This window comes from Barbus barbus (assembly GCF_936440315.1).
Source record: "Barbus barbus genome assembly, chromosome: 5".
NCBI lineage: Eukaryota > Metazoa > Chordata > Actinopteri > Cypriniformes > Cyprinidae > Barbus > Barbus barbus.
Window position 1 is genome coordinate 28,858,807 of NC_136733.1, and position 70,133 is coordinate 28,928,939.

General features: G+C 36.2%; 2 protein-coding genes across 3 annotated transcripts; both read left to right on the forward strand.

Moving 5' to 3' along the window:
* Positions 1–22,209: 22,209 nt before the first annotated feature.
* On the forward strand, positions 22,210–41,690 carry LOC306869784 (microtubule-associated protein 1B-like). Its single transcript, XM_079416689.1, has 7 exons — positions 22,210–22,559; positions 24,809–24,910; positions 31,525–31,607; positions 32,354–32,494; positions 32,669–37,898; positions 38,074–38,306; positions 39,207–41,690. The coding sequence occupies exons 1-7, from the start codon at positions 22,373–22,375 to the stop codon at positions 39,360–39,362; spliced, it is 6,132 nt and encodes a 2,043-aa protein (XP_079272815.1). The 5' UTR covers positions 22,210–22,372; the 3' UTR covers positions 39,363–41,690.
* Positions 41,691–64,692: 23,002 nt separating this feature from the next.
* LOC306869334 (uncharacterized protein) lies at positions 64,693–66,140 on the forward strand. Of its 2 annotated transcripts, XR_013784161.1 has the most exons (3): positions 64,696–64,793; positions 64,917–65,551; positions 65,748–65,885. XR_013784161.1 is itself a non-coding variant. In XM_079416044.1 (2 exons), the coding sequence occupies exon 2, from the start codon at positions 64,917–64,919 to the stop codon at positions 65,385–65,387; it is 471 nt and encodes a 156-aa protein (XP_079272170.1). In that variant the 5' UTR covers positions 64,693–64,793; the 3' UTR covers positions 65,388–66,140. The 2 variants fall into 2 exon arrangements, 1 of the variants encoding a protein (XP_079272170.1); XM_079416044.1 differs by having other exon boundaries at positions 64,693–64,793; positions 64,917–66,140.
* Positions 66,141–70,133: the final 3,993 nt, after the last annotated feature.

The following is a 70,133-nucleotide window of genomic DNA, read 5'->3' on the forward strand; positions in this document are numbered from 1 at the left end:
ATGATGGCAGGAATTGCTCTCTGGCTACTCTCTATATTGCTATGATATGCTTACTGCATGAAATCAGAAGACTATTGTGCATTATTAGCGCAAATTTTTGCTTATTAATTCAGATTCATCTCCATTCAATCAAAAAATGTTTAATAAAGCTATACTTAATCTCTAAAATGACTGCAGTCAAACACGCTTCATGCGTTTGAGTGTTTGCGGTACAGCACGTGTGGACTTGTTACCACTTCACCCAGTGGCAACACGCTCTCTGCTTATCTAAATATACTGAAGAAAAAAAGAGTGAGCGACAAAGAAATAAACTTTACTGATGCAAGCAAACCACAATGAGCATCCTCTTCTCTCTCTCTTTTCTTTCCTTTTCTTTTTCTTATACTATACAGCTCTTCTTTCTGTCTTTCTCATTAAAGAAGTTATCTGCAGAGCTTATCTTGCTGATAACATGCTGTCAGAAGTGTTATGCACATGCGTCATCAGATATATATATATATATATATATAATTCCCTGATAAAACCTTATATCTTTTTTAGTCATTACTTAAAATATTTACTGCTTTTCACAGTAAAACAGCATTTTTTTTTCAAATTGTTGTAATAATTTAAATGTTGGTTTGGCAGACACTTGATTTGTTGCTGCTGTTTTTGATAGTATCCAGTAGATTTCCATTCTGTAAAACTGGATCTTGCTGATCAAATTACTGCTTATGTAACGTGTTTGTATATATGTGTGTGTGTGTTTGAGTGAATTTGTGATTCATACTTGTACAATAAGCCCAGAGAGACATTAAGAGCTAATATCAAGAGCAGTTTAACTCTCATACCTAGTCTACATATGGGAAACACTCACGGGATTGTATTTGAAAAACACTGATGAGTTTTTAACTTGTTGACTGATTAATCCAAGAAAGATTACTTTCTTTCTTTCTCCAAGAAAGAAACTATTCTCAAAGAGCAATTCATTTCATAGGATGGGATCATATTTCCCAAAGTGCATGGTCTCATGATGATTGTAAAGTTTATCAAACAATGTATTTGCCCAAGAGTTCATTATTACCTTATGTTCATATTCGACTCTACTGACATAACCTTCTGTCAGTGTATGTGGAATACCAGGTCATTGAGCACCACTGAATCTGAGGAAAATTGTGTTATCCTCCATCTGTCTGAACACGACCTCACATCCTGTCCAGCACAGGTGAGCTTCCCGCCCCCCTGATGTGAGCTAAAGCCCTTTTCCTGCATGGACTCGTAATTTTCTGCACAGTATCTGCTTCACTATTCTCAATTCAATCAGGAAACATGTCTGAAGAGTAAACCAGATAAAAACCGAAGCTATCTTCATTAACTATTAACCGTGATTAAATATATATATATATTTACAGGACATGTGCAGCCACAGTCAAACCAAATGGTCCAAATTTTATTGCTTCCTCCTCTTAGTAAAAGGCTGCCAACTCTTGAGCTGTTATGGACCTTTTCTGAGACAGTAATGATTATTTAAGAGGAGTTACAAAAACAGTGAAAGAAAGAGAATAACTGGGTTCCTCCGAGACCAGACATCTGTTTTTTGCTATCATTAGTTTTCTGTCACATAGAAAACACCAAATTTACTTTGGACTGCAAATATATTACACACAGGATGATTACTACATTATACAGTTTCACTGTTGTCATGACAACTATGTTTTTGTAGAGAGTTATCACTTAATATTTCTGTCTAGGTATTTCTAATAAGACGTTGGCTTGCTTGTGATGGCTAGAAAAACTAAACAAAACAAAAACTGACTTGTAAGGACATTCATCTATAAGGCTTATGAATCAGCTAAGTCATGTTTTGTATATGAGATTTTAAGTGAATATGTCAATAATTTAACAACAAATGTGCATGTTCACGTTCACATGACATGAAAGAAACTGGACTTTGAATACGTGGATCATGCACTTGTAATGCACTCAACTGTTGCAGCTTTCCTTACACATGACAAAAATTACCTTTTAAACAATAAATACATACAAACCAATACAAAATGGCTTAGAATAATAATTATATATGCACCTGTTGCTTGATCTGGGGTCATATTGGTTACTGCTGTGATCACTTTGTGTAGTTTTTGAAACTTCGTTTTTGAAAGTAACATAGTCGGTTACTATCGTAACCTCTGTTCCCTGAGATATGGTACTGCATTCCTGGCCATGCTATGAGCTGTATGCCTCATTCGCTTCATTCAAAGAAATCTGAGATGTGGCGGCGAAGTGCTTATATAGCCAGAGGCCCTGCCCTTTTTGGCGGGCTATGGCGGGCTGCACAGCCATAGGATCGCTCATCGCCGCCGAGCCATTGGTTCGATTTTGTAGCACTGCACGAACCAATGGACGTGCAGTTTCACTGCGTGATTGAAAAGGCTTCACTTGAAGAGGAAATTTTTTTTCCCATACAAGCGTCTTACGATGCAGTACTCGTTCCCATATCTCAGGGAACCGAGGTTACGATAGTAACCGAGTACGTTATTTTAGTTTAAAAACCATAGACTGTAAGAAAAGATGGCTGACATGTCTCCACTTCCTTCCACTGTAGAAAAGTGAAGCCAAAATGAGTATGCGCAGTAATCTTGAAATGTACCCATGGTATCAATGTCCGACTCGTACACCGTTTTATAGCATCAAATAATTAACTAAAATCCAACACAAACAAACACTTAAGCGGGATTATAACTGTGTAAACTGACATGAACCTTTGTGAAAATTTTTATTTGAGAAATCTGAAGTGTAATTTGATTTTTTTTTTTTTTCACATCCCATTTGTTTACATGGAGAGGGCAGGGTTTAAGACCTAAATCAGCTATCGTGAGCAACCAAAATGTTTTGGCATAATAACAGCACACTTCATGTAAACCATTACATCAATGAAAGCTTCTGTGTGTCCACATTCACACAGCAGCAGCTGAATACAGTTGTCAGCCCTGTATCTGAGTGCTTAAAGTTACATAGTTCACAAGCAAACTCACATCTGTAATTTTTCGGGACTCAGTCACCTGTTAGTGCAGTGGTTCAGTTTATTTTTCTTGACCTTTTAAAACTCGAAAAATGTTTGTGAATTAGGAAGTCTCCTTAGAGGGGAAATATCTATATTTTTTTCTAATAATGCTTAATGTTTTCTAGGTTGTTTATAATTAGCTGTAAACAGTAGATGTCTACATTATGCCCCTATTTAGAATGAGAATGAGTTCCTTTAGTAGAATTGTCTCGCCTGCGTAGGAGTCGGCTATTTGCTGAATGAGACAAAGCACTTCCTGTTAACACAACCCACTTCCTGTGTCCAAGACAGGGCGAAATATTTAGCCAATGAGAATACAGAAACAACATCTATTCTAGTTCATCAAGGCTCTATTAGTGCTGCTAAGCTTGTGTATCAACAAGCAAGCTTGAGGCTATATTTCAGCATCTGAGGGCATGAGAAAAAGTCTGAAAGCATAAATATGTGAAGGAACAAAGTATATTGCGGCAGAAATGTTAAAGTTGCAAAATGCAATTTGATGCATGACTAATGTTTAATTACTTACATATTCAAAATATTAACTATATTTTTATGCCATGGTTTTGTTTTGTTTTAATCTCCAGAAAGGCAATAAACGTGTTTTTGTATCAGGGATTGGCTTCTTCTTCTTTTGCGTCATTGGTTATCTTACCCTTCCTTCAGCTCATAATCCTGCAGTGAATCAGAGTGTCACATAAAGTGTGAGTTTTGAGTGAACTATACCTTTAACTGAATTTAATTAAAACTACAGTTCACTGTAAATTCACTCAAAAGATTTAGATATTATCCGCTTATGATGTAGTTTATCTCTGATTCATTACCTGAATTCTTTCTGTTGACTGAGTTCATATTTCAAAGACCATATTTGTTTAATGCAAAGTCATGGATGTTCAGCACAGGCTCTACACCACATTCAGCTTAATGTTTGACAGACATATATTTAATATGTACTTTTCAGCATTAACATCCCTTTTAGCAATCACATGACACATTAACAGTAGCAACAAGTGCCGAGACCTTTTACCTCTATGATTTGTTTAAACACAAATGGATCTTATTTCATGTATACACATTTAATACCTAATATTCACCTATAACTATGGATATGTAATGTAGGGATTAGTACATTTCCCTATATTAAATTCCTGTAAAAGTAAATTAATTTCCATTCGTGTTCAGTGAATAACAGACACGAATGGATCTGACTGACAGTGTGTCTCAGAGAAGTCATGTTTTTAAGGGTAAACTAGTGAACTAATGATTTACATAAGGACATGGTTTCTAGTATGAAATGAAATGTTTCATCAGCAGGCTAAATCGGTGTGCCTTCAGATCTACAAATGAAAGAGGCTTTTTTCCTGTTAATGAGAGGTAATCAAAGATACGGTCCATTAAGGAGTTCATTTAAACCCTGTTTATTTCTTAGGAACAGCACATGGGGACCAAAATGCACGCTTTATAACCTCTCAACTGCATAAATATCCACAAGGACGTGTAGACCATTAATGGGTGCGCATTCACAAAACATCTTGATGGTTAAATATTAAACCTGCAATGTTTCCAATGGTCTGAGAAACTCTTAGCCTATATTTACAACTTAAATCAACAGTTTTTCTTCTCTGATATATTGTAAAACTACATTCTGTTTCCTTGATGCTATGCATAAAATATAAAATATAAACTTTAAAGGAAAGTCACCAGTAATATTTTTTCTAAGGCACGTTCACCTGGCCCATAAGTTTTTAAGATGCTTTGTCTCAGATACATTTTTATGGCACACATATATTTTAGTAATGTTTTTAGATGTAATAGTCCATAAATGTACATTCTTATGTATCACAAATCTTTATTGTGATGAAACAACAACTTTTAGGAGAAAACAAAGATTCAAGATTTAAAATGATATTTCAGCTGTTCTAAAAATGAAGAACACTTGGTTGGTGGAAGCCATAGTCCTTCATCGCCATAGTCATCTCTGTATAGAAAAGTATATTTATCATTCACCAAGTTTTATTGTTTTATCTAGACAAGATTAGAGTGCCTGTTTAAAATGACTTGGGAATCCTTTTAATCGGTTTGTAAGATTAATGTCGCTCTGGACAACAGCTGCACAAAGTTCGTCTTGTGTGTTCATGGGAAATACAACAAACAATGACCCTAACAAAATTAATTGGAAAACAAACAGCACATTTAGAGGTGAGGCTCCCTGCATGGAAAAGCCTGTGTATGTATTACAGTAGGCTATGTGTGTACCCGTGTTCTTGTGGGATTTTGTTGGTATGTGTCCCAGACGAAGGGGTTTTGAGAATTTAATTGTCATGTGCCAGAGAGCTGTGTCCACACTGCAGAAACCCTGGAGGTCTTTGATCCACAAGAATGTGGGAGATGCCATGGGTCAAAAATTACATAATTCTGTGAGTGTGGTCTTCCTTTGTGGCTTTGTACTCATTTAAAGCCTCAAAGAAGCTTAAAATAATGATTTGTTTGGAACAGGCAAGAACATTAGTCAAGGACTTGCAGTTCTTGACTGGCACTGCATTTTAGGCACTTGCATGTGAGTACAGTACGTTACAATAAATGTCATTGTTTTATTTTCTGATAAAATGTTTTCCTTTATTTAAATATTTTTGAATACAAAGAGAACAGTTGCTATTATTTGAGAACACAGTGACTCAGCTAGACAATGATTAAATTTTAATCAGAATTTACACAATATAACAATGATGGACTGAATAGACAAAGAGAACAGATATTGTTTAAGACTGCTGAAATTGACCTTTATCAAATTCAGAATTTTCTTTGATGTCGTTTTTCATATATGAGGTGTAAAACATATATTTTTTAATAGTGCTTTGTATAATACTTTTTGTAAAACATTTTCCATCTGAAAAATATTATGACATTGATTCAGATCACTTGTTAAATTCAAATAAAAAGAAAAGTCATCAAATTATTATTTTCCTTCACAAGTTATCCTATCTGTTGGTTGTTAAAAATGCATTCTTAACTCAAAATCTGCTCTACGCCATGTTTACATGACAGACTTCACTGATTATGAGTTCTATAGTCTTTTGTTGTGTTGTGTCTTGCCACTCATGTCCGGTGTAGACACGGTGTTAAAGTGATATTGTTACGTGCTGTTATTTTTTTGGCAAAAATGCCATGAGAGAGAATTACGTCTAATGTATTTTAGTCCCATATTTTAGGAATACAGCTGTGTTAAGTCAGGAAAATACAAACTGAGAGACTCAAGGAAAAAAAAAGTAATGTATGTGTTTTCTTTGGCTGCCATGAATATCTTGGGAATGGAGAGGTAGCACATTTATATACTCTATTCAACTATTTCAGAGCTGTGTTCGGACTAAATGGCAGCTTTGATAGCAGTCCAGAGCACTGCGGGGATGACCTGCTAGCCTTTGTCAGATATCATGTCATCTGGGAATACTGCTATTCTTCAAAAGCACTTTATCAACCACTGACATTTGGCCCAGGGAACATATAACATGGAAAACAACTCACTGATGACTTGAACTCAGACCTCAGAAAATCAGTCATCAGGAAGAAATGACCTTTTGAAACATTCTAATGAGATTTCTCTCCTGGACGTTATTAAACTCCATATTTTAGAGAGGCCTCATTGTGATGCTTGCTGCTGTTGATTAGCTAAGAGAAATATTCTCTGCTTTTGATTAGGTTTCTATTAGAGTTGTTTTCTTAATAGCATTGTCTTTTAATTTATGACTTCATTAATATTTGCAATGATCAAGATGACTAGAGCACATCTGCTAAAAGAATTAGAAAGTGTGGTGAAAAGCGACGATGAAAAGAAGAAGAAATATGTGTAATCAGATGAAACATAAGTCTTGTACACTAATGCCAGTTTTTCCTTGGTGCCACACAGTCTAACTAAGAAAAACACACATTCTTCTGTTTGTGTTTTTATTTTCACATGAATGTAAAATCTTTAAGAAACACAGCTTGCTTCTCTTATGAAAAATATTATAGACAGGTTGTCTATGGATCTTTGTCTTCCAAACCCAGGTCCACATCACATCTACATAATATGATGTGATATCAAATATGGTGTTGAAAATGTAAATGTAGACTATAAAGTGCTGCAACTCATTTACACAATTATCAGCTTATCATTTTACGTTTGCACTCATTTTTGGTAAAAGCAGCTCCTTTGAAAGAAGCTCTTGTTCCAATCAACCTGTAATTAAGTGTACATTTTTATCCTGTAACATGAGAATTTTCCTCCTTTTTTGTGAAAGTGAAAACAGTGCAAGTGTGGTAGGAACAAATGGCTATAGGTTACAGCTATACAATAACTGTAAAAATGGTTAGCATTAGAAATGTACTGTATGTGCATGTGTGATCTACAGTATGTGTGTACATATAATTGCATGTTTCTATATTATGTCAGCTATGTTTTATTTATTTATTTATATATATGCATCTCAGAGCACACAGGGCTTCAATGCATTTATAAGTTGTCCAGTGATTGACCAATACTGGTGTGCTTACAGAATCACTTAGTGCTACATTATCTTATCTAAAAAAATTAATAAATAATAATAAATAAATAAAAAGCATTGCGCATAACAAGGGTCCTCCATTTCCTCATCTGTTTTTTTTTTCCTTAATCTTAATACACAAACACTATCAAATGTTGCTTGTGCAGTGGCAGGATGTTTGTTATTATAAAAAGGAATAAATTGTAGAGTTATCCAATCTTATCTGTTTTGGTTGTATTTAAGATGACAAATTTGGTATAATGTGATCCTGCTGTGCTAAATGATTTAGTGATGACTTGAATTCCTTGAGATATTTCTCATCATTACACATCAAGTGAACGTGTTGCAACAGTCTACTGAGCATTTCTATGGTAGATCCTATTAAAACCTAATTTAAACTAAATTGAAGTTTTTGCAGTCATGTGGTTAAAGACAACACACTTTGGTTTGATGATGTTAGAATGAAAAAATAAAATGTAAAGGCTTGAGACATTAAGGCTCTAACTTTAGAGAGTGTGGTTGTTCTCTGCGAGAGAGAGAGTGTGTGTGTGTGTGTGTGTGTGTGTGTGTGTGTCTATACTTCCCAATGCCATCTGCAGTGGCTCACGTCAGAGCAAATGCATCAACGAGCATAAACATAGACAGCATCCCTGATAAATTTAATTTATAAAGGGAAATAAATATGCCAATGCATACTTTTATGGATGAAAGCATGACTCAGAAACATACGATTACAAGTTGCAAATTAGATTGTTAGTATATTGGTCTCTTAAATCCAAAATATCCATACCAAAATATACGGCTGGGCTATAGCGCTGCCTTCTCCAGCTCCCATATTTAGGGGAGTAATTGATGGAGTGGAGTCAAGTTTCATTCATCAACTTGAATGTGTGAACATGGCATCTAGATAATGAAACCATTTCTTAGTGGAAAGGAAAGGTCTTAAGTTTTTATTTCATTCATGTTTCATGAGGGAAAACTCATATACATCATCTTTCTGACTTTCAATTTTAGTTAGTGAGTTTATCATTGATTATGGCTTACGGATGAGGTTTCACTGGGGAAGAAAGTTTTGACTGACTCGTGTGTTTATCCAACTCAAATCAAACCAATCCATATTGAAACAAACAGTTCAAAAACACAAATGCTACTATTGCTACTATAAATAATAATTATGAAATAAAATTAACACTACAAATTAATCAAAGAAATCAAATAGCACTTACACTTGCTATTAATTATGCAATTTCTGATTACATTTAATATGTTACACACGTAATGAAAACATTTGCGGTTGGTTTGTAAAAAGTGAATCATTTTGCATTAATTCAGAAAAGCTGTAAGCAATATTTATTGATCCTAATGGTCCTACACTCATTGACTGAAATAACTGTTCTGAGATATCACAACCATATATGTTGTCACATAAAATGGGGGACATCATATGACCAGTGAGAGGAACTTTTTGGACCATTTTTCAGGTCAGTACAGTATGTTGCTATATAAATAGGTTACACCAGAGCGATGGAATAAAAAAAAAAAAAAGAATCTGCATTTCTGGATTGTTGGCGGAATTCAAGCACAGTGTTTTTGTGTTTCACATGTAAATATGCGTTAGACTGATATATTTAACCATTATGCCACGTCTCGGTGCTTTGTCACTGTCTTGCGCATGAGCGTCACATTTCTGAAACACCTGTCAAATTTAAAGTCCAAACTTTTAAAACTGCACCTGTGTTCTTTAACCTGCACTTCACTGGAAGTTCTAGAATGGCTTACATCACATTTAATGCAAATAGAACTGCTTGCAGCTTTTTGGTAGAGTGAGGAAACAAATCCAATCTGAGATGTATGTATGAACGTTTTTACGCAGTTGAAAACAGAGGCAAGTTTAGTGAGATTAAACATACAGTGAGAACAAAGGATAAAAATGGGAATTTCTGGAGGTAATCTAAGAGATTACACATGCATGTTTGGCAAGAAATAAGATGCAGCTTGCTCAAGAAAGATTTAGAAATCCTACAGCGTGGTATTTTGACCCCTGAGATCCTCGGGAGTGTTCCCAAGCGTTCCTGGCAGAGTAGCTGTCCCTTGTTGGCCTTCTTGTTGAACAAATACTGTCTAAAAATGCTGTGGTTTCATTGAGTATGCCAGTGCAACTGATCTTTCTTGGCATTTCCCTTGGCAAACAGATGGGCATTTTGAAGGTATTTATTAGCCAGACACCAATTTCAAATCCAAAGGATCTAGCAAGCCACCTGTCCTAGCTACTGATGCTATATATCATGCCAATATACAAGATCTTTAAACTGTTTTTACGATGTGGAAAACATCATTGTGCAATGACCTTGCAATTGTTTACCAGATTCTAAGATAGCTGCTAGTTTAGTCTGTGGGTCATAGAGAGGTTTAACATTTTTGAGGGAAAGACATCTCAGGATTTACTGATTATCAGAGCATTTAAATGGATTCCTTTTGCTGGATCGAGCAAGAATGACAAACACTGGGTTGGGAAACATCATACCAGCAATAAAAAGTACAAAAGAAGTTAGGGGGGGGGGGGGGGCAATAGTGTAATGTAGAGTGTTTCTGAGAAATTAAAATGACCCAACTTTCTTCAAAATTTTTAGTTGGTCAGACGGCCTTTCCCCCAAACAAAGGCCTGCCATACTCTACATGCTATCAACCGGGGTGTCTATGATCTCATTTCAATTCGGCTGAAATTTTGAAAGATTCCCGCTCATCCACACATATGAGGCCACCCACAACCAAATCCACACGTCTCATTTTACAGCTAACTTTTAAGGAATGGGCTGTTGCAAATGCCTGTGACTGAACTGTGAGTTGAATGTGCAATTGAATGTATCTGTGCACACATGTTTTGTTTAAGCAGGTCGTGTGTTTTTAGGTGCCATAGTGGGAGACACATTACCAGCATCAGTATGCTCAGTCCGAAATCGGGCACACTTTAGGCTTGGCACAAAGCATTGAACCAGTGTTAACAGAAACTGACATGGTGCTAGTAATTCAGCAGTGATGCCCATTAAATTAATCATCTGTTAAGCTTAATCTGATAAGCAAATCTGATCTTAATTCTAGGCAGTTTAACACACTGTTACATGAATAACTGGCAAGATATGTGGTGGTCAGGCAGTACCAGATTGTGATGATGATGATAAATAGCAGATATTGTGTGTCATTTACTAGTAACTGTTTTATGTTTAGTTTAGTTTTTTTTTCTGAAAAGGTGAAATACTGTAAACGTGGTTTGTAGTAGGACTGCATTTGTAAAGAGGCAGCAGATTGTAACTAAGCTTTTTGGTTTAAATGGTAGTCTAATTCTAGCTCGTTAGGGCAGCCAATAAGAAACGATAGCTGAAGAAAAGACGATCATTAGTGAGCTGAAGGGATGTTTATGGTAGATTAGACTAAAAATGTGTTGCAAGTCCTTCTTGAATTGAGCTTGTTGTTGTGTTTCTCTCACCACCACATGAAGTCTTTAGGTAGGTGTTCCATATGTTCTGCACAAGCTTTATATTTAAAATACTCAACAAAACAAACTGCTATATAGAAAGTCTTGTCTTGAGATTATAGAGGAATGGCAAATAAAAAATTGTAACCGTTATTTTGATTTTGCATAAACAACACAATTAGAAACAGTTGCTTTCCAGCTCAGACTAACTATAGTGTGGGAACAGTGAGATCTCCTTACGAGTGTGTGTGTGTGTGTGTGTGTGCTATGTCCAGACCTGCTGATGCTTTGCCTATTAGTAACAAATGTTCTTGTACCGCTTTGCTAATGGAGCTGCACTTTGATCCTCAATGTTCTTACAAACTGCAGTACAACCTTGGCATATTGAAAAGCTTTTCATGGTAAATTTGGATGAGTAATATTCCAGAATATAAACAAAAAATGTTTTTTCAGGTCATAGAAAGCATGTATTATTTTACCTTAAACCAGTAAAATAAGCCAGTGATACGATGTAAAGCCCTTTGTAAATATAGCCAGCAGAGAAAGGTTTTAAAACCGGCGACATGTTGCTTGTTTTACTAATATCTCCCTTATGGATGCTTTGTTCTATGTATTATGACTCGAGGGGATATTTATCACAATCATAATTATCCTCATTCATGAGTAACGTGTTGTGGACTTGCTATTGATGGTGATCAAGTGGAAGTGTGCAGGGCAATAAATCATGACTGTATGTTTTCTTTTAAAAAATGTCTGTAAATGATACTGAATGTTGTCCAATAGTTTAATATATTGGATGTCCTTCAAAAATAACAGAAGGTCAAAAAACTGTTTAAAAGTTTGTAAATGTTTTGTATAAATGTCTCAGACATCACAGTGATTTACAGCTTCGTTTCTGATATTTGGCACAGGGCCTGCGTCTCAAATTTCTGTTTAATGGCTTTGTTGATTTATGGGAATTATGATCATGATTATGATGTAAACCAAGTCCAGAGAACTCCTATACTGTACCAGCATTATAGAAAAAGCATTAACCAAACCGGACCCTACAGAACCTGGAAGTGTCTCTGCAACCATTTGGTTTGATGGATAGATATAAATGTGAATTGCAGTCATACCTGTAGATGATGTAGTGTGGCAATCAGCCGTATCAACAGTACAATTATGATTGGCCAAGGAAATGGCACAATTTCTCATGCTGATCAGAGCCATGCTTACATTGTAAAATTTATTGTAAAAATGTAAATTGTCTCCATTCAAGCGTCATTACTGAATATGAGAAGAGATTTTACTGAATATTAAAAAATAAATGGGTTAATACTATGAGTAACACAAGCATTCTGGGCTAGAGGCAACAAGTCTGTGGTGGCATTTGCTGACCTCGTGTTGAAATACTAGAGTCCTTCTCTTCTGGAAGTACCTGTAAAATCTTCAGGGACTTCACTTACTGTTATTGGTCGAAAAACAACTGTCTGTTGTTATCATGAGACCACAGCTTTAGCCACTGGATGTGTAAATGCTGAAGGATCCTTAGATCCTCACGTGAAAATTGTGTGTGTTGTGTTTTTATTTTCATGTTTTTTTAATTAATTTATAATCATTTATTCACATATTCATTTTATAATCATTAGTCATTCACAATATTTATTATTTGATTATTTTGATCAGTTATCATTATATCATTTATATATATATTGGTTTAACAGTACATGTTGAATTTGTGCTAGTCAGACGAAGTTTGAACATTGAGACATATGCAACTAAGATTGTTCAATAAACTCTGTTACTTTTACAATTATCACTTTGTCTCCTGATCTGCACTTCTCTGGCTTTCTTCTGTCAACTTCTTGACTGACAGAAGACTGATAAATGCTCGTTTTGGGTATTTTTGGATACCAGACAAGACTAGCTGTTAACGGGGTTTGGGTATCGACAGCTCTGTTAACTAGTTGCTCTGTTACTGGACAAACTGATATTTTCTGATGGGATTTGGCGTCTGGCGCTGGATCCTAATTATTATCTGGCATGGAGACCCAATCTAGCAATGCTTTTCATTGATACTTATTGAGTGCTTACTTTATTGCAACAGAGATTAGGACTTGTGCTTACAAGCAGATTGGAGAATTCTGGAGAAATCAAGTAGAAACAGATGAACTAAGATAAAATCATAGCACATAATTGTTAAGAAAAATGTATTTGTATTTAAAAGCCATGTAGCCTAAGCACTTTTGTGTCTTTTTGTGCCAGTACACTACCCGACTTTCATCAGATTGCTGTTTTTTTTTCACACTACACATACAGTTTTCTTCTCTCAGATCACATCTCTGATCATTCAAATATAGCAATCATCACTCACATGAACAAGCCCTGGTTTGACTTTGATTTTAGACTTTTGTTGGCTATCTATTGACTGTCTCCAAGTGGAAAATAGGCTAAAATTGTGTGGTATGCAGGTGACACAACGGATCTGAAGCATGCAAAACGATTGTAGTTCGTCTTTGTTTAGCATCAAACTACAGTTGGCCTCAGTGTTGTGCACATGCTCCGAACAAGAGTTGATTAATCCTTCAAATATTGAAATAAATGTGTAATGTGCACTTGGACAGACAGATGAAGGCTGCAGCTCAACTATGCAAAAGCCTGTAACTCAATTATAAGTGCACATCTAAACTTATTGTGAGTTCCATTCAACATGATTTACTAAGGTTCAATCAGGCTAAATGGCTTGATTATCACAGAGACAAACAAATGTCTATACATTTGAGCGATTATGCCTTGAACATCAATTGATTATAAAATAAGGATAGACATGGGTTGTGGAGAAACATTGCAGACAAAAGCTGCATCTGAAATTGCATACTGTCTGAATAAGTAGGCTACTTGCTTCGCAACCTTCACAACAAAAGTATGTTCTGAGTAAGAATGTAATTCACTTGTACTACAATTGTCAAGTGATCTACCAGCATCAGTTGTATTGAATTTGGGCATATAGTACTCTTTTTACATACTGTATTTCACCTACTATATAGTACAACAATTTAGATGCAGCCGAATAGTTCCAGACCTTCATGGCTACCAGAACTTTAAAGATTTTTAATTTGCATCATGGGTGGCAAACGGTGTTATATCTTCTACAGTGGCAAAAAAAAAAACTGAATAATCTTTTTGCTTTATATAATTTAGAATATTTTTTTTTTGCACTTACACAAGCTTTGGCTATTGAGCAATAATGAATAGGCCAATCATTATTCAAGGAGTCTGGCACTATGAAAAGTGATGATGGTATCATTTGACATTGAAGATTCGCAAATTAAAAGATTTAACTTCAATGCGAATTTAAAACCGTAGATGAGCTGAAGAGGTGCGTCTCTATACTCAGTAAAAAAAAAAAAAAAACTCTTTTAAAAGAGCCATAAACTATGACTGAATAAAACATGGCTCATGACACCCCCTTTATACAAACAAAGGCTGTTCAGACATGTAATTAAAGGCACTGTTTACTGGCAAAGAGAACCTGAATCTGATTTGACAGCTCACCAGAAATTACTACTATGTAAATACCCCCCCCCCCCCCCCCCCCCCCCCACGCCAACCACTGTGCTTGCTTGAATAAGGAGAGAGAGGAGAACGTGCAAGATAGAATAATAGTGTCACCTTGTGGAGCATTATTAAATCGTTCCACCAGACATAAGACATTGCATTGTATCATGTTGAGTAAATAATAATCTGCCTCTTTGAACTAGACAATAGGACTCAGGAGATGATCATGCACAAAATGATATACAGCTATAAGAAGCTGATATATTTTAATAATTCAACAAATATGTGCACCGTGAATGATCAAACACATTGTCTTGTGCTTGTTTTGAACTGACTGATAAAGTATTTTTGTAAAAGGCAGGATTTGTAATTCTGTAGGCTAGACATGCCCGAGAAGTTCAAGCCAAACGAGGAAGTATATAAATGCGCTGTGACATTGTGTGACACCTGATCAGAACACTAGAGGGAAGCACAATACTGATTACTCCTGATTCTTCAACAGATTTAGTTGAGAGGCCCTCAGATAATCTTGTTGTGGTTTGAAATAGCCTAATAGCAAACGTCTTTCTGTGTCTATTAGTATACAACTCGAATTCCGGAAATGTTGGGATGTTTTTTAAATTTGAATAAAATGAAAACTAAAAGAATTTCAAATCACAATAAGTGCAAATAGCCTTATTGGCAAAGGCTATATACACTAACTCCGCCCACTAAAGTGTGATTGGGTTAGTCAACACTAAATAAGACGCTAATTCAGCACGAGTTTTAGTAGAAGCATAGATGTGAGGCATGTGCTTTTCGAAGCGATCGAACTGAGTTCGTGCTCACCTTTTGCCGAACTTTTTTTCTCTCTTTTCAAATCTCATATTGCATCAGAAAGGCATTTATTTTCAATAAAAATGAAGGAAATAATAAAAAAGTTGAAAATAAAAGTATCGGGTAGGGTTAGGGTAGGTGTAGGGAGGGCTTTATTGTCCTAATAAGGTGGCATCCATTTAATAATTTGAATTAAAACTATAATTTACACTCAATTCGTTATTATTGCGTAGGTTATAATGCACTACAATACAATACTGAGGTGCAGATAATTGCCACTATTTGCAATAAGTAGTATAAATGGCATATCGTTAAAAATACTGCTATTTTCACTTAGTGTAAAAATAATCCATTGCTATTTGCACTTAGTGTAAATAGCATCTATCGCAAAAAAAATAGGCTATTTCCACTTAGTGTAAATAGCATCTAATTGCTATTTGCACTTAGTGGAAATAGACGCTGATATATTTTCTTCACAATAGAACATAGATAATATAACAAATATTTAAACTGAGAAATTAAAAAATTGTATGCACAAAATTTCAAATTTGATGCATGCTACAAGTCTCAAAATAGTTGGGACGGGGGCATGTTTACCATAGTGTAGCATCTCCTCTTTTTTTCAAAACAGTTTGCAGACGTCTGGGCATCGAGGTTATGAGTGTCTGGAGTTTTGGTGTTGGAATTTGATCCCATTCTTGCCTGATATAGGTTTCCAGCTGATGAAGAGTTTGTGGTCGTCTTTGACGTATTTTTCATTTAATGATGCGCTAAATGTTCTCTATAGGTGAAAGATCTGGACTGCAGGCAGGCCAATTCAGCACCCGGACTCTTCTACTACGAAGCCATGCTGTTATAATAGCTGCAGTATGTGGTTTTGCATTGTCCTGCTGAAATACACAAGGCCTTCCCTGAAATAGACATCGTCTAGAGGGGAGCATTTGTTGCTCTAAAACCTTTATATACCTTTCATTCTTCCAAAACTTGCAAGCTGCCCATACCGTATGCACTTATGCATCCCCATACCATCAGATATGCTGGCTTTTGAACTGAATGCTGATAACACGCTGGAAGGTCTCCCTCTTCTTTAGCCCGGAGGACACAGCGTCTGTGATTTCCAACAAGAATGTCAAATTTGGACTTGTCTGACCATAGAACAATTTTCCACTCTGAAACAGTCCATTTTAAATGAGCCTTGGCCCACAGGACACGACGGTGCTTCTGGACCATGTTCACATATGACTTCCTTTTTGCATGATAGAGCTTTAGTTGGCATCTGCAGATGGCACGTCGGATTGTGTTTACCGACAGTGGTTTCTGGAAGTATTCCTGGGCTCATGGGTTGTACTGTACATATTGTGCATAATACATAGTAAACATTTTCTGTAGGAAAAATATGCATAGTAAAAGTATTTTGTAAAGATACAAAATAAATTCGTAAAATTTATAAATTCATCAATTTAAAAACAAATTAACTGGTTTTATCAAAAATATTGTTTATGACTGTTTATAAATTTGATTACACTGATTAAAGAAAATGAATAAGGATCAAATATGTACATGCATATGCATATGTGTGTGTATATGTTGTGCAATATTTTTGTCATTTTTATTAGTTTTTTGTTTACTTTATACATGCATGTATAATTAAAAAAATGAATTTAGTTTTAGTTTTAATTATTTTATTGGTTAATGTTTGAACTAATGAGAAATGTCCTTTGTCAAGCTGAAATAAAAAGGTTGCTATATCTTATTTTATTTTAGTTACCATTTATTCCGCATTTAGTAATGCAAATAATGCATTTTATGGTTTTAGTTTTATTTAGCTATAATAACCTAAAAATGAATAGCTGCATTTGCACTGTTAAACTCAAACCTCTTTTCATCTTTAAAAAATGTGGAATGTATTGGATAATGACAGTGATTCAAAATATTATTTTATATTAATTATCTTACACTTCTATAATTGCTCTCTAACTGCATTTTATATTGTCCATCTTTTACCTTATTTGACCCATTTAGCGCTTGCTAATATGACAGGCAGACACTGTGTACCACTGTGAAGATGGCAGACTCAGACAGAGCAAGGCACTCTGAAGAGACAGATCAGTGGGAGGTCCTTCTGACTCATCAAAACACCACACACTTATTCAGTCCAAAAACTGTCAAACTGCTATACTGTTTTCCTGCTTGCCCTGCAGAGGAAGACAGACTTTCATGTAATTTGCTGCTTTTCACAGGCTGAAATAATGTCATGTTTATCACAATAATTACACTGAGATCATTTTATTTTCATGTGCATTTGACCACAATGCTGCCACATGACTGCTTAGATAAGTTGCCGTGTGTGTCTTCCACAAAAGTCAGAGTGTAATGGGAGCGTGTGGGTATTAGTGTATGTGCTTATACATTCAGAGTGCCCCCTGTTGAGTTAGTGTCTAACACAGAAGGATTTGCCAGTGTAGCAAATTTTAGCTCATAAGGGAATTGTATATAAATAATTACAATTAATTATGATTAATTACAATTATTTATATCGGCTGACAGTAATAACTGTAGCAGGAATAAATTGCCATCAACTAATCTGTTCGTCCAGCGAACATTCAGCGTAAGTTCATATCAACTCTAAGAAAGGATATTTTCTTGGCCACAGAAAATACTTTCCTAAGTATTAATACATTAGAGCATGTAGTAAGGATCAAAAATCGTAAAGGGACATTAATTTGCAAGCAGAATCAGAAACTCATGTAATTTGTGCACAAGAGTTTTATTAACTAAACATTAACGCAAACTGATCTAACAAACAAACAAACATACTATCACTCATACATGGGGAAAGGGGCAAATGAGAGTTCATGGATGAAACCATCAGGAAACCAGAGAATGAAGCTACGAAAAGAGTCAGTTAACCACCTGAATAAAACCATCAGCGCCGTTTATAACGGGGTCTATAACTTATACTAAACCTCTGTTTCGTTTCGTTAAATGTTATACTTGCATTGCCTTGGTTGTGACGAGTGTCTGGAATGCAGTCTCAGATGAAAGTCTTAATAGTTTCAAGGTTTTGGACTCCCGATCACGTTTTTCCAGATGGAAGAGTGATGAATTCCAAAGATGTTCTGAGGTAGAAATGTTCTTTCCAGGTAGAAAGAGAAAAAGAGCTAAGAAAGAGATCTACTGAGGCTTGAGGAGCTTTGATTGAATGGAAAGTCATGGCCGCAAGGCCTGGCGCAAAACTTACAGGTCCAGAAGAGTACTAGCTCACATTCTCATCTTCTCAGAATCTAAAAGATCCGCAGACTGGAGGGGGGCCACTGATGTGAGAGCTTTATCTGCTATAGAGGTCACACCTCTGGGGTGTCAAATTGCCAATGGAGTCCTGAATTTTTGGAGGGAAAGTTTTACGACTCTTTGTCTCTGAACATGGTAATTTGCATAGGTAATTCGCCTGGGTTAATGCACAAACTACTAAAGATGCTTAGGACACTAATATGTTGCATAGGTATCAACATGTAATGTTCACTCTCAATTAGATCATCCAAAGACGAATTGATAGGGACTAAACATGGTACAGCTAAAGTGATATTAACTAGTGATCTATTGTAAACATGCATAAAACAGTATACAATACACAAAAACATATACAAGAACAGTAATAATATACACAATGACCTGAAGATATGTGTTGTAACGGCCAAAACTATGTATTTGAATGCATCACATTATTGTGCGGTGTGCCCTTTAAGAGACTGATCATTTAATTTATAATGTGCACTATATGGTGACGGCGTAGAAGGACTACGTGACTGTGAAATGAGAACCACCACAGATGATAATTCCACTCTGCTGTCTTGTTATTATTTTGTCTTTACTTTTGTTTGTAACGCCAAGAAAGAGTTAATCCCTCATGTATGAGAGGAGCGCGTTTAAGAGTACCAACCATTAAAATGTGTGGGACACCAAGTTTTCGTTTTCCGTCTCTTTCATTTCGTGGATTTTAAGAGTTATCCGGGTCAGAGCGTTACAGTGTGTTCATTCAAAGAAAGGTTTTTATTTTAATTAATTAGAGAAGAGTCAATTTTTATGGCATAATGTCTTAGGGGAAATGAAGTGAGTTGTTCTGCCCGCATTCCTTTGAGCAATAAAACAAGTGTTATCAGATGGGTTGCCATGGAACCAGAGGCCTGTTCTGCCTTTCTTAGGTGTTAGATGCATTTTGGGGGAATGGTCCACAGAACCCTCATAGTTGGCCCTTTGGTTAGGTGAGGGGGCATAAGAGATTATTTGTTAAATATAACAAATACTTGTGTCTGATTTATCCAAATGCTACACCAGACTAAGACTAGTTCTCCTCTTTATTCCTTTGTTAATTCCAAACTAAAAGTTGTTATAAATCCTCATCTAGGAATAATCTGTGTTGGAGCTAACTGAAATTATTTGCCATGTGTTGCAAGAAAGTACATGTATGTGAGTTTCGTACAGTAAATTATTTTACTTGAATTAATTTGTGTGTGTGTGTGTACTTGTTTATGCTACATTGTGGGGACCAAATATAAAACCTGAAATTTTTGATATTGTGAGGACCGGCCTGTGGGGAAAGATAATTATTATATATATTTTTTTTAAATATATTATGTTTATCTGAAAGTGTGACAATACAAACAGGTTTTCTGTAAGGGGTAGGTTTATGTGTGTGTTTGTGTGTGTTGTCTTTAATTTACTGTAAATATCAGTGTGGAAGAACTGCTTTAGTGCGGAGGAAATACTTTAAAACTGAATTAAATTATAGAAGACAGTACATTTGTAAGCACATCTGTGTAACTTTTCATATCATATCATATTTTGTCACCGGTCACTCATATGCCAGACTGGGCATTTCTATAGCAATGATGATTGTTTAATCTTGTGCCCCATGCAGTGATGGGCTGATTGTAGTCCCATGGCACAGCTACCATGGCAACAAATGTCGTTGTCATGACAGAAACCACTTAACATAATTGTTGCTGAAATAATTTCATTCTCTTCCTTCACTATTCCGATTTGATTCCCCTTTTGTTGCCTCAAGGAAACGTAATCTCCTTATTCTGTTTTAAATTTGAACACTCTTTCTCTTGACTAGGGCCATACAAATACAAAATCATGTGTTTACACACACTTTCAATATTAACACCTCAACTAACAATATTAACATTTCACTTCTTCTCACATATTCCATTCTGTCACTATACATCACACACTTTATCATCACACTACATTTAACAAAAACACATCTGATTGGTTCACATGTGGTCTTATACATTATTTATAACAGGCTTCCACTTTTCCAAATGTAATATACTGAATGTTTGATGTGTTGAATCATGCCCCACTTCCAGTGCTCAAAACTGCAGTGACTGACACACTGATTTATCTTACTGAATTATTGGAACATAGATAACAGGTTCATTTGAAACAGCTGCAGCAAATGAAAAACAAATGTTCATAAAACTAGACAAAACAAATTGGCCATTAATAATCACGAATGAACATAACACTGAATACTTAAGTACAAATACAAAAATTTGTGTGTTTATCAATCTCATATACAGTAGAAATCTGCATATGAGTGCTAAATGCACAAAATCTGCCGCACAGCTCCAGGTGAACCCCAATGACACAGCTGTATTACAGCGCATCCACCTTTAAAATGGGACAGTAAAATATGTGCAGTGACTCTGCCGAAAATGACATCATCAAGATGGGACAAGGAGGAACACCCTCTTCTGCATCAGTGGGAAGAGCACAGCAAAATATAGACAGACATTAGTCTTTCAGAAGCACATAAAAACACAAAAAATATAGAAAATATGTTCCTCGAAATATATGCAAGGAAATATATTATTCAAACATTTTTATAGATATCATTTTGTGTACCTGAGAAATGTTGCTGTAAAAAGATGACTAAACTGAGGGTGACAGTTATATTATATTAAGTAGATCAAAACCTTTCATCAAAGTTGTCCTGAAACCAGAACAATATCCATTCTTGTCTTAGGACAACTTTGATGAACTTTTCTGATCCACTTCAAATGTTGACTACTGTGTATTTCACCTGAATCTCAACCTGTCAAAAACACATCCAGGTAATAGCCTTTAAAAAAACAAACAAAAAACAGAAAAAATACAATAATAAAGCCTATTTTAGCACTATTCGTTTCAAAATGATGACATTATTTTCAACTATTTTGCATCATAAATTAAGTACAACAAATAGCACTGATGTAGCCTACACGCTGTCACTTTTCAAAAGGTACACTTTTGTACCTATTAGGTTCAAATATGCACACTTTAAGTACTAATATGTACCTTTAAGCTATCAAAATGGACTCTTTAGGTACAAACATGTACCTTTTGAAAGGGCACCGCCCCATTGACAGCTTTTGTACCTTTATTTCTGAGTGTATAAAGGCTTTATAATTTATATTACCACATTAATGAAGATTAAGGAGCCTTCTTTTATGCAAATAATGTCACTATATAGGCTATATACACAACCCAGTGTAAAGAAAACGACAGCCCAAATTTGAGATTGGGAACTCATAAAAACGATATTACTCCAGCAAAGTTTACTCAAAATATAAAGAATATCAATACTTGTAAATATGAATTATGTTGTATTATTGTTTTTCATTTTCAAATAACAATTGGTATGGCTGTTTTATATCGTCAATGCTCATGGATATTGACGCGCAATCCTGGACATCCTTTAATTATGTAACGCTTTTCAAGGATCTGATTGGTCTCGCGCAGTTTTATGATTTGCTGCATGACATCAGCTGGATGAGAGGAGAGGCAGCAGCGGTTCCTCATCACTATGACACACAGTCTGAAGATATAAAAGCCTGGGCCACTCCTTCTGCACCCGCTGCACGGCTTCAGAGAGCAGCTCACTTCAGGTTGCCGGACAGAGAGCGAGTGAGTGTCTGTGTGTGAGTGTCTGAGAGAATGGCGACGCTAGTTGATCCTGTAGATCCTCCAGCACCCTTCGGAGGTGTCAGTAGCATCAGGAACACGGCATCCCCCACGGCCTCGACACATCACTTCAACGAGGGCAAATATTACCTGCTGGTGGTCATCGGGGAGCTGGTCACAGACGATCATCTGAAGTGTGCCATTGCGGACATTGAGAAAGGTAGCTCAGCTGACACGAATAACGTGCAGTGCTTTAGTGCTATTTATGCCATGAATCTGTTTTAAATGATGCCTTGACGCGTATGCCTTCTGCAGTTTCCTTTTCAAGTTCAGCAGTCTAACCTTGAACTCTCTTTGGGGTTGAATAGGTGATCTGAATGGGGGAGTCTAGCCACACATTTCTGCTGACTGCAAGAAACTTTCCATGCATCGTGTTATTGGATTTCTTTGTTGTGAGAATGTGTAGGATGGAAACTGTAGCGCAGCCCCTCCCTGTTTGTAACTGGCGAGTGCAGTGCATGTCTTATCAAAGCCATCGCATCGCGCCACACCGTTTCTCAATCATCACCATCAGCACCATCACTGTTTTCTCAGGGCGTGCAGCTCTAGCTTATGATCCAGATGTTGTTTTTGGCCATATGACGAACTTTAGTGTGTTGTGGGCTAGGATGATTCAGCATGCGTATTTATAGCCTGTCGATCAATAAGGCGTATCGCTTGTTTTGCGGGGTGGGGGGGTCGTTATATGGAGCATCGATCGGCTCTGCAGTCAGGATGTGCACCACCACCTTGGGTTTGCGTGGATTTTTGATGTGGCGCGCCAGTTCTTTGTTTCCTTAGCTCGTGTTTTTCTTACTATCTTACTAACTTACTTATCTTGTTCGCCTTAAATAACCACGAGAGTTATTTTCAGTAAATACTTAATTCAGTTTATCACAGAATGAGTTAATCGTATTAAATAGATAGCTGTATCTAGCAGAAGTGGCATAACTTTTGTCGACTTTACCAGACGTTGCTGCGCATCCCGATTTATTTCCATCCTCTTACATTCTACTCACTCTTTTCTAGTACGACACCGGCTTGTAGGCGTGGCGCGGTCCGCACTGCAGTCCCTACGGAAAGTCAGAAGGGCCCCGCGTTCCTGCCAAAAGGGGCGTTTCAGTTAGTCGTGGACTCGATTCATTTCCGCGAAGCTGTTTTCAACGGTTTGTTAAAAAATAAAAAATAAATAAATAATAATATAAAAAATAATTCGGCTGCTCTTTACGTCTGGACGTAATTATGTCGTCACAATGGTCCTACATCTAATTGATCCAATAAAGCAATATGTAGGCACATATTGCGTTTTTAATTCCATCTTATTAGTAATTATAATTGCATGTGTCCCAGTCGAGCTTGTTGCAATGCAGCCATGATTCAACTTATGCACAAGTCTTTATAATCTAATTATAATTTACATTACAAAATACTTTTACATCTATTGGCTTAAAAAGTTATTGTACTTCTGAATAAAATCCTATTAATTAAACGTTTTGTGTACGTAGGCTATAGATAAAACTGTCATAAATGTATTTCCAGAAGGGATATGCTCACTCATGAATCATCAAGGAAAATAAGACCACAGAATCATCACTCTTTTCATCTGCTCTATCAGGAAGCATCACTTTGATGATACTGAATGATGTACGATTTTTCCGATTTACTTGTTACAAGATTCACCTTACTGGAAGTTTCACTGCTGTTTATTGTAATAAACAAAACTACTTTTTGTATTGTAGCCTATTAATCACTGAAATTAAATCAAACAATACCTGTGCAATTGTTTTTTGTGGAACTTTGTGAGTATCTGGCATCTTCCATTCTAGACAACCAAGAAATGGTTGCAATGGAAGCAGTGCTTCCTAAGGGAAACCATAAGGTTACCATTGTAATAGCATTAGCTACTATATTTGCCTTGAATACATAGAGTATGATGAGTGTGGTAGAGGAAATATAGATAGGAGTAATATTCTTTTGTGATCCCATGAGGGGAGTAATTATAATGCATGCACATGTTTGTCATGAACAATGTGAACAACCCTCTTAACGTTTTACCATTCAGAGACAGATAGCACTTCATTCTAATCTCGAGAAATGTCCTCTTCATCACATAATTTATCTTCTGGCTAACCATTGATCATAAAAGAATTAGCACCGACGTCCAGTCTCAGAACATTTCATAGATATTTCCATACATTGATTGACTTTTGGGTGTAAACCAACAGAGCATGGCATTCAGTTACGCGAATTTAGTGATATGGGGTTTCGATACAATATACAGGAAAGATCTGAAACCCAGTCTGATTTTGATTTGAATATCTCCCCTTTTAGACTGATCAGTGCACAGTAAAGTATGTTCATGATCTTTTCATGATCTGTAAAAAGTACAACACTTTTCATGTTTTCACATTTTTTCCATCTGGTTTGCAGGAATCCGTTCATGGGACACAAACCTGATTGATTGTAACCTGGACCAGGAGTTGAAGCTTTTTGTTTCTCGACACTCTGCCAGGTTTTCAGCTGACGTGAGAGGTAGGCTGAACATGATCGGCTCACTTCTTATCCTTTAGTCAGCTCAAATCCCTTCTGTAGCAATTTATGATAACCTAATAATAAATATTTAAAACACTAGTGAGCCCAGAGTTCAATAGTGGTCCATACAAGAGCAAGTATTTTGTACTGCTTAATTTTTCCATATAAGAATTAGCATTACCATGACTGAGCAAAATCTCTCATGTTCCAAAATCATTAAAACAGCTAGAAAATCTGCTTCAAAAATCTACTGTCTATAAATATAGATAAGAAGAATTCCAGTGACATCATTTCATTGCCAACTAAATCAGCTTGTCGGGATGAAAGATGTGACAATCACGGTTCGGTGCCTGAATCTATATCTGCATTACAGCTGTTTACATTTTTTTCATAGTACTTTGCTCTGTGGCTCTTCTGAACATCTCTATCACAACAGCAATATGTTTTGTTACATAATGTCATGCTTCAGCTGTTAAGTAAAAGTGATTCTTATCAGTTTATAGGCACTTAAAAAACATTGGTGAGATAACGACAATTATTAGAACTTATTAGTTCTTTCCATTTTTAATCCTCTTCTATATCTGGAGTAAAGTCATATTTGCTTTTACATTCTGATTTTTTTGTGAGTTCTTGATGAATTCTTTTGATGAAGATAAAAGAGGTGGGTTTAGACGGTCTGCCTGAAGCTCTGTCTGGATCAAACCCTGTCCCCGGTGTCCCCTCCTCTGTCCTCCCTGCACACTCACTCTGTCTGTCTGCCCCTGGATCTTTCATTTTCTCCATTTTCCTCACTCATGCTGAATTGCTGCAAGGGATGAAACACTAAGATAATTAGCTAAAAAATGAATGAATTTGTCTGCTTTTGAACTCAAGGCTTAACACATAGGGCTTCAAATGCAGTCAGACCTGAACAATAGTACAGGATTTTTCACAAAACAGCAGGAAATTGTGGGGGTTTAACCATAATGGAAATATCTTCCAGAGAGACACTCAGTCTGCTAATGTAAGCAAATGATGAGCCAACACTGACCTTGAACACACACACACACACACACATTATAGCTTAATAGCACAATAACTTACACTCATCATGCTCCTTGATTATATATGTTAGTACAGAAAGCACTTGAGATAGTTCCGGTATTGCCGTTAAGCAGCAAAGCTTATTACTTTGTTGAGATCATCAGAATTCACTGTGGAATTCATTTACTCATCTGAATGGCTGTCGGAGGAGGACAAAGCATGAATATATCATTGGCTACTAATCCCCCTTTAGGATAAACATGACACATGTAGGTGTTGGTTCATTTCCATAATCAGATTTATTGCTTGATGGGTGGCTTTAGATGAAGCTTTTTAGAAAATTAACAGAGGAATTTGCATTGTGCCGCTTTTGGCCACTTAGCCTTTTAAGTGCAAAGCCATTAGCTGTCCACCACAGACAAATACCTAGTGGATGTCTTGATAATTGCTTTAACCCACCCGCCTCCCCCTCCTTTTTTACAGCAATTCCAATTTTATATCACTTCTTCTTCCTTTCAAAGGATTTTAATTTAATTTAGTCTTTAATAGTTTTCAGCGTACAATTCAAGAGAGTTTTAGGATAATTATCTGTTGAACTCTCCTACTGGGTTTTTCTCGGAGGGCAAGACAGATAAATGGGGGCAGGGAGAAGGTGGGTTATTACTATTAGAAGGGAGGAGGCCAGACGTCGGAGACCTGTGAAGAGCACAGGAAGACTTGAGACTCACAAACACACATATATTTACATTGATTTATTTAGGAGATGTTTTTTATTCAAAGCAGTGCACGGATAAGGAAAAATGCAATCAAGAGTATGGTTATTCACATTATTCACTTGGAAATAGTTCAGACAAAATAAGAAAAAACAGAGAGGAAAAAAAAATGAAGGGACGAACAGGAAATCATCTATTTTAGATTAACTCCTTTGTACAAAATACCATCCCAATACCTTTGAAATGCTTGGAGCTCCAGTCAGAATCACTAACAAAAGATGAAACACAGTGTGAAACTCAGAAAAGAGATTACAGTCAAAAAAAAAATATGAGGAAGCACTTGAAAGAATGCTCGAGAAAGAATTATGAGAGAGGTAATATTGTGTCTGTGAGGCTCAGGAGATAAAAATGAACACGGAGGATCCCTTTGCTTTTGAGGTACATCAGGGCCTTTAGAGGATAAGCATATGGTACCTAAACTTTGACTTTTCCGTTGCTTTGAGTCGAGACTGAGGCTTAAAAATTTGCCAAGAGGTTTAAAATTAGATCAGCTATCAAAATCCAGCAGATTCACACAGCATCAGACAGCGCAGTATGTAATCAATAGCAATGAATCAGCTTCTGTAATGTAATCAATAAGCACTTAACAAATGATTGCACTGTCTACTGTGTATTTACATACTGTCTGCTCACCTGAAATTCTGTAATATTATTAATATTAACAGTATGTACTGGCAATGTTATACATTTTTGTGTCATATTATAAAGTACTATGGTACTACTTTGTTAAAATAGGTATCTTTCAACAACTTGACAATATAAAGGAACAGTTCATCCAAAATTTTGTCATTACTTACCCTCATGTTGTTCCAAACATGTATGAAATAAAATATAATGAATATCCAGTAATTTCAATATAGTTCATAGTAAAGTCATACTTTCCTGTGTGTGTTTGCAATTTATATAGATTTTTTGTACAATCATATAATAACTTTGTTTAGATGTTGTTTAATTAATAATAAATAAGTATAGGAAAAGAGCGTTTTAAACTCATGTATTACAATGACATAAAATGCTCGTTTCCTATACTTATTTATTATTAATTATTAACTATAATTATTTATTATTCAACGTGCCATTTGGTCAAAGACATTTCTGCTGCAGTAGTTTTTAGTCTTTGTGTTGTGTTTTTGTTGATGAGACTATGGGACTAAATGTTTTTTAAGAGGAACTGTGATAAGAGGTATTGATATTTCTAACTATTTGTATGTGTGTTCGAAAGGGCTCTGCTGTGTCCTGTTCAAAATCCTATTTTGGCATTGAAAGGAGAGGGCAGAGATTTGGAGAGAGACAAAGTGAGGGAGAAAGTCGAGTTCATGTTCATGGCACTGCATTTGTGTGGATGCTTGCTTTGTTTGTGCGTTGTGGGGAGTGTCATTAGATGAGGCTGCGTGCCCAAAGGGTGTTCAGTCTGTATTAGTTTCAGAGACAGTGTGAGTTGAGATCAGGACAAGAGGGGTGAGGACGGGGTTGGGTGAGTGTGGAAGAGCAAAGCTAGTGGAAGTTAAACAATACTGCGGCTGACACATCTGCCCCCAGAATCAAAATGGAATGGAAATAGCCCAGCTTTTAGGTGACAATCAAATATGCCTGCTTAAGAGCCGTAGGTTTATAATTGTTACATATCTACAGCATGATATGGTTTGTTTTAAGGTGCCTTAATTAATTTCAGACATTTTGCTGACTTCTGCTTTTTTTCTATCTTCAACCAAATGCCCTCTCTCAAACAAAAAAAAGAGCAAATCTGAACATGCATAATGATTCACTTGAAAAGAGGATTTTGGTGGTCCACCACCTGATTTTTTTTATATATATGATATTTTTTTTTTATATGTGATATTTCCAAAAACTACCTATAGCACTTTTAAAATCTATTTGACACGAATGAAAGAGATGAAAATTTTCTCATTTACACACAATGATATTGTTCCAAACCTGTATGGCCTTTTTTCTGCTGAACACAAAAGGAGATATTTTGAATAAAATTTCAACCCATACAATGCAAGTTGATGTGGTTCAAAACAACAGTGTGGGGAAAAAAACAGGGCAAAACATTTTGATGTCAGGTTTAGAAAATCAAGGTATGGTGGGGGATCATTTCATCATTAAAGCTGTATTTTGCTCCCATGTCTATTACCCATGTGGATAATAGTCGATGGCAGCAGCTACATTTTCCAAGAACAGAGGAAAACTCTGCTATCGACCATGGTGTAATTTGTCTGAACTTTAGTTCGCACCACTGATTCTAATCACATTTTTTCTCTTCACCTCTTTGGAGTTCCCGACAGAGGCCATTTTTGTCGCATAAATGGGCTTCCCCCCGGTGTGAGTCTTGCCCTAATGATTCTGCTTTTCTGCTTGTGTGAGTCTGGGTGTGTGCTGGGCAGCTGGAATAGCATTCATAACAGGTTACTGCCACCTCAGCTGTTTAAACAGACCTGCTCGGATTTAGAAGAGCAAGGAGAAAATAAATTAGGTTAGAAGAGAATCATTTATTACCAATACACAGATGTCTATGCTCTGAAGAGTATCTGCAGCTAAAGTAGAGCAGAGAGTACTGCAGTAAAATGAATGCAACACCTCAGAACACCCCTGTGGAGAAGAAATGAAGCCACAGTGTGTTCTACATCAAGTATGCTCCACTTGCTATGCAGATGTCAATTTCAGCATAGTCAGATGCATTATATTTCTCTATTTCTATTCCATATCTCCTCCCTTCCATCCCCATACTGAAAAAAGCAGATTCTCCCAAAGGAACTCTAAATCCCACTACTAATGATCAAAAAGAGAGTGGCCCATATTGGGATGTGAAGTCTCAGATATGCTGTATACCTACTTAAAAATGGTGTGTTCTTGGGGGCAGATGCACATAAAATTAAAATGAAACACTTTTAACACTAATTAATCAATGCCCTTAGGAAAAACCTCAGACGTTCAATGGTTGTTGCCCTGGTTGGTCTACAGTATTTCTCTTAAATTTAATGCATATATAATATAATGTAGGTTTCATTTGTATACAGAAATATTTTGTGGAGAGCTGTCAGAAAAAGCAAAAAATGCAGGGAAAATAATAGAAGGAACAGATACAGGTACAGTGAATATGGTGAGATGAGGGAATATGGAAAGGAATGAATTCGGAGTGTTAATGATGACTCACCAGGTGGGAAACACACTGTAATTACTTACAATGCATGAGAGAGCAACCTGGATTTATTCACACACACACACACACACATACCGACTAACACAAACATGCTCCATCCTAAGGAAAACGGTCTTTAAAACCCACACAGAACCTATAAATATATTAAACAGGATGATGAGAGACATACAATAAAGATGTTTTTATAGACCTCTCGGAGGTTTAGGTAAGACATTTGGTCACATTCACTAATAATAACGGCAAACAGCTGTGCCTTTTTTCCAACAAAGGTTCTCATGCAAAGTTTTCAAATGCATTTGCAGTTTTTGTCAATGTCACTGAATCCAGATTATTCTAAATGAAGGGAGAATGTGCCTGCAGTTAGTAATTAGCATAATACACCCTGCCAAATCCAGGATGGGATTTGGAGTTTGCAGTTCAAACTTATATTTGAATCATGAAATCTGTGTGAGAATGTTTGCATGCAGGTTTTACACACTTTAGTGAATGAGACCTAATATCTGCAATGTAAACTCCTTTATGCACCAAAGCAAGTCATTTATCTACAAGGATTGTTTACAACTAATTTTGGCTGTGCTGTGGCCAGGCATGTAAGAGGTTTCGTGCAAATGGAAAAATTGTGCGTGTCCTCTAGTGTTTTAGATTTAGACCTTGAAATTTTAGATAAATAAGGCCTTATTCTTCAAGCAATTTTCAGCACCTATGGAGCGCCTGTTCACTGAACCTTTACAAACAACCTCAGAGGGGGGGGGTATGAGACTCTGAACAATGATTGGTGAATGAGTGATGAGGCTGGTGTTACAGAAGGGGCTCATAGACTCTGCAGTAATAGCAAACAATCTAGTACTGACAGTGACAGAGTTGACCGCTTCCTGCTTCAGTGCTTCTGGACAGCTTGATGAATTTATAATAGGATTGATTCACCCAGAAAGAGATTGGGAGATTTTCACTTGACTTTATCGAGAGCCATTTGGGCAAGGGATGGGAAAAAAAAAGATATTGAAAAATCAAAAGCATGCAAATCAATATATTGTCAATATAGTCACATTGTCAAAGGACGTGTGGAGAGGATGTACAGAAAAAAAATTTCTTGGTTAGCAGAGAAAAGGGAACACACAGTGGAATACTAGAAGCTTTTTCATGTTCCACCCATGAGATGATTGAAAGAGAAAGGATGACAAGTTGCTGGAGGAGGGCAGAGGTTAATTGGATATCTGTGTCAATAGAGCAGAGAAATGAGGAAGAGAAGGGGAAAGTAGGTCCATGTGTACATACTAGGTAATTAAGTGAGAAAAAAACAACCCCCTGACCATCATAACCATTTTTGACTGCAAATTTAACTTAAAGCACAATAAGGCAAATATGCATAACAAAAGGATATGAAAGAATGTTAGTGAAAAGAAAAGGATGACTGGTCTGCAGTAAAAATTCAGACCAAATAAACTTACCAAAACTAGTTCTGTCTCTCTCTTTGTGGTTCCTTAAGCAGCAGCATTTGTGTTTTGTGTTAAGTGAAGACAATTCTTTAAATATATTAGTGTATTCATAATATTTCATTACTTCAGTGTACAACACAAACCAAAGCATTTGAAGAGCCCCATGTGCAGTTTGTGCACATCACACTGAGCATTAGTAACTTGTCATTTTATTTGCAGGACAAAAGATTCTGCATCATAAAAGTAATGTGTTGGAGACAGTAGTGCTCATCAACCCTTCAGGTGAAGCTGTTAGCACTGAGGTAAGCACCCTCTTTCTATAATTCTATAAATATATCTAGATGTCTGCCATTTAAACATATTTTAAAACTATTTTAGTTGTCTGGTTAATATACAGAAACAAATATGTGGGGATAAGAATAAATGCATGGCAGCTAGTATACTATAGGACATCAGGGTTATAGTATTGGCAATAGTATCAACAGAAAAGTGTTGACTCATCTAATATTACAAAAAAATTACATATGTTTTACACTACAAAGATAAATCCTGTTAAATATTTTAATTCACTAATATGCCAGTACATCAAAGAGTTATGTATGCACTGGGTGTGTCACAGTTGCAGACAAACTCACAACGCACAACACGCTCATACGCACAAAGCTTTGCTCGCAAACTGTGACTGCAGTTTGACTCTCCATTAATAATATGGTAGAGCACTGCAGGTCTGACCCTGGCAGACTGCCCAGAACAGTCAATGGCTACAAAGTGGAAAATGCTGGCCCTGATAGAGAACAAGAAAGAGAGAGGAAAAGAGACAGAAAGCCAAAGTAAAACAATTCAGCAATACTAAAGATTATAGAAGAGCTTATAGTAACAGATGTACTTCTGTTAGCTGGGTAATTCAGAAATTGCATGTAAATAATTTAGGATAACCTTCCCATGCTGTGTTGGTTTTATTCCAACAAATACAAGCCACGATTAATTAAAGTCAAGTCAATGTTTAATGAAGATTATAATATTTTATCAACTTTATGTCTACACTCAGGTACGTCTGATGGTCTCAGACACTGCCCACCATAAGCTGCTTGTCCTGGCAGGACAGTGTTTTGAAAATACAGGCGAGCTGATTCTCCAGTCAGGCTCCTTTTCTCTCTTCAATTTTATTGACATTTTTACAGATCAAGAGGTGAATGATTGTTAGTTTTTGCTTCTGTTTGCTATATTTACCAGTGCTTTAAAAAAAGAGATTCTCAAATAGCCAATAAATGCTAAAACTCAGCATGCACAGTAGAGTTCTACATGGTCATCTAAATTCAAGTAAACTTGTTAAGTGAAATGTTTCAATTAATTTTACTCACAGATTGGAGAGCTTCTAAGCACCATACATCCAGCCAACAAAGCCAGTTTAACTCTTTTCTGTCCGGAGCATGGTGACTGGAAAAATTCGAACCTAGACAAACACAACTTGCAGGACTTCATCCATATGAAGCTAAACTCCCCAACCATCCTTCCAGAAATGGAAGGTCTTTCTGAATTCACAGAGTACCTGTCAGAATCTGTAGAAATCCCATCTCCTTTTGACATGCTTGAACCCCCAACTTCAGGAGGGTTCCTAAAATTATCCAAACCATGCTGTTATATTTTCCCTGGTGGACGGGGTGATTCAGCACTGTTTGCGGTTAACGGCTTCAACATGCTGATTAATGGTGGATCTGATAGAAAGTCATGCTTTTGGAAGCTGGTAAGACATCTGGACAGAGTGGATTCTGTTCTCCTCACACACATTGGAGATGACAACCTTCCTGGTATCAATAGCATGCTGCGGCGCAAAATAGCTGAACTTGAGGAGGAGCAGTCGCAGGGATCCACAGCTAACAGTGACTGGACAAAGAATATGATTTCACCTGATATTGGAGTTATGTTTGTCAACATGCCTCAGAACCTAGAAAACCTTGAGGCCAACTACAGGATTAGGAAAAATGCAGAGGAGGCATCTCTCACGCTGGGGTACCTAAACAAGCTGTCTTTAAAGCCTGAACCTCTGCATAGGAATATTGGGAATACAGTAGAACCAATAATACTTTTCCAGAAAATGGGGGTCGGCAAGCTTGAAATGTATGTGCTTAACCCAGTAGAGAACAGCAAGGAGTTGCAGTACTTCCTTAAAGAATGGACTGGTAGTGATAAAGACAAAGCCCCCATCTTGTTACCAAATGGAAAAGAATCAGAGCTCCCAATCTCATATTTGTCTTCCATCTCATCACTGATTGTGTGGCATCCTGCTAACCCATCCGAAAAAATCATCCGTGTTCTCTTTCCAGGCAATTCCACTCAGAATAATATTCTCGAAGGCCTAGAGAAACTTAAACACTTAGACTTCCTCAAACATCCGGTGATCACACAAAAGGAGCTTAATTCAAATTTCGCACCAACACTGAAACAAGCAAAGATGAAACATAAGACAGATAGTAAAGAGAGCCTGAAATCCACATCAAAGCCATCCCCAAGCAAAAATCTCCACAAAGAGTCCAAAGAAGAATCCCCAGAAAAACTAAAAACACTCAGTAAAACTGACTCTGTGGAAACTCATGAGCTGACACAAAAAATAGAGAAGAAAGAAAAAACACTTGTGAAAAAAGTGAAAACAGGAGACAAGGACAGTAAAAGCAAGATTGAGCAAACACACAAAATTGACACTCCAGAGAAAAAGAAAGTTGACATTAAACCAAAAACTATAAAGAAAGAAACAAAGAAATCCGTGGAAAAAAGTGAGGCTGATAAAAAGGCTGAAAAACCCACACCCAAGAAAGAAGAAAAGACCAAAAAAGAAGAGAAGGTGAAGAAAGAGGAGGTGAAGAAGGAAATTAAAAGACGAGATATCAAGAAAGATTCCCTTTTAAAGGAAAGCAGAAAGGACGAAAAGAAAGAAACTCAGAAAGATGAAAAAGAACCTAAAAAAGATTTGAGGAAAGTCAGTGGCTTGAAAAAGAATGCCCCTAGCACTCCTGAGGTGAAAAAACCTGCACCTAAACCAAGGGTTGCAGCACGAGGCAAGGGCCCTGGTAGTCCTGCAAAATCCAAAGAGAAGGCTAAGTCCAAGCCCACCAAAAAAGATACTGGTGAACCAGTGGAAGCACCTTCCGTCTCAAGTGCTACTGCTGAAGAACCTGCTGTTGAAGCCAGTGTAAAAGATGTTCTTGAGGCAGAGAGGTCACTGATGTCTTCTCCAGAAGATCTCACTAAAGACTTTGAGGCTCTGAAAGCAGAGGAGATTACTGAAGTTGAGGAAATCCTATTACAGACCAAAATAGACTATTCTGATCAAGGAAGGTTGATTAAGCATGAAGAAATAACTCCTTGCAAAGAGTCTCCAGAAGCAGCAGAGTCCCTGGATGAAGGAATAGCAACCACAGAAGCTGAGGAGGAATGTGGTGGTACTCCAGGGGATCTAGAACCCAATCAAAAAAGCAATGGTACCAGTGAAAAATTTGAAGATGAAGGAACAGGATTAGAAGAGTCATCTGAGATAGGAGACTATGAAGAAAAGGGAGATACAGAGGAAGTAGATGAGCAAGACAGAGCAATATCTAAGTTAAAAGATGATGGAGAGCAAGAGCAGGAAACCAAGGAAGGATCAGATTTTGGTGCAGAAGAACCACAATATAGACATGGCAAAGAAACTGAGTTGCAGAGTTTTGATGTAACCACACCACCAAAGATCTCTGCACCGGCATCTCCTGCTGTTTCTATTCATGATGAAACACTACCAGCAGGTTTAGAAAGTGAGGTCGTCTCTGATGATGAAAATCGAGATGAGCCTCCAGAAGAATACACAACATCTGGACACACTCAGTCTACAATTGAGATCTCCAGTGTTCCAACACCTATGGATGAAATGTCTACTCCAAGAGATGTAATGAGTGATGAGACAACCAATGATGAAAGTGATTCTCCTTCCCAAGATGTTGTCAGGTACGGTATGACTACAGACAATGAGAGAAAGACCCTCTCACCTCTTCAAGACCTTCCTGAATTAGATCACTCCAAGAGCGATGCCACTGAGGGGCATGACTATCATGCCTCAGCTTCCACCATTTCACCACCATCTTCACTGGAGGAAGACAAATCTGCCAAGGATTTTTTAGCTAAAGACAAATTCTTTCTTGATTCAAACAGGCTCAGTGCTACCAGTACAACTTTGCCTCTTGTCAGGTCACCTTCTGGTGACCAAAATGTGAATGTTGACCATGTTCATGCAGGTGTATCTTCACCAATTGAACTGGGAACCACATTAGCAGGGATGTCAAAGGGAATGGAATCATACAGTCCAGATGAGAAAACCTTAGAGGGCCCTTTATCTCCTCAGTCCTCAGGTCACACACCTTACTACCAATCCCCAGTAGAGGAAAAATCTGGCACTCTACCACTGGACAAATCACCTGAGTCCCAGGGTCCTATTATTGTTGACATCACAAGTGACAAGGAATACTCTCCCAAAGAGGCTAGTCCTATTGATGAAGCAGTGCCTGTGTCGCAAATGGGAAAGAAGCAATCACTGAGCTATGAAGCACATTTATCAACCAATTTTGAGCTTGACCACAAGACCCCAAGCCAGACTGACAATAACGATAAAAAGTTAGCAACTGATGACAGTTCTTCATTTACATCTGCTACATCTTTGCCACCAACTAAAGTAGAGAGCCTTTCTGATGCAAATCCTTTCACTGCATTTAAAGAGGACAGCAAAATGTCCATATCTGAAGGGACCACATCTGATAAGTCTGGCACTCCAGTTGATGAGGTTGTTGCAGAGGACACATTTTCTCACATTGCCTCTGCCTCAACAGCATCGCTTGCAACAAGTTCTTTACCAGAACCTACAACAGATGATGTCTCACCATCACTTCATGCTGAAGTTGGCTCCCCTCATTCCACAGAAGTGGATGACTCTCTCTCTGTCTCTGTTGTTCAGACTCCAACCACAATGCAAGAAACAGAAGTTTCCCCATCCAAGGAGGACAGTCCCCGCCCTATGTCGATCTCCCCTGATGTTTCCCCAAAAACGGCTAAATTGAGAATGCCACAACAGGAAACAAAATCCCCTGAGCAGTCTTTGTCAGTTGAGTGTGGACAAGAATCCCCAGAACACTCATTTGCATTAGTTTTCAGCAAGCAGTCACCAGATCATCCATCTTTAGGAGGAATGCAGCGTCCAGCCACTGAAAATGGTCCAACAGAAGTTGATTACAGTCCCTCAGATGGAACCAGTGTCATAGCAGAACAGCGCAGACCCGGGGAAGATGGGGAGAAGGCAATACTTTTCAAAGAGTCTGATAGTACCCAGGCTGCTTCAGTTTCCCCATCAGATGCCTCTCAGTCCACCCCATCAGTTACAACACCCTCCCAAATTGGGGAGCCAAGAGAAGATTCTCCAAATGTAGGACATTTCTCAGAGTCTGTTACTCCAAAACAGTCACCCCGCAATCACTCCCCTTTATCTTCTGACTCATCTCTTGTTCTAGGAGGACCAAGCACCTCACATGAAGGAGCAGATAAAGATAAACCTAGTCCCAGCTCATTTTACAAAGAGACTGGTATGGATAAAATAGAGGACAGACCAAATCTGGAGAAGACTCCTCCAAAGACTGCATCACCATCATCTCCTACGGTGTCATCTTGTTTTTCTCCAAAGGCAGAAGAGCTGAAACTTGGCTTAGGGACAAATCCCTTCACAGACTCAAAATCCCCCACTAGTCCCAAAATGACATCTCCAGCTCAACATTCTCCTAGTTCCAATCAGACAGACATTCAAGAGAAGTTTTCTAGTAGCTCCACATCATATTCCTACAGCTGTCAATATAGGGAATCTACTAAAATTTGTGATGGTGGGTTCATAGGGCCAGATACTTCAAAAACAAGCCCTTCTCAGTCACGAGCAGTTGTGGACTTGTGTTTGGTGACCTCCTGTGAATACAGACATCCAAAGACAGAGCTTTCTCCATCCTTTATAAACCCAAGTCCTCTTGAGTACTTCATGAATGAGGAACAACCTCTGGAGGAGGAAAAGCCGCTTGCTAGGTCTGGAGGAGGACCACCCCCACCTGGAGGGAAACAGCAGAGCAAGCAGTGTGAGGAAACTCCTCCAACTTCTGTAAGTGAATCAGTGCCATCTCAAACAGACTCAGATGTTCCTCCTGGCACAGAGGAGTGCCCATCAATAACTGCAGAAGCAAATATTGACTCCGAGGATGACTCAGAAACTTTACCAACAGATAGGACTATCACTTATCGTCATGCAGACCCACCTCCAGTCATGCCCAGAGACCCTGCTCCTGCCCCTCCACATCCTGATGCCAGCATGGTGGATCCTGAGGTCCTTAAGGCTGAAGAGGCATCTCAAAAAGATGAAAGAGGGAAGCCAAAAAAGAACATCAGCAGCAAGACTAAGTCATCTGCAACAAAGAGCTTGTCAAAAACAAGTGCCATCAAAGAGTCGAAAGTGTCCTCGCCAAAAAAGACTACAGAAGATAAAGATGCCAAAAATGCTACTAATACCTCTGCATCAAGGGGAGTGAAAAGCAGCACTTCAGGTAACTCATTCTCACAATTTAAAAACTTGAAAAATACATGTATACTGTAACACCTTAAAAAATACATGAAAATATGCCTACAGTCTATAGCTTTTAAATATTTGTTTATCTTTGCTTTTAATATCAGAGATTTACTGTTTATGTTTATAAATGTGATCTTTTTATTGTTGTTAAGGAAGCACTAAGTCCATCAGTGGAACATCAGTACCTAACTGTCCTCCAATGTATATGGACCTAGTTTACATACCAAATCACTGCAATGCCAAGAATGTGGATGCTGAGTTCTTTAAACGGATCCGATCCTCCTACTATGTAGTCAGTGGTAATGATCCAACAGCACAGGAGCCCAGTAAGGCAGTTTTGGATGCTCTGTTGGAAGGAAAGAGCCAGTGGGGAAATACTATGCAGGTACCATTATTCTTACAATTGTCTGATTCATAATGCATATATATATATATATATATATATATATATATATATATATATATATATATATGAAGAGTTCATTTGCAAAACGCCACTCTCAAAAAATGAGCTGATTGCCGTACATTATTCTCCACATATAGCACGGTTTTGTCAAAAAAGCCGGTATTGTCCACTTTCAAGGCATCGCGCATTCACGTTTTACTGCAGAAGCCGACAAGTGCCCTTGTTGTTTTTGAACAGAAGCCGATAAGTCCATTTTAGCTTATCAGCGCGCTAATTCAGGTCAGGTAACAAGGCTACTTTCACTTTGAAAAGATGTGATAGCTGAGAAGAGTTTCGTTAAAGCTGACTAAAAGTGATCGAGGATGGATAATTTCGACGAACTTGATGAACCTGTAATATCTTCTTCAGGGCGAAAAAGGAAAATAAAAACTGAAACGTTTTCACGGAACCCTGCAAAAGCAGCGCGTTACAATGGTGAGGGAAAAGCTCTGTGTATTGCGTGTAATCACATCTATACAGTCTATGATCACAACAACAACAACGTTTGTCAGGCATCTACATTGTCATCTGAGGAGATTACAAAGATTAAACAAGTGTTTTTTTAACTCTAATACATGAAATGTGGAGTTATCTGCTTTTGCCAAAAAACTTTAATTTAGTAAATTACTTGTATTTGTTTAAGTTATTATTACTTAATCGAAACAACCCAACTGCAGTTTGATTGATATTACTTGGAATGCGCAATAAAAAAACGGTATTTCTGAAAAAAATTATCAATTTTTGCAAATGAACTCTTCATACATACATGTATATATGTATGTATGTGTGTGTATATATTTGTTGCCTGGCATAAAATGACTTTGCATATCATACTGATAGGTCACACTGATTCCAACCCATGATACAGAAGTTATGAGGGAGTGGTACCAGGAAACCCATGAGAAGCAGCAAGACTTGAACATAATGGTTTTGGCAAGCAGCAGCACTGTGGTTATGCAAGATGAGTCTTTCCCTGCATGTAAGATTGAGCTGTGATTGTCATGATCCAGATATGGTAGAGGTTGGATGTTAGACAGTAAACAAATGAAAAACTTAGTACACACATTCACAAAAGCAAATATTTTGGATCACATTCCATATTCCCAATAGAGGAACCAGTAAAAATGTTTCTCAGTAGAATTATTTAGTACTTTTTGAGGTCTTAGGTTGTAAAAATGTCTTTGTTAGTCATTGTTGACCACACAAAGAACAGTTTTTGGTGTGAATTAGACCTCCTTAAACACACAAACAACCAGCAGAAGCTAAACTAAACAACTGACTAAATACATACAGTAGTCGGTGGATGAACAATGTACAGAGCAGCTCCAATAAAATTGAAAACAAATTACATATTTACTAATTTACACACAGATGATGAATGGATCACTGAAAAAGAACTCCTTAAATGGTAATGTTTACACCAAAGGTTGAGGGATTGTTTTAATGCCTTAGAAAGTTAAACTGAATGTACAACAAACATAATGCACTTAATATGAGGACAGTTAAATGGTATGTATGATCCACAGTAACATAAATATATCATAGGATGCAAAAGCTACATTAAACTTCATATTCCAGCCACACTGAGTTGCATAAAATATGAATGTGAAGCTTGCTGCCTTTGCGAATAAACGCAAAATAGAACAATGATCTAACCAACTTAAAAAGACTCTCTGAGAAAAAAAATATCGGAGAAAACGTGAAATTCCATAAGTTGTGCGTAAAAAATGTTATACTAAAAAAAGAACAAAAAACATCTCATACCTCTTCTTCCTGGACAAGCAAAGAATTCATTAATTATATTGTCACAGCCCATCTTTAGCTTCAAATTTCACACCAGCCTTTTTTTAATAGGGTAAAATATTAAATGTTTGAACTCCAAAAATTGTTATTCATCAATTTGTACGAGTAATTATTTGCATAATGTATTTATGTTAATGTTTTTGTCTGAGGAATACAGTCATTATATTTATTTGCTTTATTTAATGCTTTATTTATAACTGTAAAGTTAGCTTTTTGGGCATAACCTATGAAGTTAATCATGAAAAGTGATCTTTAAAATTCAGAACTCTTGTTGATTCAGAGTTGTCAAAGTTCAAGTGTTTTTCTTTGATAACTATTGTTTTCTTCTTTTACCCCAAATGGGGTTGATTATCCTTTTAACTGAACATTTCACTCAATGTTGAGAGCTCTTCTGAATGCACTGTTCATCCAAATCTTATCCATCTATGATGTTTATTTTCTTAGCTTGTTAATGTTGCCAAGAAGAGCCATCAAGATTGTGGTACATTGAAAGTTGAGAAACTGAAAACTTTCCTTTCCTTAGGAATCTTTTATAAAATTGCACTGTACTATAATTATAAATAGCTTAGTGACGGAGTGAGTGGTCGGATGATATGTGCATGTGTAATGTATTATCCTCGACATTTCTCTGTGCTTTCTTTAACTAAGAGGGGAAACTCACTCTTTACTGCCAACAAATCACTGCAAGGATATGACAAATAATTCATGATTCTAAAAATCATAAACTTGGATCAGGCTTACTGTATCTTCATGTCACTTTTTATCAATAACCATACAGTCATGAAAATTTTACCATCTTATTGAAGGTTGTCAAAGAGATTTGAATTATAATCGTTAATTCCTTTGATGCTACCACAGTATACAGATTTTACAGTTTACCAGAATCTACATGACAATACAAGATTATGCTATAGGTTGTTAAAATATTTCAAAGTCATAACTGCATGAAATATTTATACAACACGTCAACAAATTATACTACTGGGGAATTTAGTGCCTTGTGGCACAACACTTTTCAACAGCTCAGTATAACAGTCAACTTGATACGACATTTAACTCAGATCTGGACACTTCTTAATTACATACTAATAGCAGCAATGGTTAACAGATTCTTCTAGCCACATGCTTTAGCAAAGTGCACTGTTGTTTATCCGGCGAGACGTCTACATTACTAAATACAACACACACATCCAGTCTATCACTCCCCTTTCCTCTGACCAATGGTAACACTTCACTTTCTCTCAAAACTCCACAATCCCTCTGGTTCTCTTCGCTCACCTTCGGGTGCTAGTAAGAATATGTCTGCAGTTGTGTATGAAATATATATATCTTGTGAACATGCATCTTTCCTCTTTTCATTCCTAATCCCATATCTAGAGGATAGTCTCCAGTGAAAGTATTACCTTGTGCTTTTTCTGATGTTTGTGTGTATGATAACTCTTCCCATATGGAGTGTTTGATGTAAAGGGTAAACTACACTTAAAAAGAGCGTAAATTAGTCCACAATAAATAATTTTGTGGAAAATACCTTGTGTACTTTTTTGTAGAGTATGCTAGTTCAGACAGTCCACAAAATGTGGTTGTGTTGTTTGTGTGTGTGTGTGTGTGTGTGTGTATGTTGATTTGTGGGCTTGTGGTTGCTCACAGGCATTTCTGAGAGTTTAACTGGCTACAAAACAGGCCTGAACCCTAGGGATCATGTGTCTGATTCTGGTTAGAAGTCTGACTCTGACCAAATTTAGCCAAAATAAACAGGATTTAGGCAAGTAATTTGTGCATTCAAACTTTTGACCTGCAAAACATATAGAGTAAAACATTGAGCATAACTTTAATTAACTTCACTTTATCTTGTAATTTAAATAAAAGGATAGCAATAATACATGCATATATACAACAGCAAAAAGAACAAAAAAATTTACTCTTGAAAATAAGATGCACTGCTGTTATAGTAAATCAAGGCTGGTTTGCATTGACATCTATTTGATGGAGGAAACACAGACTGGTCACCGGCCTGGCAGTCTACCATGCCATCACTGCCCTTATGCCACGGAGGACATTAACTAATGATGACTTGGGCACTGCAGGCATTTTTCAAACCCAGACAGAACCGTAGCGGTAAATAAAAATGGAAATGTCTAGCGGCAAAAGTACCAGAGAAATAACATTGGCTGAAGCTCAATGTGAGAAGTCTGGGTCATAGCATGCTATTACTTTTATGTATCTGAGCACGATGTCAGCAGATCAATGCAGGTCAGATGGGACATGGAACCTAAAGTGACTTTAGAACAACTGTGTGCTTTAATGTTAAAGGAGTAAAGGAAGTATAAATATCTTATCCTATCTATCTATCTATCTATCTATCTATCTATCTATCTATCTATCTATCTATCATATAAATCATGTGTTCTGGTTAACTGAGTGACAAAAGATTTAATGAGATTTTAAAGCAGCTTAATTATCACTAAATGCAAGGCAAAGAAAAACATATTCACAATTTAATTATAGACTTTTCAAAATGTGAAATAGGTATTGAGAAATGCACACAAACAACCTATGTAAAAACTGTAAAATCAGCAGTTATAAATGTATAAACAACATTATATTCATTGGGTAATGCTGAAGAAAGAACTACATTTAAACCTGTAAATTGAGTCCCAAGAATGAACAGGAAATACACTGGTAGAGCTGCAAAGCTCTTTGTTTCGAATGGTATTGTAATTTCTCTAATATAAGTGAACGCAAGGCAGGAAAAATAAACGATGTCCTGAATTTATGTTATTAGCCATGTTATTCTCATAGCATCTTCTGCACCCTTCCATCTTGGATCTCATCAATAATCCAGTGCACTTGAGAGTCAGCCTCCAATTGGGCAAAAGACGGTCTCAGCTGAATGGGGTGAGGTGCTGTTGCTAAGGAAACGCTCAGCAGAGTCCCACCAGGACCACGCAAGGACTCTAAGTATAACATAATCAGTGTTCTATTACTGTCTATCTTTAACATCTTACATATATCGCACACGAACACACATTTCATATACAAGTACATAATACAGGCTTCTATAGTTTTATAAACCTTATTACAAAAATAACACAAAGCACTAACCCCTAAATAAAAATGTATTGCATTTTTAGTACTCTTTGAGTCACTTTCCAATAAAGGACATCTCTGAATTTTCTCCTAAGGGAGGTTAGTTAGATTTAGCTCACATCTGAGGACAACCCTGTCCCTATAGCTACACATTAACATGTTTACTTGCAGATCTTTCCCTCCATTAAAAAACAACAACAACAACAACAACAACAAAAAAAAAAACATTCCCCACTGTGTTTGCATTGTCAGCACTTCTTGTAATTGATCACACAGTTATGTGAACTGCGGGCAAACAAATCTCAATTTCCTTATCACATCCAATCAGCTCATGTCTTTTGAACCATCCCCCTGTCTAAAATGTATGGTCATGTCATGCTGTCAGCTTTATATGCTTTACATACATCTTTATTTTTTGTCCTACTCCTTGCATATACCTTTGTATACCAGAAAGCATGGAAATATCCAGAGTTATCATGCAAGAGCATGTCCAGCTTAACAGAGAGGATGCCCTTGGCTACAGCCACAAATTCAATCCCTGACAATCCTGTACAGTCATCAATCCCAGCGCCAACATCAATGACCTACACCCCTTAAAATAATGCTCATCTAAGGATTTATCTACAACACAAACATCAAAAATCTACAGGGTCACACAAAAGTATTCTGTGACTTTTTATCTAATAAAGTGCATTTAAATCAAGCTAATAATTGAACTTCAACTCACAGGATGACTCTAGACATGACATGACAATCTCAATACACAAGACAGGCAATAATGTAGATCAAGCCTGCCTTTACAAAATTCCCCAACTGAACAATTTGTCACACATGATGTATTATTCTGGCATATAAGAACAACGCTGTCTCGCAGCTATTAATGATGACCTTTCAATGCAGAGAAAAGAAGCGGGGCAATTATTATCCACTGTGGTTAGAACAAGACACGCATTTAGCTTTTTATTTCTTCACTAATAGCTCTTCTTTTCATTTTAATGCAACACAACTACAGACAGAAAGACTGTTAAGTCTAACTAGGCAATCTATGACTCAGATCAACGTCCTGTCTTCCAACTATCAGTGCTCATATTAAAACAATTAATTGAATCAGCTTCAATCAGTGATAGACAAATCTGTTTGTCTCCGTCAAACATGCTATTGGCTTAGTTTATTTAACTCGAAAACAGTTCTGTATTCCTCAATTGAAATCTAATAATGATCTCAAAGGTGTGTGTAGTCTGTGGTCAATAGCGCCATCTGCTGATTGTCACAACATAGATATACTGTAGTGTATAGGCCTACTGTATATCTAGTGTTAGAGGTTATTATTTGAAGTTGACATTCTTATGTGCAATTATTTATTCTAGTTTATTTATTTATTTAAAAGATGTTTATGTTAAGTTTTTTATATTTTATGTTAAGTTTCTATTTGTTTTTCTCTTTATATTTATTATTTATGTATTATAATTTTTTGGCCTGATTATTTTAGTAGAATATTATACTGTTTTGTATTCTGGTTGTCTATGTGTTTTATTGCTTGCATCAACCTAAGTCACATATTGTTCTTTTAAACAATATTTATGTTGTATGTATCCCCTGTGAATGTTTTAAAAAAAAAAATCTAGTGTTAGACGTAGGGTGTAAATTACCAGTAAAAAGAAAGCAAAACTTTTAAATCACTATTGGGAAATGTCTATCCATATTCGCAATCGAAACATGGTCTAAAAAATAATATGCGTTTCCCTGTCTTAAAAGAAACATATTCTCACATACCGGTTGACAGGCCAGCGCCAAATTGGAATGTTCCATTTCGACCTATAAAACGGGGTTGCCGGGGTTAGTCAAATACTTTTAATTGTTTGTATTGCTAATAATATATACAATTTCTCAAAGTATTTTAAAATTAAGAATATAATTTATTCAACAAATATATCTAAATAATTCTACCTGATGAAATATTCGTTCTTATATTCAGGGCTGATAGAAAGTGACTGCGTGTGACTGCGCTCGTATTATACTGACCGTTTCGTCAGAAACGAGAGAAATTGAGAAAAAATGAAGTGAAATGAGAGTTAATATTGACTCTGCTGCCCGTCAGAAGCTACAGGACACATATTTTACATTATTAGTTTGATAAATATGGCCATAGATATCACTTTGCATAGGGTGCTGTGGATCCAAAGGTTGCCGGTTCGATCCCCGACTGGAGCAGGCATCTCTAACCAAAAACTCTAACTTAAATATTACGAATCGTTTAATTAATCACTTATTAATTGATACAAATAGGACAATGGGTTATTTTGAATGTCATACAGTCAAATATATGTACTTAAGTGAACATACTTATAACAACGATATAGATAATGAACTTAATTTACATAGCAATGCAAGAAATATGTTTATCAATTAGTTGCTCTAGCGGACACCTACACATGTATGTTTTGTTTTGACTAAAATGTAAGTTATTACTATATTCATATGTAGGAGGGGACGTTCTCGCGACCTTGCGACGTTCCCTTAAAGTCCTGTAAAGGTGACGAAAGTCCCAAACCTTTACAGAGCATTAGGGACGTTCCTAAAACGTCCTCGTTTGGTTTTGAAAGTGCTGCTGTTCAACGTTCCCAATATGACTTAAGGGGAACGTCCCGTAATGGTTATTCTATGGTCATCTAGCAACGTTACAAAGAGAACATTTGGGACATTAACAGAACGTTCCCACATGGTCCTCTGTTGGTCATATAATAACGTTCCCAATATGACTTAAGGGGAACGTCCCGTAATGGTTATTCTATGGTCATCTAGCAACGTTACAAAGAGAACATTTGGGACTTTAACAGAACGTTCCCACCTGGTCCTCTGTTGGTCATATAATAACGTTCCCAATATGACTTAAGGGGAACGTCCCGTAATGGTTATTCTATGGTCATCTAGCAACGTTACAAAGAGAACATTTGGGACATTAACAGAACGTTCCCACCTGGTCCTCTGTTGGTCATATAATAACGTTCCCAATATGACTTAAGGGGAACGTCCCGTAATGGTTATTCTATGGTCATCTAGTAACGTTACAAAGAGAACATTTGGGACATTAACAGAACGTTCCCACCTGGTCCTCTGTTGGTCATATAATAACGTTCCCAATATGACTTAAGGGGAACGTCCCGTAATGGTTATTCTATGGTCATCTAGCAACGTTATACAAAGAGAACATTTGGGACATTAACAGAACGTTCCCACATGGTCCTCTGTTGGTCATATAATAACGTTCCCAATATGACTTAAGGGGAACGTCCCGTAATGGTTATTCTATGGTCATCTAGTAACGTTACAAAGAGAACATTTGGGACATTAACAGAACGTTCCCACCTGGTCCTCTGTTGGTCATATAATAACGTTCCCAATATGACTTAAGGGGAACGCCCCGTAATGGTTATTCTATGGTCATCTAGTAACGTTACAAAGAGAACATTTGGGACATTAACAGAACGTTCCCACATGGTCCTCTGTTGGTCATATAATAACGTTCCCAATATGACTTAAGGGGAACGTCCCGTAATGGTTATTCTATGGTCATCTAGCAACGTTACAAAGAGAACATTTGAGAACATATATATATATTATTCAGGTCAGTACTAAAAAAATACATGCTTTTTGTATGATCCCTCTTATTTTGGAAAAAATAATCAACATATTGCAGATTCTGAAAGGTGTATAAAGTTTTGACCTCAACTGCATCTTCCTAACCCATTTATAAACATGCAGTTATTTCAGCCAAGTTCTCATGAAAATAATAATAAAAAAACAATCAATCAAATAGTATATCTGTCATTTCCCTATATTTGTGGAACGTATAACAAAGGTCATGTAAAAAAATAAAATTAAATAAAAAAAATAACAAAGGTCATGTGCAGCGTACGCCCCAATAGCGGCAGCGGAGGGGCGGGGCATCTATCCCAGCATCCTTTGATCCAGACTGAGGACATTTGGCGGTTTTTTCTAGTGATGGGAAGTTCGGATCATTTTACCGACTCGGACCTTTGAGTCTCGTTCAGCAAAATGAACGAATCTTTTTTCGAGTCATTTCGTTCATTTTAGCAAAATATAATTCAAATGTTACGTGTTACTTTCCAAACACATCTACTACTTATGCAAACGTTTATCACACTACAAACAATACAAAACTATGCTATAAGAAACAGAAAATATTACTTAATTGTTTACCTGGGTCTTTAGTCTATGATTAGCGCACCACCTCTTATCTGACAAGTGTTCGGGTTTGAGTCGTTCGTTCATCACGTGACAGCCCCATACGCTTAACCAATGCAGCGTGAGCCGGAAAGAGAATTGATTAGGTCGTCTATCCAGTCTCGGGTTTGAGTCGTTCGTTCTTTTGTCACGTGACCACTTGCCGGATCAGTACATATCAAATAGGCTACTATAAAGTAAAACTGTATTTTTTGTATGTTGGATCATATTTAAGAATTATCAAAAAATTATCAAAATATGTGTAATAAGCATTTTCCTAGAAATAAAAATGGTCTGTTCATTTTTTTGAATGCAAACATGCCTTAAAGCATGTTCTAAAATATAGCCACAGTGTTATTTTAAAGCTTATTTATTTTTTATTTTTTTTAAAAAGGCCTAGCTTGTTGTGCTAATATATATATATATATATATATATATATATATATATATATATATATATATATATATATATATATATATATATTTCTTTTTTTTATTGTTTAAATTCATTCGGGATTAGTTATTCTCTTAGCTAGAAAGCTTTTTTTGGCACAAAAGTGTTATTTATTTTAAAGCTTATTTATTTTATTTATTATTTAAAAAAGCCTAGCTTGTTGTGCAGTATTTTGTTTGAGTTTTTTAAGGCTCTGTGGCTTTAGTATATTTTAATTTTCTTGTATTTTTTTATTTAAATAGTTTAAATTCATTTTGGAATAGTTATCATCTTTGCTATAGCTTTTTTTGGCACAAAAATAAACAATAAAAAACAATTCAGGAGTGTGTACAGAGTGTTAATGTCTAAAGTGTCATATGTTACAAAAGTATAGTAAGTAACACTATAGTCCAATCTAAAGGGTTAACTCAAAAGACATAAATACAACAAGGTATTGTATTTTATGAAGATTAGACTAAAAAAATTAAAACAAAGCATAACAAGTCAATTTTTGAAGTCTGCTTTATTGTCAATTCTTCCACATGTACAGCACACAGAGAACTGAAATTGTGTTACTCTCAGACCCTTGGTGCATACAGTAAACATTTAAGACACTGACAGTAGACGTTCAAATACAGATAAATACAGTTTAAACATATGTACATTCAACTATACAGATATACAAATGAGGACATTGTAGAAAAATAAAAAAAGAGATAAAGTGGCATAAGGCACATGGCAGAATAGATAGAGTGCAAACCAGTTAAATAAAACAAAACTGTGCAGATATATGTGTAGTGCAAGAAGAGGTTAACCAACTCGTTATTATCTTTTTTTACCACATGGTGTTATGGAAAAGAACCATGTGACAGAAATTAAAAGCAATAATTTGAGATTTTTCCGAATTTTTTTCAGCTGTCACGTGATGATTTTTTCAGCTGTCACGTGATGAACGAACGACTCAAACCCGAGAATGCTATGCAATGCGCATGCGCGACTGAACGAATCACTCCCCGAGACGACTCGTTCTTCCCGAGTCACATTAAAGATTCGTTCAAAATGAACAAATCGTTCAAGAATGACCCATCACTAGTTTTTTCCCGGCTAGCAGCGGTTTCTATGGTGAGTAACGTATGTCTCTAATTTGATTATCTATCAAGTAAAGTTATTTTAATAAGCACTTCTTGTGAAACGCTATTTTTCCGATAATGAAGGAAACGTTTAAGTTAATGAAGGTAATGTTGTGACCACACTTTGCGAAACCAAAGTCAACATTAAGTTATCAACATTATCTCGTGAGAATTCGCGTCTATTTTTCGTAAAATGTGGTTCTACAAAATGTATATTTAATGTTACTTGCGTTTGTATAGACACTGAAACTTTTTAACAGCAAGTTAAACTAATTCTGTCGTCCGGACAAAACGTAAATTATTTATGTCTGAACAACTTAACTGTCTTACAAATACATCCATATGAATATGCAATCGTGGCATTAACATGTATTATATTGTATTTTTCATACCAAGTCATGTTTTTAACTGTATTTAATAAGTGAAGTTTGCTCATTTAACGTTACATTCAATGATAATATTTCTGTTCTCTGAGATTTCTGCTGATAACTCGTTTTGAGTCCAGTTCAACAAGACTAGATATAGTCTGTTTATAAACACTTACAATTAATGCCATTTTCTGCATTAGTTTAATCATTGCATGTAACTTATTTAGTTTGCCGTACGTGGGACACCAAAGGCCTTCTCTCCGATATGCTGCGACTGACAATTGAACACACACCAAAACGCAAAATAATTTCAAAAGTAATTAATTGTAATGCAAATCTTATAAAACTGCGTGTATTTGAAGCATGTTCCTCGCAGGCCGTTAGCATATAAACCCGCGCTGATGATGATGAGCTGCACATTCAGAAATAACTTAAAGAATCTTAACATGCAAAGCAGTCAAATCAATTCTCCAAAAAAAACAAAGAACATGTCTTGCTATGGGTCATTTTAGTAATAGTGTGATTGCACTTGTCTGTCTGTCGTGTTTTTATTTATAGCCTACTGTAAATATTTTAAGAAAATATGGCTTTAAAGGTAGGACTGGGATTTGCGGCTCAAAATAAATTTTGGTCTATTCTAATGCATTTCTTATTTTTTTATAGTCACTGTAAAATGGGTAAGTTTAGGTTTGGGGGTTGGTTAAGGGGTCTACAAATCTAAATGTTATGTTTTAAATGTTTTAACACATTAAAACACATTTTGAAAATGTATGTTTTGTTCTTGGAACCGTTACTAGCTAATACCTATGTATGAACAATGAGATTGATCTTAAACAAAAGATGTTGGATCAGAATTTTGTTTCTTTTTTAGTCATTTTTCCTATAATGTAGAAGAGCGTCTCGCTGCAGCCTGCGGTGGACATCCAACCCCGCCCACATCCAAGCGTGACGTCACAAGCCACGCCTGTGTCCAAATACGTCACATACCTATTATTTTGCACCAGGAAAAAGCATCGACAAGAAGATAAGCCTAATTGTTTGCAAACCGAAGGAAAAGAAGTTTGCTGTGTTGGTAAGTAAAAAAAAAAATATTTTGTCTTTAGGAAGACTTAAAACGTTGACAACTTGAATGTTTGTGTGCATATGTAAACAACAGTTCAGCATGCTTATGTGTTTTGAACTGTACACAGGCACGTTATTACTTAGATATCACTAACACATATATATATATATGTATGCGTGTGTGTGTGTGTGTGTGTGTGTGTGTGTGTTATCCAGCAAGAAGTGAAATGATGTGGTTCCTCAACCAAGATACTGTGGAAGGGTACTGTGATCAGTGTCATTAAAATATAATGTGTGTGTGGAGAGATGAATACATATGTGAGAGGGATAGAGTGTGTATATGAGTAGGTAAGAGTGTTATTTAGCTATTATAAAAAAAGGGTTATTAAAAAAATTGCACATTCAGTTAGTTAATTTTATGTCACAAAAAATCAGAGCACTATATATTTATTAGTGCACTGATTCTTACAACATATAATGAATGTTGCGTTAATGTGCAATTTTTTTATAACACTCATCTCACCCACTCACAGATATGTACTTACCACCCCCCCCCCCCCCCCACACACACACACACACAAAAACACTCACTCACATACAGATGATATTTTAATGATATACACTGATCACAGTAACTTGGTTGAGCAACCACATCATTTCACTATGAATTGCAGGATAACTCTGTGTTTGTGACATATTATCTTTGTATTATTCTATATTAATGGAAAGATCACATAATGATTGTCAATCTTTGTCATGTTTTACAGCATTCTACACATTTTTGTTCCTAGCCTGATGCAGAGCAGTTCTGGTGGGATGAGGTGTTCCTGCTGCAGTTTCACCAGTAAAGAAAGGTCTGGAGGAATGGTGGGAGCATTTCTCTAGATACAGTAGTGATTGATTTTTGTGGTTTAAAATCATAAATATTCTTGTATGCAAAATGATGAGGTAAATACTATTTAGTATGACAAATATTTAGTGGACCAACACACATGTATTCTGTATTTTTAACAGGAGTGCCAAGAGGACATAAAGTGGAAGTTTGTAAGAGACATTAGCCCAGTGTTGTGCTGGATACAGAGTCACCGTGAGTTATTCTGTGGGGAGGTGAAAGGGCCTGCTTTACTCCAGATGGATGGTAAAAATCAACAAAATGCCATCAAAGACTACCTGGGGTCGAATCAGATGAAGCAAGAGATGTCTTTTTATTAATCTGTCAGGACCTGCAGTGGGACATTCACATTCACACGCTCCAAGAACTGTACTTATCCAGAGTGAGCAAAAGGGCTGGTAAAATCACTCTGGACCCCTCACACCCAGCACACTCCCTCTTTGAACTGTTACCGTCTGGTCGACGCTACAGAGCTCTGAGCAGCAGAACGACCAGACACAGGAACAGTTTCTTCCCTCAGGCCATATCTACCTCACAAACAGTTAAATGTTCTCCCCACTGTGCAATAAAACATGTGCAATACCAAATTATCCATACTTATATTTATTATACATATGTTTTTGATTTAATATATCATACATCTATCCACATTCCCTTGCATAATTTGTATATAGCACATCTGTACAATACAATATTCTGATTGTTTGAGTATCTGGAGGAGCTGGACACATTCATATCAAATTGTCTTGCTGAACAAGGCTTGAAAGTCCATGCCATGTTTCTGTGAATAATCTAACAAGGCAAGGAATCTCTCTGTGTAGTGTATGTGTACTGCATTTCAAGAACTGTTTATCTGATCATTCAGCTGCTCATTTATAATAGTTTAAACATATCTCTTATAGAACATATTTTTTGTAAAAAAAAATGTATTTAGTTATTTTTGTAAAATAATAAATATAAAAACACCTAATGAATCAAGGGATGTCTGTTTATTCATCTTTAAATATGTGGAGGACCTGGACACACTTCATATGAAGTTTTGTTGATGAACAAGGCCTGAATGTCAATGTCATGTTACTTGTTATAATCTATCAAAGCAAGCAATCTCTGTTCAGCAAATGTATGTCTCCTACTGCATACTGTATGGAGAACTGTCAATCCTTTCATTCAAATGTTAACACTTGATGATAAGTGGAACAACACATCTTTATAAAATTAAATGACAATTATAAATTATAACAATGTGTTGTGACTTTTACAATAACGTCTTTAGAAAATTAAATGACAATTATAAATTATAACAATGTGTTGTGACTTTTACAATAACGTCTTTATAAAATTAAATGACGATTATTAATTATAACAATGTGTTGTGACTTTTACAATAACGTCTTTATAAAATTAAATGACGATTATTAATTATAACAATGTGTTGTGACTTTTACAATAACGTCTTTATAAAATTAAATGACGATTATAATTTATAACAATGTGTTGTGACTTTTACAATAACGTCTTTATAAAATTAAATGACAATTATAAATTATAACAATGTGTTGTGACTTTTACAATAACGTCTTTAGAAAATTAAATGACAATTATAAATTATAACAATGTGTTGTGACTTTTACAATAACGTCTTTATAAAATTAAATGACGATTATAAATTATAACAATGTGTTGTGACTTTTACAATAACGTCTTTATAAAATTAAATGACGATTATAAATTATAACAATGTGTTGTGACTTTTACAATAACGTCTTTATAAAATTAAATGACGATTATAAATTATAACAATGTGTTGTGACTTTTACAATAACGTCTTTATAAAATTAAATGACGATTATAAATTATAACAATGTGTTGTGACTTTTACAATAACGTCTTTATAAAATTAAATGACGATTATAAATTATAACAATGTGTTGTGACTTTTACAATAACGTCTTTATAAAATTAAATGACGATTATAATTTATAACAATGTGTTGTGACTTTTACAATAACAAAATCTAATTATCCCTTTTAAATTTTATAAATCTAAAAGGTGTCTTAGGTAGTTTAAAATCGATAGTAATAAATGAGAATTTATCTCATTACAATAAGATAAGGTGTAGAGGTTTTTTATTACAATTAGCCTAATTTAATCAACCTTAATCATTTAACCTTAATCAAATTTAAGTGTTTTACAGGCTCTTGTGATGAGAAATCAGCTCTGTACATTAGACATATTAAATATATTACATTTAAGTTGTGCCATTTTAGCCTAGACATCCTTTAAATAAATAAGAAAACGTGTATTAGTAAAACGAAAGGCAACATTATTTTATTTAGATCCCAGAAACGGCTGTAAATTGCTTGGACAAAACGTTACTTCCGGGTTTCGCGGAAAATAACAAGAGGTGACGTATATTATAGGGCGTGGTTTCTGACGTAACGTTTTGACGTGGGCGTGACTTGCGACGTCACACTTGGATGTGGGCGGGGTTGGATGTCCACCGCAGGATGCAGCGAGCCCTACTTGATAATGTAAGCCTTTTACAGTTGTCTTTTTTGTGCCCGTTTTGTCCCCTTTGATTAGCAATGAACACTTATATTGTACTACAGTGAATGCAATGTTCTAACAAAGTCTATACTATTCCCTTTGCTGTGCTTCCCAGACTCTGCCTTGTACACTGCCCTCATGCAAGCTGTGATGGCATCTCAGAAGGTAGGCTTGACTTGCAAAATTACAGCAGCATATTGCTGACAGGCCAGAAAAATGGTGTTATAACAAGAGCTTTTTACATTATTATGAGGATATATTGATTTATAACTGTTGTGTTAAATCCAAGCATGAAGTATTGAAATAATCAAATTGTGTAGCCTATATTGTGTATTTAAGGATTAGTTCACCCCAGAATTCCTGATAATTTACTCACCCCCATGTCAGTTTTCCTTTAAAATAAAAGCTCTTCTGCTGTTTCTGTTAAAATAAAAGCTAAATTTAGATGTTCAATTACTATTTGGAGCATTGGTATCGCTAGATGAGGGCTGTATGAACTAATTTTTGTGGAAACCTGAAATTCGGCTAAAATCGAAAATTTGTTATATTTATTTTGCTCAAAGTTATATTCACACTCACAAACACGCTGTCTTATCCTTAATTAATAGGAAAATATGAGATGCCACCGAAACAAAGGAAAAAAATGTCCACATCCTCTCAAAACCAACTACCAAGTCTCCCTAAGCCTCTGAGTTGTAAGTAACAGATTTCACTTTTGGTGTAATTTCTTGTGTTGTGTTAATGCATTGATGGTTTGTGCGATGTCAATTAGTGAACAGGCCAAAAAAAACAAGTGCAGTGCCAGCTGGTGTGAACATAGCTTTCCAGGCTTTGTGTACAATACACACAGGGGCCCGTTGTATAAACTGCTTAAACTAGTCTTAAAAACTAGTCATCTAATTTGATTTCTTCAAGACTGGTCATAACTGGACTCAAATGAAGGTGTAGAACCATGTCAAGGACGATCCGAAGAAATGGACAGCACCTGAGTTAAATATATGAGTGTCACAGCAAAGGGTCTGAATACTTAGGACCATGTGATATTTCAGTTTTTCTTTTTTAATAAATCGGCAAAAATGTCAACAATTCTGTGTTTTTCTGTGAATATGGGGTGCTGTGTGTACATTAATGAGGAAAAAAAATGAACTTAAATGATTTTAGCAAATGGCTGCAATATAACAAAGAGTGAAAAATTTAAGGGGGTCTGAATACTTTCCGTACCCACTGTATATATATATATGAATATTTTGTATTATCTCTAGAATAACATAACTGTTTGATTTATCCCTTCACTTATTTACTTAGTACATACAGTGGTGTTGGAAAGTTTGTGAAACCTTCAACTTTTCTAAATTTCTGCATAAACCTACCTAAAACATTATTAATTTTAATTTATTTTTAAATTCAAGATTAGATTCAACTTTATTGCCATTGTGCAGACTACAAGTACATGGCCAATGAAATGCAGTTAGCATTCAACCAGAAGTGCAAATAACAAAGTATATAATAAATATAAAAAATAAATTATGTGTATATTAAGCTTTATGACATATAGTACAAGTTATGAGGTAGAAGGGTAGAGACCAGCTCAATGCAAATGACTGTAAATACAACATAAGGTGCAAAGGAAGTATAAACAGAATGTGCATTACACAGTGAGTATAAATAGAAGGCGCATTATACAGTGAGTAATGAAAATAGCATGTTTAATATATGGCCAGTGACCATAACAGTGCAATTTCTTTGTATGCTTGTTTGTTTTAAAGTACACAAAGAAAATCCAACCAAACAAAGGAGACAGAAATATATACTTTCTCCTTATTTATTGAGAAACAAAATTCAGTGTTACATATCTGGCAAAACTATGTGAATCTTTGCTTTCAGTATCTGATGTGACCGCCAATAACTGCAGCTTAACTTTTCTTGTTACTGCTGATCAGTCCTGCACAACAACTTCTAGCCCATTTCTCATAAAGAACCACTTTAACTTTTGGTTTTGGTGGTTTTCCTCCTATGAACTGCTTGCTAAGGTCTTTCCACTGCATTTTAATTGGATTTAGGTCTGGACTCTGAAGTTGCAGTTCCAAAACATTAACTTTGTTCTTCTTTAATCAGTAGAGCTACTTATGTGCTTGGGTCATTGTCTTGCTGCATGATCCATTTTCTCTTGAAACTCAGTTCTTTGACAAATGTCCTGACATTTTCCTTTATAATTTGAATTGTTCCATCAATGATAGCAAGTTGTCCTTGCCCGGATGCAGCAAAACAGGCCCAAGCCATGATACTACCATCACCATGTTTCACAGGTGGGATAAGATTCTTATGCTGGAATGCAGTGTTTTTTTCTTTTCCAAACATAATGCTTCTCATTTAAACCAGAGAAGTCCTCTTTTGGTCTCATCCGTCCACACAGCATTTCTTCAATATCCCTCTGGTTTGTCCACATGATCTTTAGCAAACTGCAGACCACCAATTTTCTTTTTGGAGAGCAGAGGTGGCAACACTTTATTTTAAGGTGTCACGTTACATGTACTTACTATTATAATAACAATAAATTATGCATAATTGCATGCAAGTAACTCTAAGCCAACCCTAATCCTAACCTGAACCATACAGTAAGTACATGTAGTTAATTAATATTACTCAGTACTTAAACGTATAATTACACTGTAACAAGGACACCTTAAAATAAAGTGTAACCACAGTGGCTTTCTTCTTGCAACTCTGCCATGCACATCATGGTTGTTCAGTGTTCGCTTGATGGTGTACTCATAAACTTAGCCAGTGTGAGAAAGGCCTTTAGTTGTTTGTAAGTTACCCTGGGGTCCTTTGCAACCTCACAGACTATTATACCTCTTGCTTTCGGACTGATCTTTGTTGGTTGACCACTCCTGGGGAGTGTAACAGTGGTCTTGAATATACTCCATTTGTACACAATCTGTCTGACTGGATTTGGGAAGTCCAAACTGATTAGAGATGGTTTTATAACCTTTTTCAGCCTAATGAGTAACATCAACTCTTTTTCTGAGGTCCTTAAGGATCTCCTTTGTTCATGCCATGATTCACTTCTACAAACTTGATCAGACTTTGATGGATCCCTGTTCTTTTAGTAAAACAGGGCAGACACTGACGCCTTTTAGTCATCACATTGTTTGAAAACACCTCTGAACAGATGGACTAATTTCACCTTCAAATTAACTACTAATTGTAGACATTCACATACTTTTGCCAGTCGCAGATATGTAAAATTAGATAAATTCTTTGAATAAATAAATGAGAAAGCATATATTTTCATTGCATTTCTCTGATTGGATTCTCTTTGTCAACTTTCCGGACTTTTTTGGTTTTACTTGAAAATTGTTAAGCCCAAGAATGAGGCTCAAATTCACTCTCTTACAGCAGATAGCACTTATGAACCACCCATGATATAGCATTTCCTTGGTTACTGCTGTAAACAAAGCAGAGCAATGTAATGCCTTTTTGTACTTATTTTACTATTATTTTGGGATCTACTGGGACAGTGATAAAGATCTATCGACAGGTTGGTGACCACTGTTCTAAAGGGTTTGCAGACTTTCAAGCACCACTGTATATACCTAAGTGTAATTAAAAGCCATTAAAAAGTAATTGAAGTGATTGGTAAATATTGTTATTTATGCTTTTTTTTCAGGCAGCAGAACAACAACTTGGGGCACCTCCTGAAGATGGAGACAGTGACTGATACTATGGAGGACCAAACCTGCATTAATTAAATATGAATAAATTAATAAATGAATAAATAAATATATTAATGAATAAATAGATAAATAAATGTGATAATAGGAAAATAAATAAATGAATAAACGACTTGATAAAATAAATATGATTAATTTGTAATAAAATAAATTTTTGCCCCCTTAATTTATTTTCTGCTTTTAGACATTTTTAAAAAAATTTTTAACTTTTATTTTTTCACTAATTCTTTTTTTAATGTATTTTTATTATTTATACATTTATGCATTCATATTTTTTTAGAATGATTTATTCCCACATGTATTTATTTATTCATTTATTTTTACTTTTCCGTGTGTAACATGTAAATGAGGAAGGTGGTCCTTGTGTAGCTTCAGCGCATCATTGGTTGAGAGCTCACGCGTCGCATCGTCAGCCCAGCTAAGCGATAGAGATGAGAGTTTTCAAAGAAAATAGCGGCAAGTAGTAATATATATCCAGTTTGCGACGGGATGTGGCAGATCAGCTGGAGAGTTGTAAGTTATTTTCACAGAACGTTATTCGCATTAGTGCCAAAATATTTAAAATATTTTCCAGAGATAAAAACAGGAAGCTGAAGCTATACTTATGTGATCTCCCACAGCATCGTCGACCTTGAGTCTGGAACTTCAGACCCTAGGGTGATGACACCCATTTATTAGACTAGAAACCAACCATCCACTGGGTGTCATCACCCTAGAGTCCGATGTCGATGGTTCCAGACTTCAGCTTCAGGTTCCTGTTTTTTATTTCTGGAAAATATTTTAAATATTTCGGCACTAATGCGAATAACGTTCTGTGAAAATAACTTACAGCTCTCCAGCTGATCTGCCACATCCCGTAGCAAACTGGATAGATTACTACTTGCCGCTATTTTCTTTGAAAACTCTCATCTCTATCGATTAGCTGGCCTGACAATGCGACGCGTGAGCTCTCAACCAATGATGCGCTGAAGCTACACAAGCACCACCTTCCTCATTTACATGTTACACACGGAAAAGTAAAAATAAATGAATAAATCTAAAAATAAATACACGTGGGAATAAATCATTCAAAAAAAATGAATGCATAAATAAATGTATAAATAATAAAAGATACATAAAAAAAAGAATTAGTGAAAAAATACAAGTTAAAAAAATGTTTATAAATGTCTAAAAGCAGAAAATAAATTAAGGGGGCAAAAATTTATTTTATTACAAATTAATCATATTTATTTTATCAAGTCGTTTATTCATTTATTTATTTTCCTATTATCACATTTATTTATCTATTTATTCATTAATATATTTATTTATTCATTCATTCATTTATTAATTTATTCATATTTAATTAATGCAGGTTTGGTCCTCCATATGATACACGCGTACATACACACACACACATTGTATATAATTAATGTAAATTGTTATACTGTTACTGTTTACCGTTGTTTTGACAAATGTAGATGCTATGGAAGTTTTCATGGCAATAAAGCCCGTTTGAATTCAATTGAATTGATTGAGCTTTCTCTGCCCCCTCTCTCTCTCACCCCCCCTTCCTATGCATGACCACATGTAATATTATGTTTTGTTCACAATGCAGATGAATGACGAATTCCTGCTTTGTTTGTTTATCTTTGAATATGTTAAGCGTGAAGACACAGTGCTTATGCCCGATTAGGTTTTGATGACCAAGAACCAGTGTGAAAGATGTGTTGCAGTAACATTATAGTTTGATCCCCTAAAGTTTCCTGTGATGTTACTAAAGGTTCTGAAAATATTCAGTAAATGTGATGGAAATGCCTAAAAAGGACCAAAAAGTAACATTCTAGGTTGGTCCCCCAAAGGTCTTGAAAACATGGACTGTAGTGTAGAGACCTAGAGGTAATGTCCTATAGTACTGGTCCACTAAACGGCCCGAGAACGTCTTGAATGCTCTCTGAAGGTCCACCAAAAAACATCCCCCAACCCTTAATAGAACTTAACACTGTGACCATTTAGAAACGTTCTGGGTACATCAAATTTACAAATAAAATATGATCCCCTAAACGTTCAGAGAACGTCCTGAAAGTTCCATTAAGGTCTCCCAAATAACGTCCCCGAACCCTTTAAAGAGCTCCACATCGTGACTTTCTCAGAACGTTCTGGGAACATTACCAGGTGACATCCTTGACACCAGCAATGACATTTTGAGAACGTTCTGGGAACATCAGATTTCCAAATAAAATATGGTCCCCTAAACGTTCTGAGAACGTCCTGAAAGTTCTGCTAAGGTCCCCCAAATAACGTTCCCTCACCCTTTAAAAAAACTCAACATCGGGACCTTCTCAGAACGTTCTGGGAACGTTACCAGGTGACGTCCTTGACACCAGCAGTGACGTTTTGAGAACGTTCTGGGAACATCAGATTTCCAAATAAAATATGGTCCCCTAAACGTTCTGGGAACGTCCTGAATGTTCTGTGAAGGTCCTCCAAATAACGTCCCCCAACCCTTTAAAGAACTCAACATCGTGACATCTCAGAACGTTCTGGGGACGTTACTAGACAACGTCCTTGACACCAGCGGGGACGTTCTGAGGACGTTCTGGAAACATCAGATTTCCAAATAAAATATGGTCCCCTAAACGTTCTGGGAACGTCCTGAATGTTCTGTGAAGGTCCTCCAAATAACGTCCCCCAACCCTTTAAAGAACTCAACATCGTGACATCTCAGAACGTTCTGGGGACGTTACTAGACAACGTCCTTGACACCAGCGGGGACGTTCTGAGGACGTTCTGGGAACATCAGATTTCCAAATAAAATATGGTCCCCTAAACGTTCTGGGAACGTCCTGAATGTTCTGTGAAGGTCCTCCAAATAACGTCCCCCAACCCTTTAAAGAACTCAACATCGTGCCCATCTCAGAACGTTCTGGGGACGTTACTAGACAACGTCCTTGACACCAGCGGGGACGTTCTGGGAACGTAAAATTTCTAGCGGGTATATGTATGTATGCATGTGTTTTACATTGCTTGAGAAAAAATACCCAATACCCAATCTAATTTAAAAATGAAAGGAATTAGAATTGAAAGTTTCTAATTGTTTTCTCTGAGTGACTGTTGGCAATAAATAAAGATAAAGGCCTTGCTGTTTAAATATATTACAAATTTATTACAAAATCTTAATTATCTCTTTCTCTCTCACACACACACACAGTAAGCATATCACAGATACAAAGAAATTGAAGAATTATATATAAAATACAAATATAAAATAAATAAACAAAATACACAAAGTAATAAAGGTAGAACATTCTGGTCAGCTGGTAAAAAATATATACAAATAACAAAATCAACACACTTTGCAAAGCTCACACAAAAAAACAGTAATCTACAGTGTGTTATTTCTGTTATGTTGATTTTTTTTAATGCCAGACCTGTTATATGGGATTAATATTGAACAGTTACATCAATGAACTAATAGAACATGACTGAAGTATTACCACTACAAATCTACACAGTGTGCGACAAAGACAAACTAATCTATTTCTTATCTGCCCTCTTCCTCCGCATCTCCTCCATCCACTGGTCAAGTGGAATACCAGCATTTTGGGGACAGTATATGTACCCATAATACTGGGCGTGGCCACTTTCTTTGTTGCGGGGCTGTTGGCACTGACTGCATTTATTTTTGTCAACTTTCCGATTGTAAGGCCTCGGGCAGGTGGTGGAGAGGAGAGGGGGCCAGCAGGTATGCATTTGTATGCATTGACTTGTGGGGTCAAAAACACATACACAAGTGGGCCACTGGCAGTGCTGGGGCTGGAGACAGTAGGCAAAGGGGCAGGGGTAGGTGGAGATGTCTGGTGAGGGAACAATTGCCTCTGAGCTGGCAACCTTGGGCAGGCAGACTGCAGAGAATGGGTGTGTTGGGCAGCAGACTTCCTCTTGTCCACTGCTTGTCCTGTTGTACTTTGAGGCAAGTGGTACTGATGTTGAGGGCCAGGACATGGTGGTGCAGCAGTGGGGCGTACCTGTACTGGTGGGAGAGGTACTGGAGCAACAGGAGTGGAAGCAGGCAAGTTGACCCCTTGCAGCAGAATATTACATTCCTGCCTCTTCAGTCGTTTGTTGTGCCACTGAATGAGAGTTGTTTGATTAACATCAAACAACTGCAGAGTAGAGCTCTGCATGACTGCACCATTACCCAGGATCAGCTGTCTGTCTTTTATGGATGTCACAGAGTTTTGCAAAAATGCACTTACCAGACGACAGCAGTCTGGCCACTGGGCAGGGGATCCTGTCGATCCTAGCACGCAACGTGTCATGCTCACCATACCTGGCGTAAACACCTTCAGGTTTCTTTTTAGAGCACCTGAAGCGTCCTGTTGTCAGACGCGACTGGTGCCATGCAGAGTACGCCACACGCTGCTGGTCATATGGTAGAATGGTAGAGCTATGATGGCACTGGCCTGCTGGGAGTTAAGAGTTAGTCCACTCTGTCCATCCCTGGGATGTTGCGCTCATCCACACAGCCTGGTAAATATAAGAATATATACAAAGTTAAATAAAAACAATAGCACAGGCAGAAAAATAGCACATCTTTCAAACTGTTTATATGTCATTTTACATTATTGACACACTATTTTCCTATTTTGATATTGTGCAGTTGCTTTGACACAATTTGTATTGGTAAAAGCGCTACATAAATAAAGGTGACTTGTGGAATCCATTTTTAATATATTGCCAACGGTGGATGTTATGCTGGCTTTTATTTGATCCATTCTGCTTAAGATGTCTCGGCCATAAACAGCCAGCATCCACCGGTGGGAAGGAACAGCCACTGGCTTAGGAGGGTCCTGGAACTTGATAGGGTGCAGGCTTGGCTGGACAGCGAAGTATGAGCATGCGCCAAGCAGTGTTGGGTGTAATTAGTTACTAAGTAATTAGTTACTGTAATTTAATTACTTTTCCCTTGAAAAAGTAAAGTAAGGGATTACTCTTATTTTTTCTGTAATTTAATTACAGTTACTTCTTATGTAATTGAACTTAATACTGTGGACTGTAGAACATTTATATACAATGCAATGCAATTAAATTGTGGATTTAACATAAACATTTAAAGTCTAACCTTAAAATGCATGCTTTTTATGTACCCCTCTCACTTTACTTTTACTTTACTTTTTATTTTATTTGGATGGGACAATGCATATTAATGAACGTACAATGACGCAAATATGCCGGATTTAGCACAGTGCTAATTTCCATCCGTAATACTTAAATACTTTGAGTTAATAAGAATATTGGTAACACTTTAGTGTCCAATTCTCACTATTAACTAGATGGTTATTTGCATGAATATTACTGGGATATTGGCTTTGGTTTATTTTTACTTAAAAAAAAATTCTGCTGGACTTTATTCTAAATCCTTAATCCTACCCAATTCCTACCCAAATCTTAAATTTAACAACTACTTTACTAAGTATTAATAAGCAGTAATTAGGCATATATTGAGGCAAAAGGCATAGTTAATGGTTAGTTAATAGTGAGAATTGGACTCTAATCTTAAGGGTGACCAGAATAATTTATGTAGTTATCAATTATTTATTTGAAAGTATTAAAATAACCATTTCATGTCTATGTATCATTTACTTGTCGAGGTTGATATGGGATTTAGAAAGTAATTAGTATTAAGTAATTAAATACTTTTTGGGAGAGAGTAATTTGTACAGTAATCTAATTACACTGTTGAATATGTAATTAGTAACTAGTAATTAATTACTTTTTTAGAGTAACTTACCCAACACTGGCGCCAAGGTAGTACCTTTACAAAACACATTAGGGTTACAATTTCTTTATATTTTAAAATGAAACAATATGTTATTTGAACAATTACAGCCTCTTGAGCCATCAGTATGGAATAATTTTCCGGACTATTTTCAAAAGGAATTGAAAATTGTATTTTCCACATGTGGGCGCATAAATTGTGACATAATCCAAATGCAATTGCAAATCTTGCATTATCGTTTGCATTTTCGCGAACGCACAGTGACTGCCACATTTCAAATGAAAAAGCAAAGTCCATTTGCAACATGTACGAGCTATGAGCCTGTCATATTTAAATAGCAATATTAATTACCACATTTGCCTTTTCACTTTCTCTGCGTCGTGCATGTAACCTGCCAAAACTCAAATGACATCGCAATTCCTTTTGCATCTGAATTTCCTGTCTTCACGGAAAGCTGTCAATCAATGTGAGGGGGCGGGACTATACTAGGGGACGAACAAAAAACCTTCCTGAAACAATACTTTTTTTTAAATAATAATAATAATTATAATAATCTTATTTTTTATTTTTTTTTTAGCCCAAATGCAGCGATTATACCTTAACAGTGGGAGCAACAACGGTACGCACAATAGATCTATATTCAATCTATTACCCAAACTCTTTTCACCTGTCTCAACATCACTCACTGTTTCTCTCATTCCGATTGATGCAAATGAGTAAACAGACAGTGCATATCATATCATAACTATCATAGTTCAATTAGGACATTTAAGTACTTTTTGTAAACGTGCCTTAGAATAAAAACATTAGGCTACTGGTGTGTATCTTGAGACAAAACAAAGGCAATGATTTATTTTAAGATCAGTCAGTGCAAGTTTCTTTCATTTGAAACTTCTCAGACTTACATTTTAGTCCAGGACTAGGCTTAAGCCTTGTCTGTGAAACCGGAGGAAATAAACTGTCATTTATATGTATTCATAAAGTCATGTAATCTAATAATGTGGTCTAAGTTTAAATGTTAGAAGAATAAATACATTTTAAGACATGTCATACCAATAAAAGTGGACGTTTCTGTAGAATGACCCATTTCTGAATTGTTTATTTGGGCTGAACATCCTCTTGATCAATGATTTCTCAGGACTAACATCAGCGATTTGGTGAGAATGGAAACCGAAAGTGACTGAGCAAGTTTTTGGAAACGAAACATTGTTTTGAGGCGGGGCTTGAGCTGACGCTTTATAAATGCCTGCCCTTGCTCAGTGTTACCAGAGGCACATTATTTGATTTCGGTGCGACTTATAAGACTTATTGAAGAAAACATCCAACGAAAGCCATATTCAACAAAGCATTTGAACAACCAGACAGGTAAGCCGCACAACTATGAACACATTGAGCAGTAATATTAACTCTAATCTCCAGTTTTAAGTAACTAAATTATGCTGTAGTTGTCAAATTTTAATTATTTTATATTTTATCTTATTTTAATAGATGGAGCTGACAATTAGACTTCTGGGCGGAGATGTGAAGCTTCTGAAAGTGAGTGTTGAAGCCACAGTTGGCGAACTCAAGAAGCTCATTCATCATCACTTCGGAGAGCCTCCTAACAAACAGAAGCTGTCTGCCGATAACGGTACCCGTATCAGCCTTGAGGATGATTCTAGACCCCTCAGCAGTTACGGACTGCACTCTGGATCAGTGGTCAGCCTGCTCATCACCAACCCTGGACCTTTCCAAGTGTTCGTCAGGAATGAGAAGGGCCAGACCGGAACGTATGAAGTTGATGTCAACGAGACCGTAGATCAGCTCCAGGCTAAGATCTACCGTAAAGAGAGAGTCCCTGTGGACCAGCAGAGACTGATTTTCAACGGAAGACAGCTGGAGTCTGGCAGAAAGTTGCAGGAATACGACATCGCCTTAGGAAGCACTATTCACATGACCCTCCGTCTGCGAGGAGGCTGATCGGTTAAATTAATGAAAAAAGAAAAAAGGACTAAAAAGTGTTGTCGTTATATGTGTTAAGTGATGTAAATAGGCTATATGCCTATTATACTCGAAATGTGTTTTTTTTTTATAATGTCAAAACTAATATAATTCCATTGCATTTACCTACAGATGTCTTCAGGGTAACACTTTCAGGTGTCCTTGTTACACATGTTAGGCTACATGTACTTACTATTATAATAATAATAAAGTATAATTACATGCAAGTAACCCTAAGACAAACCTTAATCCTAACCCTTGTCATATAGCCTATAAAGTACATGTAGTTAATTCATATTACTCAGTGGCCTACTTAAATGTGTATTGCACTGTAACAAGGACACCTTAAAATAAAGTATAAGAGTCTTCATGTAGGCTAATTCCATTGTATTTATCTGCATTTTATATAAGTGTATCTTTTAGCATTATGAATGATGTTTAACTGTGACTAAAATAATAAATGCTCCAATCATTCCCAAGAAGAAAGTTTCAGTATTGACTTTTTTGTAGTTCAGTGGTTAAGTTTTTGTGATATACTGAATATTTAGAGAATTTTTTTTAACTCACAATTTCGCAAAAAAGCATGCCATAACTAATAGACTAAATTTTAATTTTTTATATACTGAAAGTGGAATTTTATTAATTCACATGACGTCCAGGTCTATAAATCAATCTTTCTCATTTAGGATACCTCATATATCCAGGTTTTCCAAAATGGATCCCCGATTCTTCAAAGAAGAAATAAATAAAAATAAAACAAGATAAGAAATATCTTTATTTTTAGCTCATGTTAATACTTGAGGCCCCCTTGTTAAGAACAGTTTTGGGGAAAGTTACTTTTAAAAGTAATGCATTACAATATTGCATTACTCCCTAAAAAAGTAACTAATTATGTTACTTAACTACTTTTTATGGAAAGTAATGGGTTGCGTTACTTTTGCGTTACTTTTTAAATATGAGCAGGGCTTGATTGTTTTTAATATAATAAATTCTAATTATAGCAAATGTAAAAGCCCTTTCACACCAAAAAGTGTAATGAATAAACCTCAGGCTGAAGGAAAAGTAAATTCACGTCTGTAAAGTAGAACACAGGAGAAGAAGGTTCAACACTCTTCAGCAATAAAACACAATGAAGCACAATTGTTAGTTTATCTAAAGTCATTTTTGCTTATTAGTATGGTTGAACTGGATCATCAAAGGTCAGCAGCAAAGACATTGGTTAATAAAATGGGATTAGATACATTTGTGTTGTTTAACATATTTAATTATTGCAGGTTTGCGTCATATTCTGAGTTTGCATTTCACTGTTTTAATTCATTTTGATGAATACAGTTGGACAGTATGTTTAACAGTTGGATGTGCCAGAACTAACAGTTGGATGTGCCAGAACTTTCTTCAGTTAAACAAGGAGAAAACTGAAATCATTGCATTTGGAAACAAAGATGAAATTCTCAAGGTGAATGCATACCTTGACTCTAGGGGTCAAACAACTAAAAATCAAGTCAGAAATCTTGGGGTGATTGTGGAGACAGACCTTAGTTTCAGTAGTCATGTCAAAGCAGTAACTAAATCAGCATACTATCATCTCAAAAACATTGCAAGAATTAGATGTTTTGTTTCCAGTCAAGACTTGGAGAAACTTGTTCATGCCTTTATCACCAGCAGGGTGGATTACTGCAATGGTCTCCTCACCGGCCTTCCCAAGAAGACCATTAGACAACTGCAGCTCATCCAGAACGCTGCTGCCAGGATTCTGACTAGAACCAGAAAATCTGAGCATATCACACCAGTCCTCAGGTCCTTACACTGGCTTCCAGTTACATTTAGGATTGATTTTAAAGTACTTTTACTCGTTTATAAGTCACTCAATGGCCTAGGACCTAAATATATTGCTGATATGCTCACTGAATATAAACCGAACAGACCACTCAGATCATTAGGATCGAGTCAGTTAGAAATACCAAGGGTTCACACAAAACAAGGGGAGTCTGCGTTTAGCTATAATGCGGCCTGCAGTTGGAACCAGCTTCCAGAAGAGATCAGATGTGCTAAAACATTAGCCACATTTAAATCAAGACTCAAAACTCATCTGTTTAACTGTGCATTTGAATGAGCACTGTGCTATATGTCCGAACTGACTGCAAAATATTTTATGTATAATCATTTTCTTAAAATTTATTTTAAATCATTTTCTATATCATTTTAAAATTCCTTGTTTTTATTATTCTTATTTCCATGTTTTTATTGATTTTAATGTCTATTTCACTTTCTTTTATGTAAAGCACTTTGAATTACCACTGTGTATGAAATGTGCTATATAAATAAACTTGCCTTGCCTTGCCTTGCCAATACTAAATCTGTTTTTTGCGAGTCGGATGAATTAATGCACATTCACATTTAGTCTAGATCTACAGTAACAGCATGTTCACACAGCGCACTGTCAGTCAATAAATGGGAAAAAAGTAACTCAGATATTTTCTTGTAAATTAAAAAGTAATGCGTTACTTTACTAGTTACTTGAAAAAAGTAATATTATTACGTAACTCACGTTACTTGTAATGCGTTACCCCCAACACTGGTTAAGAACCATTGATCTTGCATTTGAGCACAAAATAGATCTATGTAAACAAATATTTCATCACAATGCCACACATAAACTTGTCACATGAGTTGTTTATGCTTGCACACAGGAATGGAGAGCAATAAGGAAGACATTCTTATATTGTATTTGCCTCCTTTTGTCATGCCAATGTCCTGAAGTAAAAAGCAAACTTAAACAACTATACAACGTGTTTTGTCTAAGTCGTAAAAAAAGGGGGACATGTCTCCAGACACCAAATACATAACATGGTACAAGACACATGATAATAAATGGAAAGTGTTCAGTCCTCTCAGACTGATACTCTGCACACTATCAGAGTGGGTGTGGTTGCTCTCTGTGTGTTTCAGATCACCTGGGTTTCCCTCGTCATGTGATCAAGGGGAATACCCTCTCTTTCCAATGATTCACTCAGGAGCAGAATGGAAAATGAAGGTTGTGTAAGTAGCTGTCAATGAAACACCTTTTCGTTTTCGTTGGCAACAAATCTAAAGTCAACATGATTTAGCATTATTATAAAATAAATCTTTTATGATCTGTTCCCCGAAAGGTTCTTTGGGGAACCAAAAATGGTTCTTTTCTATGGCATCACTGTGAACACTCCCATTTGGAACCTTTATTATTGAGTGTTGAGTATAATTGCATATTTAATGGATGTTACACAAATAAATAAAGAAATCATAGTAAAAGTAATAATAATAGAAGCATTAGGGAACAAACTACATAAATTCACATTGGTTTCACTATGACGTAATTCTTGTCCATGAGATTTCAAGCTCTGAACACACCTAGATGTTTGTACCATACGTCATGTTATGGCCTGTTATGCTCACTGCTTCTCTGAAGTATGGAAACAGGAAGTTGCTGAATAATCCCTGAAAAGGAAACTCAGCATGGAGGCGAGTTTCAAAACAATCATGAATATTTAGAACCGATTGTGTGTTTGTGAAAGAGGCAACTTCATTTTTATAACCCCCCCAAAAAGTAATAAGTATATTTTATTTGTTAACATTAGAGCTCTTATAAATGCTGTGTAAAAATTTGCCTTTCACATTTTTAATACAACAATATTACCTTCTTTAAAACACTGTCATACAGTCTTTAAATCATAATATTAAGTGAATTAAAAATTATTATTTTTTTGGTGTGCATGTGTGTGCTGGTAATTATTTTAAACCAAGTGTCATTAAAACAACATTGTATGCATTTATCGGGTTATGAAATTATACAAAATATATTAGCAAGACCACTGCTATTTATGTACATCAACTCAGTGAAGATAACAGCAGTAGTATTAGTAACCGCTAACATAAGTTTGCTTTCACTATGATGTAATTCTTGTCCATGAGATTTCAAGCTCTGAACACACCTAGATGTTTGTACCATACGTCATGTTTATGACCTGTTAAGCTCACTGCTTCTCTGAAGTATGGAAACAGGAAGTTGAATGTCATACAGTCAAATATATGTACTTAAGTGAACATACTTATGTAACAACGATATAGATAATAATGAACCTAATTTACATAGCAATGCAAGAAATATGTTTATCAATTAGTTGCTCTAGCGGACACCTACACATGTATGTTTTGTTTTGACTAAAATGTAAGTTATTACTATATTCATATGTATTGTTTGTATATATGTATGTATGCATGTGTTTTACATTGCTTGAGAAAAAATGAAAGGAATTTCAATTTAATTTTCTAATTTAAAAATGAAAGGAATTAGAATTGAAAGTTTCTAATTGAGTGACTGTTGGCAATAAATAAAGATAAAGGCCTTTCTGTTTAAATACATTACAAATTTATTACAAAATCTTAATCATCTCTTTCTCTCTCTCTTTCACACACAGTAAGCATATCACAGATACAAAGAAATTGAAGAATTATATATAAAATAAATAAATAAACTAAATACACAAAGTAATAAAGGTAGAACATTCTGGTCAGCTGGTAAAAAAATATATACAAATAACAAAATCAACACACTTTGCAAAGCTCACACAAAAAAACAGTAATATACAGTGTGTTATTTCTGTTATGTTGATTTTTTTTAATGCCAGACCTGTTATATGGGATTAATATTGAACAGTTACATCAATGAACTAATAGAACATGACTGAA

What these genes read in the sequence shown, in the direction of transcription:
- LOC306869784 (XM_079416689.1), top strand. Translation starts at nt 22,373, where the DNA reads ATGGCGACGCTAGTTGATCCTGTAGATCCTCCAGCACCCTTCGGAGGT. An exon ending in ACATTTTTACAGATCAAGAG is followed by an intron (nt 32,495 to 32,668) that starts GTGAATGATTGT and finishes TTTTACTCACAG; the next exon opens with ATTGGAGAGCTTCTAAGCAC. An exon ending in AGTGAAAAGCAGCACTTCAG is followed by an intron (nt 37,899 to 38,073) that starts GTAACTCATTCT and finishes ATTGTTGTTAAG; the next exon opens with GAAGCACTAAGTCCATCAGT.
- LOC306869334 (XM_079416044.1), top strand. Translation starts at nt 64,917, where the DNA reads ATGGAGCTGACAATTAGACTTCTGGGCGGAGATGTGAAGCTTCTGAAA.